The 71,942-nt window shown below is 49.4% G+C and overlaps 2 protein-coding genes across 2 annotated transcripts; one reads left to right on the top strand and one right to left on the bottom strand.

The window, feature by feature from the left end:
• Nucleotides 1-38,915: 38,915 nt before the first annotated feature.
• On the top strand, nucleotides 38,916-40,440 carry LOC125506810 (uncharacterized). The gene is made up of 2 exons (XM_087525589.1): nucleotides 38,916-39,702; nucleotides 40,061-40,440. Exons 1-2 carry the CDS (start codon nucleotides 39,058-39,060, stop codon nucleotides 40,154-40,156), a joined length of 741 nt encoding a protein of 246 aa, XP_087381715.1. The 5' UTR covers nucleotides 38,916-39,057; the 3' UTR covers nucleotides 40,157-40,440.
• Nucleotides 40,441-41,302: 862 nt separating this feature from the next.
• On the bottom strand, nucleotides 41,303-44,530 carry LOC125508006 (putative protein phosphatase 2C 78). Its single transcript, XM_048672551.2, has 4 exons — nucleotides 43,917-44,530; nucleotides 43,123-43,490; nucleotides 41,929-42,165; nucleotides 41,303-41,828 (listed from the first exon to the last, which is right to left on the bottom strand). Exons 1-4 carry the CDS (start codon nucleotides 44,200-44,202, stop codon nucleotides 41,568-41,570), a joined length of 1,152 nt encoding a protein of 383 aa, XP_048528508.2. The 5' UTR covers nucleotides 44,203-44,530; the 3' UTR covers nucleotides 41,303-41,567.
• Between the last annotated feature and the right edge of the window lie 27,412 nt (nucleotides 44,531-71,942).

Genomic DNA, 71,942 nt, shown 5'->3' with positions numbered 1-71,942 from the left:
AATTTCTCGCGTTTTGGTTACCACTTCGCCTCAGCCGCCTCCCCTCGCGAGCCCCTCGCGAGCCAGGTCAGGCCTAGCTTGCGCGCAGCCCAGACTGCCGCCGCCGTGTCCTCTCAGGAGGGTGTTTTACTGCAGATCCTACGGATTCAATCAGGGGACACTCAGGACATCACAGCCCCCCGCGGGCTGCCTCAGGGCTAGCGCGGAACAAAGGTATACTAGCCGACCAGCGCGTCGCTTAAGCCAGCCACTTGACGTGGGCGCGTGGGCGATGTAGCTTCTACTGATACAATAAACACAAGTTTTACATGAGGGCCCCCCCTCCAAAATGCTCTCACAGTCATCAGGCCGAAACCTGAGTTCTATCCATGCAGGGTAAGGAAGCAGGAACGATGTACAGTCAGTTGGACGAATCCCCCAATGCGTCCTCAGGAGCACCACCTGATCCGTTGCTAGCGTCGCTGAACTCGCCATCGCTGTCCGCGTCGCCGCCAGCGGCGTCAGGGCCGCCCATCGCGCCGCCCTCGTCGGTCGCCATGATCGCATCATCGTTGTCTGAGGCGAAGGCCCTGATAAGAGCATCCACATTGTCCTCCACCCAGTGCGCCAGGTCGCCTCGGACAGCCTGGGGGACTGGGGTGATGGCGGCATCAAAATCAAAATGGGGATCCATGTTCCAGAGGTGACTGAAGACGCGGGAAAAGGCGCGCCTGAGCAGGGCGCGGCTCCTCTCCTCCACCAACCTGTCAGCCCTGGTGGACCGCGCCTCCAGCTGCGTCACCACATCAGTGAAGAACTGGAGATCTCCCGCGTAGTTGACTGCGTGCGGCTTGCCGACGGCCTCCTCGCAGATGTTGCCCAAGGCCGTGTTGGCTCTCTCCCGGAGAGTGGTGAGCATGGGGTCGTGCTCATGCTCCAAGATCCGCCGCTGACGTATCTCGTCCGCATTCTGACACGCGACGGCCTCAGCCTCCTCCACCCGCTGGCAAAGAAGGAGCACCTCAGCCTGGGAGGTGGTTAACTCACCTCGCGCCACCTCAAGGGCAGCCCGGGAAGCATCGGCCCGCCGCGCCGCCTCCTCCAGCTTGGCCCTCAAGGCGGCGGTCCTGCCTTCAGCTTCGGCCCGGATCAACCCCAGCTTCTCTTCGAACTCATGCTCGAGGTTCAAATGCGCCATCGCCACTCGACGTCCGACCTCCTCCAGGACGTGGGCTTCCTGTGCAGCAACATCATCCTCCGCCTGCATCACCAAGCGCTCCCTCGTCTCCAGACGCTCGTACTCGCGGGTACGTTCGGCGGCTTCCAGTGTCAGCGCCTCCTCACGCTTCTGGAGCTCTGTTGAGTCGCCAGAGGCCACCTTCATCGACGCGAGGGCTGCCTCGCGCAGCTCCACCTGCTCCTCCAGCGAGTGGCACCAGGCCAGAAGCTCCCAAGCCCGCTCCTCCGCAGCCGTTCGCCGCCGGTCAGCTTCCCGAGCCTCCTCAGCGGCCCGAGACCGGGCCTCCCGAGAGGCCGCAAACGACGCCTTGGCCTCTGCTTCATCAAGATCACGCTGACGGCGCGCAAGGGCGATGGCGCCCTCCAGCTCGCACCTCTCTGCAGCCAGGCGCAGGCCCTCGGCCTCAAGGCGCGCGTCTTCATCAGCAAGCTCCTCACCAAGCAGGCTCACTGCGTCAGCCGCCCTTCAAAGGAATCCTTGGTGGAGAGCGCGACGCTCTCGAGCACGCTCGAGCACGTCTTCCACACCATCATCCGCCCCAAGCAAGCGCCTGGGGCCGCGAGTTAGCACTCCCCCTCCGGGCTGGGGACTGGGGGCTGGCACCCTCACGACGGCCGGGCACGTCGCGTCAGAAGCCCGGCCTGGGGCCAGCCCAACCTCAGGAGAAGAGCGCAGGAAGCGCCTCAGCCAATCACCGTTCACGACCAGGAGAGAGGCCCATGGTAGGCTGGCTATGCCACGAGAAGGCCCGCGAAGGAGGATCGCGAGGTGCGCGGGGCCACGGTGTGCCTCGGGATGGTTCGCCTCTTCGATCGCCCTCACCACAAGGGCTCCGCTGCTCGGAGCGCTCAAGGACGGTGGAGGGGGCGAAGCCAAGGGGGACGGCTCCTCAGCCGTCTCCGCAAGCTCGACTGGAAGGGGCCTGCGGAGCAAGGGTCAGTACAAGTAACAGAAGGATCGGGAGCTGGGAAAGGAGAAGGCTTACTCATCAGTGGCGAAGTACTTCCTACGCTTCAGCAGGCGACAAGGGTAATCGTCGCCCAGGGCCTCCCTTCTCTTCCGGAGAGCCTCGAAGTTCACACGGAAGCGGCCCAAGAGTTGGGCACATGGATCAACCTTCGACGAAGACGGAGCGTCAAGGCGATCTGCGGCAGAGGCGCCTGCCTGATGTGCGCTGCCAACCGCCTCCCCAAGAGACGCAGCTAGAGCCTCAGGGGCCCCAGTCGCAGGCACTGAGGGCAGCATCTCGCCACCCTCAGCCTCAGCGGCACGGGCCCCAAGAGCTGCTTCCTCATGAGCCTCGCCCGGTGCTGTCACCGCGCCGGGAGCCCCCTCGGCCTCTGGCGCCTCGTGCCCCCCTGCTCCGCCACTCGAGGATGAGTCGCCTTGGCCGACTGGAAGGGCAGTCACCACCACTGGGTTCTCGCGGGGCCCTTGAAGGCCGGCGGGGCGCGGCCCCCACTCATCGAAGACAGGAATCTGCTTCACAAAGTCGCCCCTGCTCTGGCAGAGGTACAGCAAGGCCCCTCCCTGCCGGACGCTGCCAGGGTTGGGTCCCCAGCCAGGGTCAAGAGCGCCGTCCTCAGCACCTCAGGAGTCAGGTCCTCTTCCTGGAGCCTCATACGATCATCGCGCCCACAGAAGGCCCACATCCGGCAAGAGTGGCGTTGAAGAGGAGCAACGCAGCATAGCAGGAACTCCTTCACCACCTTGGGCGCTGTCATGCCAAGCGACCTCAAGAGCACGAAGCGGCACCAGACGAAGACGAGCCGGGGGCTCTCAAGCGTCTCCTGGCCCCAACCCGAATTGGGGACGGCAGGTGAGGTCGGCTCCAATAGCAGCGGGCTGGGCACCCCTGCGTCCACATACAGCCACCGCTCGCGGAACTCAACCGCGGGCAGGGGGGTTTGAAGTCAATCCCAGAGGCTGCCGTCTCAGGCGCGGCAACGAAGCTCACGCAAGCCCAGCATTGGGTAGGGTCGACAAGATGCAACGAGAAGAAGTGGCGCAGCAAGGCAACTGAAGGAGGGATGCCCACCATAGCTTCGCAAACAAAGGCGAAGACCGAAAGGAGGGTGATGGATTCAGGACCCAGATGCATCATGTGGATCTGATAGTGGGAAAGCACGGCGTTGAAGAAATCAGAAAAGGGGGGAACCAGACCCGCCAACAGGGCGTCGGCAAGATACGGGACCTTGGTGACTGTCCTGTTGATGGAGAAGTGGGACGCGGGCCAGGCCGTCGTCCTCCCGCATTCATTGAAGATGGTGGCCAGAGCCAAGCTGACCTTGCCCAAGCCCTCGGCGGGGGCCGCCGACGGCGGCGGGCAAGGCGGAGACACGGGTTTCTTCCCTCTCCCCTTATTCGTCGGAGCCATGGCGATGGGAAGGGGGGGAGGGAGGTTCGAGATTGAGTTGAAAACAGAAACCGGAGTTCGAGCGGAGGAAGGACAGAGGGCGCTCGAGCGATAAAAGGGGAACGGCTGTGTACGACTACGGGTCCGCCTAGCACGGCGCAAGATAAGGAGGGCGTGGGGGAACAGTGCCGCCCACGTCCAATCAACCGCCACGCGGTGCCCAAGGCCGCAGGCTGTTAGGGCCCGCGGCGCTTCGCTCTTGCCCTTCCGCCTCCCTGCACGGCCAAGCCCGGGCGCGCCTTGGGCCCGGGGGCTACTGTCGGCGTTCTGGGAATGGGGGTCCCCAGACTTGCCTTCCTGCGGCCTACGGCGTGGCTCAAAGGAGGGCCCAGCACGACCCGTCTTCACCAACACAAACCCAAGACCCTCGCGAGGGGCCAAGCCTCGCGGGGTGGACGACGCGGAGCTTCCTCAGGCACGGCCTCGTTAGGCTGGCTCACGAGGAGGCGGAGAGATCAAGGCGGGGTACCTCATGAGGTGCCTGTGACGCAAGCCATGACGACTCAAGGCGCCAGGCGGGTGCCAGCCCGCGCTGCGTCCTCCTTCCCTCTTTGGTGCAAAGGGGGCAAGCGCAGCCGCGGAGTATCGAGGCATCAGGCAAAGGTTGCCATTTTGGTGCAACGAGACCAAGACCAGGAGGACTATGAGACGGAGGTCACCGTGGAGCCCAAGACGGCGTCATCACCAGAGCTTTGCACAGGCGAAGACTGCTTTTGTCAGGATAGCTGATAATTGTTGTCCCCCTTCAAATTAGCCCGCCATTGTTGGCTCCCTTCCCGCTCAATATTTGGGGAGAGGACCAGGGCCTGTATAAATAGGACTAGCCACCCCCAGGTAGGGGGGATCGAGAATCAGCCAACCTAGAAACAAGCTAGGGTCGAAATCAGGGTCGGTCAGTTGGAGGAAAGCAGAGAGAGAGAGAAAAAGGTGACTGAACTCCTCCGAGCAGTTCATCGCCCCAGCCAAGAACAGACCCTCGCGAGGCTGTTCTTCCTTGTATTGTTCATCATCATCAGCCCAAGAGGCAATCCACCACACCACACACTGGAGTAGGGTATTACACCACAACGGTGGCCCGAACCAGTATAAACCCTGTGTCTCTTGTGTTGTTCTTTCCTTAGTTTAGATCCTAGCATGGCGGATGGGTGCAGGTAGGTAGGGGGCGAAATCTCCATGCGCAACCCAGTGTTCGAACCTCAAGGGTCTGCCGAAACCCGAAATCCGACAAAACTGCTCTGTTACTTACAATTTCAACACTTGCAGACATTACCTTGCTGAAAACCACTTGTCATTTCTTTCTGCTCCTCGTTGGGTTCGACACTCTTACTTATCGAAAAGGCTACAATTGATCCCATATACTTGTGGGTCATCACCTCTCTTCGAGGAAACCCCAATGCAGATCACAAGTAGTAGCACAACATGCAACCGGGGACTGCACCATCGTCGTGGTGTAGCCTCCCCATTGGAGCTGTCCTCAGACGGCGGAGTGGTTGAGTGACGAGGACATACCATTGCTATTCACAATTGGGGGAGAAGTAGATGAGATAAGCTACATGGAGGGAGGGGATAATGCGAGCGAAGTTGCTAGCCGTGAGGGTTTATATAGCACGCCGGTAAGCATTGGGGCTTTTGGGGGATTTCGCCGATCCGGGTGGGAAGCTTGCGCGGTTGTGCAGGAACGGGCTCACCGGAGATTCATTGGCACCTCTTTGAGCTGTCGTGTGGCCAAACGAAATGCCTGTGCGATGCTCAAACTTGCACTTGAATCCTCTGGCAGCAACGCGGTGACAAGACATGTGAGAGGAGGACGAAATGACACATACACATACGGTTAATAATAAAAAATGTTTGTTATTTAATTACCTAGCAATCATTTGTTCTCTACGCAACGTCGCAAACGATTGTTCGCCCACGCGCGTGATGTGAAACATGATGTCTTTTCACATCACGCCGCTAGCTCGCAACCATCAGCCGGCTTGTAGACGGCCATTCCATGCGTGTTCAACTGCTCTTTGCATGTGGTTGCTCGCGGTTGAGGTAGCTGCGGCGTGCTCTCCTCGCGTCCTTCCGCGCGCACTCTCCTTGCATCCCTCCATGTGCTCTACCCGTGTCCCTCCACACGCACTGCCAACAGTTGGGGCCAGCGCATGATCACGTACATTTCGGGCGACATATTCATGCGGTTACGCCGGGCATGGTGCACGATGTAGTTACCCACCGCAAAAACTGCCATGTGGACGTGCCAAGATTTTAGGTCGTCCGGCCCCCATTTATTCTCGCAGCCATTTACATTAATCTCTCGCACCCCACAACACAATAAGCACACCCACTACAAAAAAATACACTTCCGTGATGATACGTGTTTGTCATAGTAGGTTGCGCTTTTTGTCATGCATGTACATCCATGACAAATTTATGACACAATCAAGATAGTCATACCTGTGCTGTTGTAGAAGTGTTCCATGACATTACCAAAATTATCATCACGGAAGTGTCCACTTCCATGACGATAAATCACGCGTCACAGAAGTGCTTTCATCAAGGGTGACCGACACGTGGCATCCACCGTAATGGAACGTCGTTAAGCTATCGGGTCGGGTTTTGGATCCGATAACCCGTTAACAGCCCCGACCAATGGGAAATTTCCACGTGTAAAATTCTTATTGGCCGGACGAAACACGTGTCAGCTCGTTAGTGGGTCAGATAGGCGCCTATGATACGTCGACACGTGGCACGGCCCAACAGAGGCCCATTCCTGTGAAAAGGCCGGCCCGTTTGACTTGGTCAAAAGGTGGCGGGCCGGCCCATGGAAAGCCTGTTAACGGTCTGTTCGCATATGGCCCATTTACAGCCTGCTAACCCAAGGCCCGTTACGCCCTATCTGAATTAGGCCCAGTAGCGTCATCTGGGCCAGCCAATATGATTCCAGCCCGTTTTCACTTCTGGCCCATGTATGGCCCATGACGTCTTTCGGCCCATATGAGGCCCTATGTAACTCTTGGCCTATTAACGGCTCGTGGTGAAACTGGCCCGTAATGAATAGTGTATCACTTTACACCCATTAACGTCCCATGGTGAAACTGGCCCGTAATGAATAGTGTATCACTTTATACCCATTAACGGCTCGTTATTCCGTTGGGCCGTTTCCAACCCATGTTATCTTTCGGCCTTCTCAGAGCCCATTTATTCTTGGGCTCATTTCCAGCATTCGTTTACTTACGGCCCGTTACTGTCATTTTCTGCTTGTGGTCCAAATTCAGCCCGTGGTTACAGTCGGCCCGTTTGTGGTCCGTTAATACGTTGGGCCGTTTTCATAGCGTCATCAAATATGGCCTATTAACGATGGCCCGTTACGGTCGGCCCATGAACGGACGATTCCAACTCTAGCCCGTTTACGGCCATAATGCGGCCTGTTATTGGCCCATGTTTGGCCAATCGATCATACGGCCTGTATAAGGCCCATTGATGATACGGCCCGTAGAAGGCCCATTGTTTCTACGGCCCGTAGAAGGCCTACTGTTTCTACGGCCCGTAGAAGGCCCACTATTTCTACGGCCCGTAGGAGGCCTAGTGTCACTACAGTAAATATTAGCCCATGGTTATTGTGGCCTAGTTTTAAAAAAAAGGTTATTGCGGCCAGTAGTTAACCGCGGAAAAAGAACTGCAATGACTACAAGCAAAAAAATAAAGAAGACAATAAGGAAATAAATAAGCAAGCAACTAACGCTAGGCTATCACAGCTATTACACATATTACATCCACTGGGCATCAAAGTTCGCCACCAGTGCAAATATAGGGAAAAAAGCAGCATATCATATACACTGGTCGTCAAAATTGGCCACCAGTGCAAATAAACGCGGCAACAAAACAAGGGCATAACTGAAACAACTTCAGAAGAGCTCAAGAAACGTTATCCTGGGTATCCACCATGCTGTCAATAAGCTTAGCAAGATGATTAGCTTTGTCCTGTTTGGCGCTAAAATCTTCCAACGCTTGCTGTTGCACCAGCAAGTATGCATCTGAATGCTCCAGGGACTTCCGCAGTCCTTCCGCTTCTTGTCGCAGCACAGCTGATCGATGTCTTTCAACTTGTAGTTGAGACTCAAGAAACCGAACTGATTCGGACAGTGAGTTTGAATAGCTTGTGCAAGCGGTAGTGGCCAGTAACTCCAACACTAAACCAAGACAGGATGTGTCACTATCCTAAACCTTATCTGCATTACTTCCTTTACCGTTGCTTAATAAGGCACTCTTCCCCAATATTCTGTCAGCATTATAAAAGAAGAAACAAGCAGACACATAACAAGTTTAGCATGTACTAGTATATGAAACTCATTTCGGTGAACCAGTTCATTAGTAAGGTGGACAGGATTAAACTACCAAGTCTTCTATTGTCAAGTACTAGTACATAATAAAAGCATCAAACAAACATATATCTATGTCCTATGGTAGCCATGGAATCTTAAATTAGAACAGTTGTTCTTCAGGTTTAGGCACTTCTTCTACATGAACAGAGTACAGTAAGACGCAAGAATATAATACTTAAAAATAGAAAATGAGCTCATAGACCTTACCACATTCTTGGTTCGGGACCAGTACAGAATAAGGCGTTCACAGTCATCGTCCAGTAAATGTGTCTCGGGAGAACGTAAGGGAATTTGATGAGTTTCTTTGCCGGTGAAGTACGTTTTCTTCAGGTAATTCCGATACTGCCACCAAGCATTCTTGAAGATAGCAGAGGTATTAGCACAGGTTACCTCATCCTGAGTTTCCAAATCGGTCCTTCTCTATAGAGAAAAATGGGAAAATTTGCTGTATGATAACCATCATGGAGGTAGGATGTATGGGACGAAACAAAGTAATTTCCATGAATCACATTACTTACACATAACTCCTGGACAAACACCTGCAACTGGCATTTTCCTTCATCTTCAGTATAATATTTCCAAGATGGGAAGATACGCACATACGATTTAACAACATCAAATGCGATAGATGCTAAACTACGACTAGCTGGTTGTCCTTCCTCCACAGGAATAGGCGTACTAACTGGTGGAGTTGGGGTTCACCATGATAGTACTGGCCCTTTGGGCACTGGAGCTGCCTTACTAACTGCTCTTGTTTGGGAGCTCTGTGGTGGAGATGGTGCTATGTCAATAGGAACTGGGTTACTATCGGCTGGGGTTGGGGTTAGATTGGGTGAAGCTGGTTCTCTGTCCATCGTAGTAGGGGTACAATCTGTGAGAGTTTGGGTTATGTGTGGTAGGGCTGGTTCTTGTGCATGTACAATCGGGGTGCTATCTCCACCAAGAGGTAGCACTGTTTTATTTGAAGACCGTGTTTTTAGTCCGCTAGATACTGGCATCACCCGCTCCAATTCAAATGGCTGATAAACAGGAAACATAGTTGAATGTACAGACATTGTATGAGAGACAGATGCAATAGATAGTGTGGAAAAAAGAGGGCATGAAATAGTTGACATGTATATTGTTTAACTAAAACGGATAGCATGACATAATTTCACATACATGATGTCTATCTAAACTATATAGCATAGCATAACATAATTCAAAGATATGATGAATAACTAAACAGGATCGCATGACATAATTCACCTACATGTTATCTAAGTAATCAGGATCGCATCATTTAATTCACATATGTGATTTATATGCTAAACAGAGGGCATTCGATATGATGTCTGAACTAAGAACATGGTGTTGAATATTGTGTATATGATGTCTAAACTATGCAATGCAAGACACCGTATGCATGATATGAGCAGTATAACCGTGCCAAGTTAGAGCATACACCTCAGTGCGGGAATAGGACTGGTCATCTGTCTTTGAATCCATCTCTGAGGAGCTATCGGGACCCAACAAGAGATCTGCTTCGACAGGTAGCACTGTCTGCTCTGAAGGCCTTGTTTCCACTCCAGATTTTTCCATCTCCCACCCAAATGGCTGATTCACAGGAAGAGTAGTTTAATGTACAAACATTGTCGACAAATGGAAATGTAATGAAGAAAAGGATGGGCAAGATATCATTCAAATATATGATGCCTGGTTAAACAGGATGGCATTGCACATTTCACATATATTATGGCTGGCTAAAAGACATGAGACTGCATAATTCCCATATATGATATAGAAACTAAACAGGTGGCATCACAAAACATGTCTAAACTAAGCAGATGACGTATATGATGTCAAAAGTAGGCACTGCAAGGCAACATATGCATGATATGACTAACATCATCATGCCAAGGTAGAGCAAACACCTTGGGGGTAAATAGGAGTGGTCAGCAGCGTCTGAATCCGCCTCAGAACAGATATCTTCCTATGGATTACAATCTGGAGAGGGGTGGGGAGGGTTTGCCATTGAACCCACCATGGAGCGATGTCTGCATGACATTGTATTGCCGCACAAAACTCTTCTCTTTTTCTCTACATATTCTGCATGACTGTGTACAATATCTGACATGCATACGGAAAAAATATAGTGAGATTATGTAAGGAGAGCATGCAGAAATTTAGAGTGATGGTAACAACCAGTGGATCGATGTTTTTCCGTTGAACCAAAATAGCCCTAATGGATCGACGTGAATGCATAGTAATAAGTGATGCAACAAGTGTACAACCTCTTTGCCGTAGCCGTGTCGACCTCAGCATCATTGGGTTGGTCGCTGAAGCACTTGAGGCAGAGGTGGCTGTCGGAGGTGTGGAGGAAGATCTGAGGAATATGTAGACGGCGTCCAGGGCACTGCTCTGTTTTGATGGATCGTTCTGTCGTTGGAGCAGCTCCGATGAGCCGTAAGACGTCAAGGCTGAAGCAGCACAAGACAGACATCGTCAATCTCAAGTGGGATTCTAATAGCATCTCCAATAGATGATGTAAAATGGATGTAAAATTAACATCACCAAAAACCACCTGACTACAACAGATGAGGTAAAAACTGTTGACTCTGAACTTAACTGTCGAAACTGAAATTTACTGTGGAATCTGAATGCTACTGTCGAAACTGAACGCAATGGTAGTAGAGAGGCACTTGACATGTAGTTTAGGGAGGGCCTGCAGTTCATCTTCAACCTGCACCCCCCTGAGCCGCCAGCCACCACCGACCGAACCGCCGGCCCCAGCACCGCCTCGCCGCCCCGAAACAACTCGCCACCGCCGCCCCGGCCAGCCCTCTAGGCCCCCCGCCCCCCACCCTGAACCCTAAGATAGATAGTGGGGTACCTCTCCGGCGAGCCCCCGTCCCCGCTGTGGGTGGTTCTTCCTTAACTCCGGCAGAGCAGCAGCACGAGCGAGGGGGAGAGCAGCAGCAACAGCTGGGCGAGCGAGCGATCGAGCGAGAGCCGAAGCAGCAGTAGCAGATCCGGCTGGTATGGATGCCGCTGCCGAAGGGGCCTCGCACTGGGGGAGAGCCGCCATGGAGATGTCGCCCGCGGCGTCGGCTTCAAGGTAGCCGCTCCATGGGGGTGCGGGATGGAGCACCGTCGGCGCCGGGAGGTCGAGTTAAGGAGAAGGTGCGATGCAATGAGTGTACAACCTCTTTGGTGGCGCCGAGTAGGCCTCGGCTTCGTCCGAGGAGTCGGTGAGGATGTTGCGGTTCCAGTGGAGCAGGTAAAGGCAGCGCTGTGGGGATGGAGCAGCCGCGATAGACGAGGCGATCGTCGGAGCAGCTCCTTGGAGGTGGAGGATGGGGCGGCTGAACCGGCGGGACGGCGAGATGGACGACATATCCTCATCCGGGGAGGTGGATGAGGGACGTCGAGCTGTTGCGGTGGACGACGTCGTCAGGGAAGAGGCTCCGGCTGGGCAGCGGTGACGTGGTGGACGGAGGAGGGTGGGGTTTCGCGGCTGGAGCGGAGAGGTTATGGCGGCCTGGGATTTCGAATGGCGAAAAGGGGGCGATGGGAGGGGGTGAAGCATGACTTAGGAACGCGCTTGTCCAAAATGTACGATGTGTTACAAAAGTACCCCTCACCGATTTGAACTAGCGGCCCTTTCGGCTCAGGGTTAGAAGGGGGATTTCGCGTGTCGGGATTTGGCAGCTGGAGGGAGTTTTCACGCGCGTTGTAATTTCGGGATAGCAAGGCGCGGGTTGTGAAAGCGCCAGTTTTGGGAGCACGATATCTGAATTTTCGGGATATAACAAGACGCGGGTTGAATTTTAGGGACAAGCCTAACGTGTAGTAATATTGTACTTGTACGTACCAAATCAATTTGCACTTCCCTCAACCAAAAAGAAAACGAAAAAATAAAACTATTCACACCACACAAAGAGAGAGTCTTGCCCCGTTTTACTATACAAATGCTATTCAAAGCTACTCCCTCCTTCCATCTATATAGGGCCTAATGCGTTTTTCGATGCTAACTTTGAACAAATATTAGAGCAATGATATATGACATGCAACTTACACAAAGCACACCGTTAAATTCGTCTCTGAAAGGTTCTTTCAATGATATAATTTTCACATTGTGCATGTCATGTACTATTAATCTTGTCAATAGTCAAAGGCGGTCTTAAAAATCTCATTACGCCCTATATAGATGGAAGGAGGGAGTATGAATCCATGTTATGTCAGATTAAATTTTTTTCGCTTGCTGTATAATGCATGTAACCTACTCATACCAACATTTTAGTGCATTCCAAATGTCTATACTACCGCTGCAATTCGAACTAAATTTGAATTCGTTTCTCTATTTCAATAAGAATCTACAATCATGATTGTTGCCAACTTCAACCATCATAGTTTCCTTGCTATCCGCCAGATATAAATCAGACGGCCTATAATGCAGGATGGCAGGCACACCATCATCAACAACTCCGTTTTTTATAAGAGTAGAGATAAAATATATTAAATGTAGTATACCATGTTCATAACCACACCATGTGTATCACCGTTATATATATTCACACATCCGTCGGTTTGAAACACTATGATAAATTCTTCAAATATCCGAATTCACTTTTTATAATGAAGTATATATGATCTCTATTCGTCTTTTACACCCACACAACCCTCTTATCTTTGTAGCTAGCGCTAACTTTCTCTTGTGCATGCACACGCCCGCATCCCTCTCACCCTCCCTCAGCATTCTCTAGCTCCATCATGCAAATTCATCTTTTCACTTTAGGTCGTTCACCCACGGTGTGTGTAGGCCCCCCAGCTCCTTCTTTATGGCACACATCGATCGATATGCCTCTCTAGCCAGGTGTGCCTAGCACAAACACAAGCTTCCCCTCTTCTCTTTTCACCGTTCATGCCTCACTCCCACCACTCTTTTCATCGTTCTCGTACTCGCACACTCCTCCCCCTCGATATAGTATGCCTCTCGTACCACCTACATGCATCCCTCTCTCTCTATCCTTCTCCTCATGCCTCATTTGCTTCTAACACACACATGCATGTATACCGATCGATCTCCCAACATATACCTAGATCGACTTTAACTACCCCCCCCCCCCCCCCCGCATCGATCGACGTACCTCACAAGTTATGTATCTCCTTTCTCTTACAAAGGGCGATTGATCTTCCTATGTAGTTACGTCTGCTTACCACAGCCACATCGTCCCCCCTCATCATTCGTGCATGCCTCCTGACCCGTCTCTCACATGCACGTGCACAGACAACAAGCAGCAATCTCCTCTCTTATTGATATTGCGAGCGTGCCCTCCGTTTGTCTAGCAAGCCTATCCCACCATTTGTTAGAAGCAACTCCACAACCACCCCCTCTAACACTCTAGCTCTGTCTCTCTCCCAACCTTATTCATCTCCTGCACATATGCATGGATGCCGATCGATCTCCCTTAATACATGAGGCAGATCGATCTCCTTAATGCATGAGGTAGGCCTCTCTCCTCCTCCACACATATACCAGCCATTGTACCTCTATAGTTAATTGGGACTCCCTCTTCCCCCACCACACACCAATAGTCGAGCGCTGCAGGTAGGTATCCATGACACAGAGACAAACTGCACATGTCCCATCTCACGTTCCAGTAGGCCAACCACTCTATATCTTTGACGTGGGCACACACAAATTCGATGGCACTCTTTATCGATCGCGCGCGCGCACACACACACACATCATCCCTCTCTTCGATTCTATGGACACCTCAAGCCAATGATACCTCCACTCTCTCCTCGTGGATTGCCCCCTCTATATATATGTTATATCCAGGACTCTATTTCACACACATTGCATATGTTAAATTTTTTGATTGACCCCCCCCCCCCACACACACACAAAAACTCTCAAGAACCCATACACTATATCTCTCTAGGTTTGTATCTCTCTCACACAACCCCACGTAGGTGGTGTACGTATACAAGAAGAGAATAGGTGCACCGTGCACGTACTCACGCTTCATGCCCAGCCACACCCGCGCGGGTACGCGGTGGAGCTCATTTCTCAGCAGAAGCTGAATTTGTTTGAGACATCAAGTGGCCAGAGACTCGAAAACTTATTTGCCCATTAGTGACTTGTCAGGGCGGTGGATTTTAGTTTGTACGATAATGCTGCATCCACCTAAAGTAACGAAAGTTCTTACATAAACTTCCTAGTAATTCCCTCTTCGTAGGTGCAGCATTACTCCTAACATTTGTAATATCAGTTTGAAACTTGTAATATTGCCGTGTCCTATTCCTGCGTTTTCAAAATCCTGTGAATCAAACAGGTCCTGAGTTGGTGATGATGTTGTGCCTCCCATCTTTCACCAATAGCCGTCGGACCTAGATCTGACGCATACAAACCAAGCTTCTCCATCTTTGCAAAAAGATGCCCGTACCCTATTTACAAACAACTTCTTGTCTCTCACAATCAGCCTCATCTCCTCCCCACCACATCTAGGAGTAGAAGGTCGTGGAAAAATCTGGCGCAATGGCCGCTGCCGGAGCCGTCCACCCCCAATCTTGGTGTTCCGTGCAATGCACGGGCATCTACGCATGGGAAATTATGTCGAACAGGGCTAGTAGTAAGCAGGCTAGCTCTACAGCCATGATGATAGTGACTGCAGATGGTGAGGCTGACTATGGTATGCCGAACACGGCGTCTATACTCAGGTGTCATCTCCGGCACAGGGTCATGTCACTTCACTGTGAGGAGCAGCACGTAATAATTTGACCAACGGGTAGTATAGTGCTAGTACTCCTATTACTACATTGGTAGTACTACTACTAGTACTAGTAGCACCACTGTCTGGATTTAGGAGTACTACCACGTCCATCTGGATTTTAGTATTTGACTAGCAATATCTAGTAATGCATGTCACCAAAAATGTACTTCCCTCTATAAATAAATACATGGTGTTTTATTCCTATCGGCGAGAGAACTTAATGTTTTTTGCTACTCCTAACTAGAGTACTAATAGGATTACATGCAATGAACTAAACACTGCATGTCATGTTTGGTAGTCTCAAGTCATTGAAAGCATGCATAGCCCACATCTCTCATTGGTTGATATGTCACGAAATAAGAAACAAGGAGGGAGTTAATGCACCGTGCCTAAGTATTTTGGGATTATTTGGTTTTCGTAAGGTGACTTACACAACATTTTTGTTTACATGCATCAACATTTTATTAGTTAAATCAAAGGTCAAAACTTGGCACAAAATGCAAAGGGGACCAATAAACCAGTAAACATCAAACTTCTCTCGTTTGGCCCCAGCTAGAGGTCTGGTGAGATGACTATACTGCACCGGCACGGAGGGGGACGCAGCTTCATTGACTTACGGCAACTGCCTTTGGGTGAATGACATGTGGCCCCAGGGGTGGTTGGCCCACCTATCATACAGCCAAAGGCAGGCGCAGTAGAGGGCCGAGGAGTAGTACGAAATCCTACGCACCTACGCACGCTAACCAAGGGCTGAGTGATCACTCGAATCGCAAGATCAGTTGACTAGAAGCTACGCTAGACCCATGGAGGCGATGAGCGCGAGCATCAGCCGTCTGTGCCAGATGGTCCACGACGCCGGCCTGCGGCCCGGCACCGAGGAACGTCTCCAGGTAGTATTGCTTGAGGCTGCCAGGGCAAGGGGCCGCTTGGACGACAACTTCGTCTCCTTGTTCGACGAGGTCCTCGTCGGTTTCCTCGACAAGTTCACCGTCGTCAAGAAGCTTGCGGACGACTTTGACGTAAGCCTCCAACCGACGCGCCCAGGCTCTGCGATGCCCGCCACCCTCAACGGCCACTATGGTAACAACCTCTTCGACGCACTGGTGGCCCTGCGACTGCCCGCCGTCGCGCCGGAGAATGTCCACCTCGAGGTCGCGCTCGCCGCGCAGCGCCTGGCGCAGCATGACACCATCGACATAATCACCCACGTCTATGCGCAAATCGTCCACAAGGACTACTACATGCAAGAGGAGGACGATAGGACGCTGGCCTTCTTGGAGCGCAGGGCAACCTTGGACGGCACTGTTCAGAAGCACGTTGAGCTCGCCGCCAACGCCGCTGCTCCTCACACGTCGGTTGGTGACCCGGCGCACTAGGGCGTGAGGATGTCGTTGAACGTTGATGGATCCCTATGTATTTTTATCTTTCCGTCAAATCCATGTAGTAGTATATGATACTATAGTAATTATCTTACCTTTCGCATCAACTTCATAATTTTCGTACGTACTCCATGCATGAACGGCGCCAGAACCAAACTTCTCATTACTCTAGGCAAAATCGTTAGTTTCTATCTATCGGTCGTGCCATGGAGCAGAACCAAATTTTACAAGTTATGAGTTCAAAAGGAAAAGCCTGCCATGTTCACGTCGCACCGCCACACGGTTGGTCTGGCACGCCGCTCAAGCGGGAATGCGTGCGGTGTTGCATTTTCACTTACAAGTGGGACCACAGTTGAGCAAACCGACTATCGGCAAACCCCCACCCTGCCCACCATGCGATGGCTGAGAAAAAAGGAGGGAAAAGAGATGGCTGTAACATGGACTCCAAGAAAATTGGTGTCGGATGGGACTCGTGTGGGTGGCGTGTGTCGTACTACTAGACGTGAATGCTAGTTATGGCCCATGCCACCCCACTATATCGAGCCTATATCGAGGTACGTAGAACAAATTTCCTGCAGTCCGTGCTCAGCCCTCCTCTATCTCTCTTCTCAGCCAGCCAGCGAACGCGTGGAACCCATCGTCTGTTTGCTCACATGCGGCCCCACATGTCAGTGAAAATGCAAGAGGACCCACTGAACCTGCACATCTTTCACCTCGACGTGCTGGTGATGAAAAACAAATCCAATAAAGATCTTCGGTGGCCGCTTTTGGAGTTACTCAAGAGTAGTAAGATGATATTTACAGTTTAACCCAAGATGCACATCTCGTGGCTTCAACTACCACTCTATTTTCTTTCATGACACGACCTGGATGCTGGATGTCCCACGTGTCGGCAAAAGGAGGAAGAACCCGACCAAATCTTCGGTTCTGCTCTCGGATTAGACTAGTTGTGCTTAAATTTTTTATTGTGTACTCCCTCCGTTCCAAAAGACTTGACTTCCATTTGTCCAAAAATGGATGTACCTATATACTAAGACATGTTTAGATACATATATATATGTTGACAAATAGAAGGCATGTATTGTGCAACGGAGGGAGTAGAATGGATGCAAGTTTTTGTATTGGGAAGAAGAGTACATCCATATATTGATAGAGCGCAATTTAGTAGATGTTCTATCACTTTTAGCTAGCACAGACGCAAGATCGAGCCTCCGCGGATCAACAATGAATGCATCGAGAAGGCACTAATCCAACTTACAGGAGTAGTAAAATGTATTCTTGTGGTTCTTGTTTTCTTTGGTCTTGCTTTTCTAGTCAAAATTATCGTTGGAGTTCATGCAAAACGAAGGTGCGTTTGGGGTCGTGCGTTGGAGTTGGCCTTACAAGTCGGACCACAGTTAAGGAAACCGACTATCGGCAAACCCCCACCTCGCCCGCCGCGCGATGGCTGAAGTTAGAGAAACGACGAGGTTGAAGAGATTTCTCTAGCACAGACTCTAAGAAATAATATGGTGTCAGATGGATGTCGTGGTGGTGGCGTGTACTATTGTTGATTGGCCTCATCCGATAACCTGTTGCAATGCACGTACAATTATGTATTCAAAAAATATTTTTTTGCCTTGTCACACCACTCACTCAGAGAAGCGACTCGAAAGCCATTCATAAATTTAGTAAGTTTATCACAGGCATATCATTTTATTACATACAACAGGTCATCAACCCACATCGACAATGAGGATACATTATAAATACTAAAATTTTCACCACACAACAAATAACAAGCCATGAAATGAACTTCAACTCAACCATTCCATGGTGTTGGAAACGCTTGCTTTGAACCACAAGTGATTCTCTGGGACGGGCCATCTGTTGTCAATCTGGAGACCAGCGCAGGACTGATCATCCAGGCTGAAGCGGCCTACTATATCAGTACCAGGGTAGGGAACCACCCAAATGTCTGAGGTATAGACACAATTGCTTCTCATAAATGTGTCAACAACAGTTGGATCACCTTTCACCATCATCGGATAGTTTTGTCCATGGAAGATCGAGTTTTCTCCAAGACTATCAATTCTGTGCCAGGGAGAAGGAGTTGGCGCTAGCACACTAGCATCCATCCCGAATACCATGCAACGGGTGTTGGAATAGGTCCGGAGAGTGCGACCATGGGAGACACCTACTTCCTTAGCAGTAACATCATCAATGGGCTATATACACACAAGAAGAGGTGATCCATCGGAATTAGTCGCCAGGCGCCATAGAGTATATGGGCGCTGCTCGTGATCATCACCATCGGTATCTCCCCCTTGGTTATAAAAATTTTCAAGTATAGGTGGTGGGATGTTCACAGGACCTTGGAAACACAAGAAGAAGGTTTATTAGTAAAGGGAAACTTGCTAACCCGCATGCATGTGGATAAAACAATTATAATTACGGTGGAAGACAAACATACCGAAACTACTAGGATGCCATGCAAAAACAGTGCCACGAGTGGTGGCAGCAAACACAAGGCCCTCGTATTGAATTGCATCACAGTACTCATTCGTGTACAGAAACTGATTTTTGAGCAATATCCATCGAGTCGAACCACAAAGGACGGCAACAAGCTTGTCGAAGATAGCAACAACTTGATAGTTGTTGTAATTCCAAGAGCGGTTGGGAACTCGACAAATTGCTATCTTCCGTATAAGACAGTCACCATGATCGTATTTGAACATGCGTACATTACCGGTGTGCTCAACCTCTGGGCAGTGTGCTGAGATTTTTGGAAGTGGAACCCAGTGACAAGTGTACACATTCACACGTTCCCACTCGCAGTTGGACCCAATGTAAACAACCCAATCTCCATTTGCGCCCGCCCAAGCCTTGCCCTCAAGCGATGGCATCTTAACATCATACGTATCATTATCAAGCGGCATCAACTTGCACAGGGCGAGGCCTCCGTCGTGCCGGCGCCAGTCATCAGGGTCATGGCGAAGAAGATAGGGGAGATCAAACCGCTCCTTGACTCTTGGGTTCTTTGTAATGATGTTATTAGTTGAGTCGAGAATGGGCTTGAACGAACCTGCCATGCTAGTCGAGGTGATGACGTCGCACCGATCAATGAGTTCCTCTACCACAACATCTTTTAGATCGGGGCAAGAATAACGGGGTCGTTTCCGGCCTATTCCCTCCATGGAGAAGACGATCGAACAATGGTAGAAGAAAGGGTGAAGGGCTGAAGGAAAATGGAGGAGGGAGAGGAAGAGCGTGCGATAGCAGTTCCAAATCGAGAGGGAAAGGCGAAGAGGCGGTGGACGGTTGCGAGTTTGCCACGGTTCACGAAGAGGCGCCCCGGCCTACACGTCCGTTCGCAAATACCCCTACTACTCGCCGTGGTCTCACTGATATGTTGGAACGGGACCACATGTCAACGAATCATGGTGTGTAATTTCTCGTGCAAAATGCGATCCGGCCGCGTTGGCCCGAGGTGCCGCATTAGTTATCGACCGTTATTTCTTTAATGGTGTGCCGATCAATTTTGAAGCACGACTAACTGGTACTGTATGTGGAGAGGATGACAGCAGGGACCCGCCAAGGTCATGGTAGTACGCAAGCAAGTGCCTCCTTATTTCAAGCCAATAAAAAAATGGCTCCTCCTAGTGGATTTCTGACATCTGGGTCCCATGCCATTGTCAATGTAGTCAATAAATGAGAGAATTGCACAACGAGCGGCTGACACCAGAGACCCAGCAGCTCGCTCAGTTATTTTTGTTTTGGGTTAATTTGATAAATGCCACTCCAAATCTGGTGTATCCGAGAAATGCCACTGCAATTTCTAAACTTTGAAAAATGCCATTTCATGCCATTTCTAGTGGCATTTTTTGAAGTCTGGAGTGGCATTTTTCAAAGTTTGCAAACTGCAGTGGCGTTTTTCAAAATTTGCAAAAATTGCAGTGGCATTTTTCAAAGTTTGGAAATTGCAGTGGCATTTTTATGAATCACCATAATTGGAGTGGCATTTATCTAATTTGTTTTTGAGACGGAAGCATGGTGTCAACTGGGCTGTGCGGGACACTCTAGCCTGTCTAGACAACCTTTTCTTTTATGTTTACCACAGACCAGGCCAGTAGTTTTTTTTCTGAAAATGGCTAGCCCGGTTCTTTTGTGATTTGTCAAGTAAGTCACTTTATCAGGCCTGTTGGGCTGCAAATCTTTCAAGACGAGGAGAGCTTCATTCGGTTGGCTGAGAAAATGGCCTATCAGTAATGAGAAATGGGCTGTACATTTTTAAAACACATCAAACCGGCAATTATTTTCAAATATCTTTTTTTCATTTCGAGATTTTAAATTGCATTGATTTTTATGCGTGGACAATTTATTGGATTTTATATTGATATACATTTATTTTTTAAATCAGTCTAAATGTGACTCGAAATTTCGGGATTAAAAACAGTTCAGACCGCACCGACATATGCAAAATTTCGTATAATTTTTTAACCGTGGCCACAATATGGGCTGTAATGCTAACATAAAGAATATGGGCTCCAAAAAAACCCGTAAGAATTAGCAAATGGGCTGTAAATTATTTGAAATAATGGCAGATGGGCTGTATGCTGTTTTCCATAGATTTGAGGCTTTCCACAGATGGCATGTATGCTGTTGGATGTCCATCCAACGGCCGTCGTGCTTCTTCAATCTCTGCTCTTCCTGCTCCAGCCGCTCAAACAAGCGCCGGCGGGACTGCCTGCTCCCTCCTTCCTGTGGCCGGCTGTGCTGCCGCGTAGGCCTCACCGCCCCACCGTACTCCCATCGCTGGCCTAGCCATCCCTCTACTCACCCACACCTGCTGTTATTCTCCGGCGATGACAGACGAACCAGTAAACCCTCGTACAGTCGTACTCCCCTCCGCGTGGGAAACAAAAACAACGGCCGAGTCTTCACTACCTTCGTGTCGTTCCCTTCCTAGGCCTCACCTTTTTCCACCGCCCTGGTGCTCTCGGCGTGGCGTGGTCAGTGTCGGTGTCAAAACCGGCGGATCTCGGGTAGGGGGTCCCGAACTGTGCGTCTAGGCCGGATCGTAATAGGAGGCAAGGGACACGAAGCTTTACCCAAGTTCGGGCCCTCTCGATGGAGGTAAAACCCTACGTCCTGCTTGATTAATATTGATGATATGGGTAGTACAAGAGTAGATCTACCATGAGATCGAGGAGGCTAAACCCTAGAAGCTAGCCTATGGTATGATTGTTGATGTATATGTTGTCCTACGGACTAAAACCCTCCGGTTTATATAGACACCGGAGAGGGTTAGGGTTACACAAAGTCGGTTACAATGGTAGGAGATCTTCATATCCGTAACGCCAAGCTTGCCTTCCACGCTAAGGAAAGTCCCTTCCAGACACGGGACGGAGTCTTCAATCTTGTATCTTCATAGTCCAGGAGTCCGGCTGAAGGTATAGTCCGGCTATCCGAACACCCCCTAATCCAGGACTCCCTCAGTAGCCCCTGAACCAGGCTTCAATGACGACGAGTCCGGCGCGCAGATTGTCTTCGGCATTGCAAGGCGGGTTCCTCCTCCAAGTACTTCATAGAAGATTTTGAACACGAAGATAGTGTCCAGCTCTGCAAAATAAGTTTCCACATATTGCCATAGAGAGAATAATATTTAGACCAATCTAATCTGCTGATGTATTCTGTAGCGTGTCACACCCCGGCCAAGCCTTTATCCGAGTCGTTTCATTATCCCACCTCAGCGTGTCATGCGAGGCGGTTTCCTTGGCACGTCTTGTTAAAGCAGAGATCGTGTCCCCTTATCCCGGGATTCTCATCAATACGGGCGTGGGTAACCCAACCGCGCCATTGATTACGGCGCTTGAAGATAAGCGAGTTTTACCAGGCTGGTGGGGACATGTAGTTGCGTCCTATATAAAGGGATAAGGATCCACATTTCCACCTATGCCTTCTTCCTCCTTCACCTATCCATTCTTGAGCACTCGAGCTCCAGCGCCCAAGTCCGCACTCCCCACCCCAACCTTCTCCAGCCATGTCCGGAGCGGGAGGCAAGTGGATGGTCTCCTCCGTCATGGAGGGACATATCAAAAAGCTGAGGAAGGCCGGATATCTGTCTAACGACATCGCGTACCGGCTCCCCGAAAAGGGGCAGCTAATCCCCACCCCTAGGCCCCATGAGAGGGTGGTGTTCCTCCCCCATTTCCTCCACGGACTGGGCTTCCCTTTCCACCCATTTGTCCGGGGGCTCATGTTCTACTACGGCCTGGATTTCCACAATCTGGCCCCGAACTTCGTCCTTAACATCTCGGCGTTTATCGTCGTGTGCGAGGCCTTCCTCCGCATCCGCCCCCATTTCGGCCTATGGCTCAAGACTTTCAACGTCAAGCCGAAGGTGGTGCGCGGTAACCAGGCGGAGTGCGGAGGCGCCATGGTGGGCAAGATGGCCAACGTCCTATGGCTCGAGGGCTCCTTTGTGGAGACCCTGAAGGGGTGGCAATCGGGGTGGTTTTACATCACCGAGCCACGTGACGCCGAATGGGTCGCACCCCCCGAGTTCCGATCCGGACCCCCTACGCGGCTCACCTCCTGGAAGGAGACGGGCCTGTCTTGGGGTAAAAAAGGAGAGTTGACCAGACTCCAAAAATGCATCCAAACCCTGGCGGACAAGAAGCTCAAACTTGTCAACGTAGTCTAGGTTATGCTCATCCGCCTGATCCTCCCGTGTCAACAACGGGCTTTCAACCTGTGGGAGTTCGACCCGGCGCGGCACTGAACTCTGAGCAGGCTCTTCGACACGATGTACGAAGATGCCTGGAAGGTGCTTTTCAAAGGCGCCGAGGCTCCCGCATCCGCTACCGAGGATCGCGGATTCAGTGCGCAGCGTCACGCCCTCGTGGTGAGCTGTTTTTTCCTTTTATAGGGTATCAGTTCTTCATAGTTTGACTCCATGCGGGATCTAAGCTCCCTTACCTTTGACAGGATTGGCAGGTGACGTCCGGACAGATCAACTGTCCGGCTCCTTTGCCCGAAGGCCCAGCGGACGCTCGCTTGGCGAAGCTGCTGGTTCCGGCACCCTATGTGGTGCCGGAGAAGAAGGCCGCGAAAAAGGCCGCGGGGACTCGAAAGAGTGCCCGGCGCCAGGAGGTGTCGGATCCATCATTCGATGGTTCCGAGGCGCATTCCTCCTGTGAAGACGAGGAGGAAGAAGAGGAGAGCTCTCCCCCTCTAGCGGGAGGAGAGAAGAAAAGGAAGGCCGCCCTCTCTGGGGAGGCCGGAGGGTCCAAGAAGGGGAAAACCCTTCCTCCGGACTACTCCACCGACGTCGACGGCGGAGAGGAGTGGCAGCCCAGGGCCAAGCCCCTGGCAAAATCATAAGTATCCGGATACCAGAGTAATTCATAGTATTCGTTTATTGCACAGCTTTCCCTTACGTCGAATATGTTTATGTAGCCCACCCAAAGACCGGCTCGACGCGTCGTCGAGCGGCTCACTGGACTCGTCGGATGTGAACTCGCTTCCGACGGCTTCCTCCCCCCGCCCTACGGATGACACCGTAGTGTTGTCCCAACAGGTTCCAAGCCGGGAGGAGGTGGTCCTGGAGGCGTCGCAAGGCGACCTCCCGGACTCCAGGAGTAAAGGGGATGAAACCCCTCAGGGCTCCAAGTCCGGCTCTAGGCCGGACACCGCTCCGGAACCTTCAAAGGTTCCAGAGTCCGGCGGGTGACCTCCTTCCAAGAGGAGCAAGTCCATCGTGCCGGTGGCCCCCGTCCAACCGGAGGTGCCGGACAATATGTTGGAGGCGCTCCAAGGCGCCTCCATCGACGAGGAGCACCGCGCTATTATGAGTGTGGTGGTCCAGAAGGTTCAGTCCGCCAAGAGAGGACTGACTGAAGCTTGTACTAGCCTTTTGACAGGCTTTGAGGTAAGTAAAGAATGTGTAAATAATAGTACCGCATAGACAGTAGCCCCTGATGCTCTGTTTGGCGTTCGGGAAGAAAAACCGAATAGAGGATCAAATAGAATTCGCAGGAGTCTAACAAAAATGAGTCAATATGCATATGCAGGCTTCCCTGCTTGCGTCCGCCGCACTGACTGCGGAAGTGGACACGCTAAAGCAGAACCTCGAGCGGTCCGAGCAAGAGCTCGGGCGTGCCAAGAAGCAGCTCGAGGACAATGAAGGTAAGAAATACCATGTTTTTAAATATATATATATATATAAAAAGGCGCAATTGCAAAGAATGACAGGATTATCGTGGCTATTTTAGGGGCCACGTCTGAAGTGGCGACCCTTAAGCAGGCGCTGGTCGAGGCCGAGAAGAGGGCGGCCTCGGAGCGCACCGAGCGGGAGAAGTATGAGGCCGAGGTTGGCAAGGTGCGGCAAGAGCTCCAGGCTCTCATGGAAAAACATGAGAGTTTGGAGCTTGACTCAAAGACGCGAGCGTCCGAGCTCGCGGTGGCTATTGAAAATGCCAAGTCCGCCAAGGCCGAATCCCAGAAGACCCTCCAGGAGTTGGATGAGGTGAAGACGATAGCGGCGGGTAAGGCATTCTTTATGCAAAGCAAACACATAGACGTGAGTTACTTGTTACTTACCCGAATCCGGAGCTCTCCAGGAGCGTTCGCAGATCTTCCCCGGAGTGTATCCGATGCGTCGCATTCTACCGAGCCAAGGAGGGCAGCTCGACAGAGAAATAGTTCTGGTCTCAGTATACTGAGGCCGGACACCCCGTGCCCCTGAGCGACCAGCTGAAGCAACTGGTCGAGCTCCACAAGGCGGCTGAACAGGCCATGAAGGGCCTCATTGTTCAGCTGTGGCCTGGAGGGGCTCTGCCTAGGAGCTATTTCGGGCTGGTGCGGCGGTTGGTGGAGGCCTGTCCAAGGCTCAAAGTCATCAAGCGCTCCGTCTGCATTGAAGGTGCCTGTAGGGCCCTTGCCCGTGCTAAGGTGCACTAGGGCAAGCTGGAAGCTGAGAAGCTGGTGAAGGACGGGCCACCGCCGGGGAAAGAGCATCGCAAGCCCGAGAATTACTATAAGGATGTTCTGAAGGGTGCCCGCCTTGTGGCGGATGAATGTTCTAGGGATGTAATTTTTGAGTGAAACTTGCTCGTTTTATCCTGTGCGCTGAAAACTTGTTTATATGCGCTAAGCAATGCTGTTGAAATATTACCTTCTGTGCGGTTGTTTATCAATTCTGAGAGATGGCGAGTCATCGGCTTCTGCCCCCATGCCGCTAGTGCTGGGGTGTTCGGGGATAAACCTGAGCGCTCTTTTTCCCATGTTTGGGTCCTTCGAGGGAGGCGCTCAGCCCAACGAACAAGGCAATCGGACTATAATGCATGAACACTCTCACTTAGCCATAGAATTCTATAATTTTAAATTTCGGCGAAGCCCCTGGTATTCGGAAGACCGAGTTCGGGGCGCTATCCACGCCTTGGCCGGACAGAGCTGGCTCCTCGCCCTAAGCGGCATAAGTCTTTAGGGACTCGAAAAACCTCTCGAACAGCGACCAGCTCTCGCTTCATCATGACAGTCAGTTTTAGCTTTCTCCACTGAGGTGCTCGACCCAGCTCAACTGGGGCACAATCGCAGTGGTTCTCCTAGTGCTACCTTAGCCGATATAGCGGAACGTAAGGCACCAAAACATAGGAGCCGGGCAAACCCAACTATTGACCCAAGACATGATTCGGAGCCGATGCATATAATGCTATAAGTTCGGGGTGCCGCACTTGTTGAAGTGTTCGGACTTCTCACACCATATTGAGGGGTACTAAAGCCCCTGGCGTATTTTGGCCGTACCAACGTGTACGGGTGCAACATGTCGTTAAGGAACATATATAAAGAAAAAAGGTAATGCAAAAATAGACGAAAGTTATGCATTGTTTATTAAAAAGGGCTGCGACCAAAGCAGAACGATATAAATAATGTGATAAGTGGAAGGTTGGACTAGTTAACATGTCCGTTCCAGGGGTAAGCTGCGGAATAGTATGGGGAACAGGTATACTGCTCGTGATAAAGACCACCTGGGAGTTCCGTACTGCGGCGTGGCTTGTCTGCTTCCCTGGTTCTTGCATCGTTTGTGCGGCAATTGAACTGCCGAACAGGCCTTCCGAAGGATGGAGTCCTGAAAGTAAGAGAAAAATAAAAATAAAATCGGTAGCCCCTGGTACGGTTTAAGCCGTATTTTTGGGCGTGCCGTGATGGTGCCCCTCCCCCTGTACCCATGGTATCTCTAGAGCGTAGTTATGTACGCGAAGTACTGGCGTCGCCTTTTTGCGAGGGTTGGGGTTGGGGCCGCATTGCTACGCCTGCTCGGATCGTGCCAGGCAGTCTTGTTGTAGGTTACTTCGGGCGCGCTTGACGATGTCCGGTCGTTTAGTGGCCGGACTGGAGAACTGCCTGGAGAGGCTGCTTTGTACTTCCGCTGCAAGGGCCGCCATGTGCTCCTCCGTTCGGAGGAAGCGTTCGGTGTTTCCATTGACCGTAATTACTCCTTGAGGACCTGGCATCTTGAGCTTAAGGTATGTGTAATGCGGTACCACATTGAACTTAGCGAATGCGGTTCACCCGAGCAATGCGTGATAACCACTGCGAAACGGGACTATGTCAAAGATTAACTCCTCGCTTCGGAAATTATCCGAGGATCCGAAGACCACTTCAAGTGTGACTGAGCCTATACAGTTGGCCTCTACACCTGGTATTACGCCTTTAAAGGTCATTTTGGTGGGCTTAATCCTCGAGGGATCTATGCCCATTTTCTCCACTGTATCCTGGTAAAGCAGGTTCAGGCTGCTGCCGCCGTCCATAAGGACTCTAGTGAGATGAAATCCGTTAATGATTGGGTCTAGGACCAATGCGGCGAATCCTCCATGATGGATGCTAGTGGGATGGTCCCTTCGATCAAAGGTGATTGGGCAGGAGGACTATGGGTTGAACTTTGGGGCGACTGGCTCTACCGCGTATACGTCCCTTAACACGCGCTTCCGCTCCCTTTTGGGGACATGGGTTGCGTATATCATGTTCACTGTCCGTACTTGTGGGGGAAAACCCTTCTGTCCACTGTTGTTCGGCGGCCGGGGCTCCTCGTCGTCATCGCTATGCAGCCCCTTGTCTTCATTTTCGGCGTTTAACTTGCCTGCCTGCTTGAACACCCAACAATCCCTGTTGGTGTGATTGGCTGGCTTTTCGGGGGTGCCATGTATCTGGCACGAGCGGTCGAGTATTCGGTCCAAACTGGACGGGCCCCTAGGATTCCTTTTGAATGGCTTTTTCCGCTGACCGGATTTAGAGCCTCTGAATCCGGCATTAACTGCCGTATCCTCAGTATTATCGCCGTTAATGCGGCGCTTCTGCTTGTTGCGACGCGACCTGCCACTACTGTCCCTGGTGTCCGAATTACCAGGGTTCTTGGTCATATTGTTGCTACGAGCAAGCCAGCTGTCTTCTCCCGCGCAAAAGCGGGTCATGAGTGTCGTGAGTGCTGCCATAGATTTTGGATTTTCCTGTCCAAGGTGCCGGGCCAGCCACTCATCGCGGATATTGTGTTTGAAGGCTGCTAGGGCCTCAGCGTCCGGACAGTCGACTATTTGATTTTTCTTTGTTAGGAACCGTGTCCAGAATTGCCTGGCAGATTCCTCTGGCAGCTGAATTACGTGACTTAGGTCATCGGTGTCTGGGGGTCGCACATAAGTGCCCTGGAAATTATCGAGGAATGCAGCTTCTAGGTCCTCCCAACAACTGATTGATCCTGTTGGCAAGCTGTTAGGCCAATGCCGAGCTGGTCCTTTAAGCTTGAGTGGGAGGTATTTGATGGCGTGGAAATCATCGCCGCGGGCCATGTGGATATGAAGGAGATAATCCTCGATCCATACCGCAGGATCTGTTGTGCCATCATATGATTCGATATTTACGGGTTTGAAACCCTCGGGGATTTGATGATCCATTATTTCGTCTGTAAAGCAGAGTGGGTGTGCGGCGCCTCTGTACTGGGCTATATCGTGAGTAGCTCCAATGAGCCTTGTCTACTGTGTTCGGCCCCGCTGAATTTGTGGCCGGCGTGACGGTTACCGTCTCGAGCCGTGGGGCACCCACGCGATCCGTAGATCGATCTTGTTTGCCTTGCCTTGTCCTCCAACATGTCTCGTAAGTCCGGCACATATTCCCGTGCCTTGGTACGGGGTGCGGCTTGAGTGGAGGGCCGAGAGGCCTCTCTGTCGTGTCCACGAGGTGGCCGGTCGGCCGCATCAAGTGCTTCCTCCTCTAATCGGGGTAGCAACCTGCGCTTTGGGTAGCTCTTGGAGGGGCGTTCGAGTTTATGCTCTTCGGCCGCAAGGACTTCAGTCCATCTGTTGACTAGCAAATCTTGATCAGCTCTAAGCTGTTGCTGTTTTTTCTTGAGGCTTCTTGCCGTGGCCATAAGCCTGCGTTGAAAACGCTTTTGCTCGACCGGATCCTCTGGCACGACGAATTCGTCGTCGTCGAGGCTTGCCTCGTCTTCGGAGGGAGGCATATAATTATCGTCCTCGACCTCTCTGTCTGCCGCTCTCTCATGAGGGCTGGTTTCTCCATCCTCCTGTGCTAAATCTTGCTGGAGGGGGTTTTCTTCGGCTCTTTCCGGAGTATTATTATCTCCTATGCTGGAATCACCTTGTTTGTTTTGGCGGGATTTTGAGCGGCGCCGCTGACGCCGGCGCTTAGGCTGTTTCTTGGAGGGGTCATCCTCCGCTGTTCCATCGCCATCTCCCTCTTTTGGGGTGTCCACCATGTATATGTCATATGACGAGGTGGCTTTCCAGGGCCTAGTAGGCGCTGGTTCTTCATCATCTCCTTCATCGGCGTCCATACCGTCGATGTCTTCGGAGTCGAAGTCGAGCATGTCGGTTAAGTCATCGACAGTGGCTATAAAGTGGGTGGTGGGTGGGCTTTGAATTTCTTCATCGTCCGTACCCCAACCTTGCTGACCGTAGTTCGGCCAGGGCTCTCCTGGTAAAGAGAGAGACTTCAGTGACTTCAGGATATCACCGAAAGGCGAGTGCTGAAAGATGTCCATGACAGTGAACTCCATGATCGGTGCCCAATCGAATTCGATCGGCAGGGGCGCGGAGGGTTCGGAGTCTAGAGAGGAGTCCGGCTCCTTGGAGTCACAAGTCTCGCAGAGTACGGGGCTGGCATTCGGCTCAATCGCCATTGGGGTCGCAGCCCCCGGGGTGGCGTCCAACCGCCCATCCTCGATTGGTGCAGTTGGCTCCGAATTAAGGGTCGGAGCCGATGCGGGTAGGGCCTCCGGGGCACTGTTCGGCCACAGAGCTGGATCATGCTCGTCGTGACAGTGCGGCGCGCTCGGCAGTGGCTCGAATCCGTCGAAGATCAAGTCCCCGCGGATGTCAGCTGTGTAGTTTAAACTTCCAAATCTGACCTGACGGCCAGGGGCGTAGCTTTCGATCTGCTCCAAACGGCCAAGCGAATTGGCTCGCAGTGCGAAGCCGCCGAAGACGAAGATCTGTCCGGGGAGGAAGGTCTCACCCTGGACTGCATCGCCATCGATGATCGTAGGAGCCATCGAGCCTGATGGCGACGACAAAGAGGAACTCTCAATGAAAGCACCAATGTCGGTGTCAAAACCGGCGGATCTCGGGTAGGGGGTCCCGAACTGTGCGTCTAGGCCGGATGGTAATAGGAGGCAAGGGGCACGAAGTTTTACCTAGGTTCGGGCCCTCTCGATGGAGGTAAAACCCTACGCCCTGCTTGATTAATATTGATGATATGGGTAGTACAAGAGTAGATCTACCACGAGATCGAGGAGGCTAAACCCTAGAAGCTAGCCTATGGTATGATTGTTGATGTATATGTTGTCCTACGGACTAAAACCCTCCGGTTTATATAGACACCGGAGAGGGTTAGGGTTACACAAAGTCGGTTACAATGGTAGGAGATCTTCATATCCGTATCGCCAAGCTTGCCTTCCATGCCAAGGAAAGTCCCTTCCGAACACGGGACGGAGTCTTCAATCTTGTATCTTCATAGTCCAGGAGTCCGGCTGAAGGTATAGTCCGGCTATCCGAACACCCCCTAATCCAGGACTCCCTCAGTCAGCGTGGTCAACGACCGACATGCATCTGAAGTGGAATGTACGTGGAGAGGCTGACAGCTAGGTCCACGGCCGCACGCAAGGAAATGCCTCCTTATTACGCGCAAAATAATGATTTCCTCCACCAATCTAGGACCCACCGAAACGGCCTCTGTATTTCGCGAAAAAAACATTACCGCCGCTGACAGCTCGAACCCACCAGCTATATCTTCGCATGCAAAGAAGTGCCTCCTTATTACGCACAAAAAAAATGAATACTCCCCCTGCTAGCTGGGAGCCAGTATAGTGGGCCTACTAAGTTGACGGGGACGAAGGGCTTTGTCAACTTAGTCAATATGCACGATTCTAGCTCGACTAACCGTACAATGTCCATCCAACGGTCGTAGTGCTTCTTCAACCTCTGGTCTTCTTGCTCCAACCGCCCAAAGCAGCGCCGGTCATGCCGCCTGCTCCTGCCTCCCGTGGCCGGCTGTGCTCCCGTGGAGGCCTCACCGCCCCCATACTACTCCCACTGTTGGCCAGGCCATCCCTCCACTCCACTCACCCACACCCCCTGTTATTCTGCGGTGACGGCAGCGCAGCCGAACCAGTGAACCCTTGTACTCCTCTCTGCGTGGGCATCCACTGCCACGTCTTCCCCGGCTCCACGTCGTCCCCTTCCTAGGCCTCGCCGTCGTCCACCGCCGTGGTGCTGTCGGCGCGGCATGGTTAATGTGGTCAACGACCGAATTCCATCGGAAGAATACTATACGTGGAGAGGCTGACAGTTGGGTCCACGGCAGCCGCAATGAAGTGCCTCCTTATTACGTGGAAAATAATTATTCCTCCACCTGACAGCAGGGACCCACCGGACGCCCACCAGTATATCACGAAAAAAATGTTTGCCCCTGACTGCTGGGACCCGCCAAGGTCATGGCAGTACGCAAGCAAGTGCCTCCTTATTTCAAGCCAATAAAAAAATGGCTCCTCCTAGTGGATTTCTGACATCTGGGTCCCATGCCATTGTCAACGTAGTCAATAAACGAGAGAATTGCACAATGAGCGGCTGACACCAGGGACCCAGCAGCTTGCCCAGTTTTTTTTGTTTTGGGTTAATTTGATAATGTCACTCCAAATCTGGTGTATTCGAGAAATGCCACTGCAATTTACAAACTTTGAAAAATGCCATTTCATGCCATTTCTAGTGGCATTTTTCGAAGTCTGGAGTGGCGTTTTTCAAAGTTTGCAAACTGCAGTGGTGTTTTTCAAAGTTTGGAAAAATTGCAGTGGCATTTTTCAAATTTTGGAAATTGCAGTGGCATTTTTATGAATCGCCATAATTGGAGTGGCATTATCTAATTTGTTTTTGAGACGGAAGCAGGGTGTCAACTGGGCTGTGCGGGACACTCTGGCCTGTCTAGACAGCCTTTTCTTTTATGTTTACCACAGATCAGCCCAGCAGTTTTTTTTCTTTCTGAAAATGGCTAGCCCGGTTCTTTTGTGATTTGTCAAGTAAGTCATTTTATCAGGCCCGTTGGGCTGCAAATCTTTCAAGACGAGGAGAGCTTCATTCGGCTGGCCGAGAAAATGGCCTATCAGTAATGAGAAATGGGCTGTGCATTTTTAAAACACATCAAACCGGCAATTATTTTCAAATATCTTTTTTTCATTTCGAGATTCTAAATTGCATTGATTTTTTTGCGTGGACAATTTATTGGATTTTATATTGATATACATTTATTTTCAAAATTAGTCTGAATGTGACTCGAAATTTCGGGATTAAAAACAGTTCAGACCGCACCGACATATGCAAAATTTCGTATAATTTTTTAGTCGTGGCCATAATATGGGCTATAATGCTAACATAAATAATATGGGCTCCAAAAAACCCGTAAGAATTAGCAAATGGGATGTAAATTATTTGAAATAATGGCAGATGGGTTGTATGCTGTTTTCCACAGATTTGAGGCTTTCCACAGATGGCCTGTATACTGTTGGATGTCCATCCAACGGCCATCGTGCTTCTTCAATCTCTACTCTTCCTGCTCCAGCCGCTCAAACATGCGCCGGCGGGACTGCCTGCTCCCTCCTCCCCGCGGCCGGCTGTGCTGCCGCACAGGCCTCACCGTCCCACCGTACTCCCATCGCTGGCCAAGCCATCCCTCTACTCACCCACACCTGTTGTTATTCTCCGGCGACGGCAGATGAACCAGTAAAACCTCGTATAGTCGTACTCCCCTCCGCGTGGGAAATAAAAACAACGGCCGTGTCTTTCCTGCCTCCGCGTCGTTCCCTTCCTAGGCCTCGCCATCGTCCACCGCCCTGGTGCTCTCGGCGTGGCGTGGTCAGCGTGGTCAACGACCGACATGCATCTGAAGTGGACTGTACGTGGAGAGGCTGACAGCTGGGTCCACGGCCGCACGCAAGGAAATGCCTCCTTATTACACGCAAAATAATGATTTCCTCCACCAATCTAGGACCCACCGAAACGGCCTCTGTATTTCGCGAAAAAAACATTACCGCTGCTGACAGCTCGGACCCACCAGCTATATCTTCGCACGTAAGGAAGTGCCTCCTGATTACGCACAAAAAAATGAATACTCCCCCTGCTAGCTGGGACCCGCTATAGTGGGCCTACTAAGTTGACGGGGACGAAGGGTTTTGTCAACTTAGTCAATATGCACGATTCTCGCTCGACTAACCGTACGATGTCCATCCAACGGCCGTAGTGCTTCTTCAACCTCTGTCTTCTTGCTCCAGCCGCCCAAAGCAGCGTCGGTCATGCCGCCTGCTCCTGCCTCCCGTGGCCGGCTATGCTGCCGCGGAGGCCTCACCGCCCCCATACTACTCCCACCGCTGGCTAGGCCATCCCTCCACTCCACTCACCCACACCCCCTGTTATTCTGTGGCGACGGCAGCGCAATTGAACCAGTGAACCCTCGTACTCCTGTTCGCGTGGGCATCCACTGCCGCGTCTTCCCCGGCTCCGCGTCGTCCCCTTCCTAGGCCTCGCCATCGTCCACCGTCGTGGTGCTGTCGGCGTGGCGTGGTCAATGTGGTCAATGACCGAATTCCATCGGAAAAATACTGTACGTGGAGAGGCTGACAGCTGGGTCCACGGCAGCCGCAAGGAAGTGCCTCCTTATTACGCAGAAAATAATTATTCCTCCACCTGACAGCAGGGACCCACCAGACGCCCACCAGTATATCGCAAAAAAACGTTTGCCCCTGACTGCTGGGACCCACCTGACGGGCCATCGTATTTCGTGAAAAAATGTTCCCCCTGCTGTCAGCTCGGACCCACCGGAAGTGCCTCCTTATTACGCACAAAAAATGAATACCCCCTGCTAGCTGGGACCCACCCTGGTGGGAGGCTGACTTGTGGGCCTACTAAGTTGACGGGGACGGAGGGCTTTGTCAACTTAGTCAATATGCACGATTCTAGCTCCAATGACCGTACGATGTCCATCCAACGGCCGTAGTGCTTCTTCAACCTCTGGTCTTCTTACTCCAGCCGCCCAAACCAGCGCCGATCGTGCCTCGTGCTCCTGCCTCCCGTGGCCGGCTGCGATGCGGCGGAGGCCTCACCGCCCCTACTACTCCCACCGCTGCCCAGGCCATCCCTCTACTCACCCACACCCCCTGTTATTCTGCGGCGACGGCAGCCTCACACCGCAGCGAACCAGTGAACCCTCGTACTCCTCTACGCGTGGGCATCCACTGCCGCGTCTTCCCCGGCTCCGTGTCGTCCCCTTCTTAGGCCTCGTCGTCGTCCACCGCCCTGGTGCTCTCGGCGCGGCGTGGTCAATGTGGTCAAGGAACGGCTTCCATCGGACGTGGACTGTACGTGGAGAGGCTGATAGCTGGGTCCACGGCCGCAGCAAGGAAGTGTCTCATTATTACGTGCAAAATAATTATTCCTCCACCTAACAGCGGGGACCCACCGGACGGGCCACCGTATTTCGCAAAAAAAATGTTTGCCCCTGACTGCTGGGACCCACCAGCTACATCTTCGCATGCAAGGAAGTGCCTGACAGTCGGGACCCACCTGGTCGAAGCGTACGTAGCATTGTCATTCTGGTCGCGAACGTGTACGTACATATATACTGGTGAATGTAGAGGCGCACACGTGTCGTAGTAGAGGCGCGCACGTGTCGTAGTAGAGGCGCGCACGTAGCATGTACACGTACGTACAACGGCCATGGTGCAAGAAAGAAAATACGGCCACGTATGTGTACATACGGGCGGGGTCTCGAACGCCTACTCGCGCATACGTACGCCCAGGGCTCGTGTACATGGCTGGGTCGGAATGGAGAAACAACGTCGTCGTCGTGTTCATGGGTAGGCAACGGAATGCGTCGTGTTCATGGGGAGGCAACGGAATGCGTTGTGTTCATCGAGAGGGCTTGGACGGAACAGGCTATGGAAACGAGGCCTGGCGTACCGCAGAACGGAGGAAACGACCTTGTGATCGATCGGCCACGTTCGAAACGGGATCCTGTTGATCGGGAGGGGTCTGGCGTACCGCAAAACGGAGGAAACGGACCTCCTATGGTCGAAACGGGGGTCCTGTTCATAGGGAGGGGTGTGGCGTACCGCAAAACGGAGGAAACGGACTTGTGTTGGAGCGCTACGGTCAAAACGGGGGTCCTGTTCATCGGAAGGGGTGTGGCGTACTGCAAAACGGGACTCCACGGGATACTGTTCATCTCCACGATCGACCCCCTCCAGCCTCCACGAGCTACTGTTCATCCACCGTCGACCTCGTCCAGCCTCCACCTGCGACTGTTCATCCATGGGCTCCTGTTCATCCAGCCTCCACCGCGCGCTACTCCACCGGCTACTGTTCAACCAGCCCTCTCCACGGGCTCCTGTTCAACCACCCCTCCACGGGCTACTGTTCATCCTACCCTCCACCGTCTACTGTTCATCCCGCCCTCCACGGGGTGGTCCTGTTCATCCAACCCTCCACGGGGTCCTATTCATCCATCCCCAACCGGCTCGATCGATCGGGGTCCTGTTCATCCAGAGGCAACACCACGGGGTCCTGTTCATCCACCCCCACCGGGAACTGTTCATCCAACCCCCCCCCAGCACTCACTGTTCATTCAAAGGCAGCATCGATCGGCTTCAGTTAGCAGCAGTAGCGAAGGAATCGCTCGATCGGGTTCAGTTAACAGCCATCGATCGATCGCTCGGATTCAGTAACGCGTAGCCTGCAGTGTAATCGCTCGGGTTCAGTTAGAGCCCAACGCCTCGCTCGGGTTCAGTTAGAGCCAAAGCCTCACACACACGCGCGTACGTGTACGAGAGAAGCGCGCATCGCTCGGCCCCGACCTCCCACCGTAACCGGGAACTCCCCGAAATTTTCCTCCCCCTCGCTTCTACCACGGTTTTTTCCGTCATGGACGGCCCAAAGAATGTCATGCAACTGCGTCTCCGGCCCGCCCAGGACGAAAAGCCCATTTTCTGTCATGATTTTTTGTCATAGAAGTAGGAGCCCACCACATCTATGATGATACCGGGTTTTGTCACAATTATCGTCATAGAAGTGTCATATGTATGACAGAAAAAAAATTTGTTCGGCCTAAAATGTCACAGATGTTTCTTTTTTTATAGTGACCCGCGGCGACAATACAAAGAGGATATCTAGCGGCTCCAATGGTGCTCCCGGCAGCTAACAACGACGATGAGCGGTAGTTCACCGAGCGTCACGTAGAGGACACCCATGTGAGGGAGAAGGACCTCTTGGTGGTGTACACCAACGAGCCGGTCTGGGTGGAGAGCTCCATCAACGCTATGGAGCAATTACTTGCTGAGGACAGGTACCAAGTGGTCTGCTTCGACCTCGAGTACACCTGTGGTCGTAACGCGTATGATCAAAAGGTTGTCGTCGCCCAGTTGTGTGTGCGCCATCACGTCCTCGTCTACCACTACTGCCTGGGCACAAGGCCTTGCGAGCGCTTCGCCAGGTTTGTCAGTAGCCCCGACTACAGGTTCGCTACGGTGGACTCCATCAACTATCTAAAGGTGCTCGAGACTTCGAGCATGGCCTGCTAGAAGCTTGTCGACATCCAAAGCTAGTATAGGGTCTGGGGCAGCACGAAGGAGAAGGACTCCCTGGTTGACCTCGCCATGGCCATCATCGACCCCTGCTACAGTAACATGAAGGGTGAGTGCAACAAGAACAAGTCTGCCTGGCACAGTGCCTAGGTGCATAGACTGGATGAAGAACACATCAAGTACGTGGCCAAGGACGCATACACAAGCTACGAGATGTACATGCAGATCGTTAACATGAGGAAGTGCCTTCGTCCTACTCCAGACGAGGGATCGAGCCACAAGCAGAGCAGTGGCGACAAGCGTCAAAAGAAGTAGATGATTTGATGATCATCTCTCCTAGTTTAGTATGCATGTAATTGTTTATTGAGGTGGTGCGAATGTTGTCTATAGTCAATTATGTAAGGGGATTTTTATTTTGGTTATGCAATCATGTTGTTATGAATATATATGTTGTTGTTCTGTAGACAAAGCATAAATGTTGTGCATACAGAGCAAACCACATCGCATATGGATTAAACTACGGGACCCGTCGGTGATGATTTCATCAATCACTAACTATTGTTTACCGGCAGGCGCTTGCCCACAACACACACAACTTATTAGCAGGAATTGTCTGTATTATTATCGGTCTTCCCATACAATTCTGATTACTAACCTATTTGTCGGGTATCACACACATCTTGTTAAGCCGAATCGTTTGTGTTCTTCTTAAACATCACAAATAGTTCATCCGAATAAACTGTATGCCAGCTATCGCACACATCTTGTCTTGGGTAATCGTTTGTGCTCTTTTGGCTCATCGCAACGCAACTCTAATCTGAATCGTGCTTGATGGTTCAGCCATCGCACATAGTTCATTTTATTGATGATGATTTTATTACCGTACCATTTGCGATTAATGCATCACAGACAATTTGATCAATCGGTCTCCTATACATGTGCCATCTTAGGACCTTCCCGCAATAGTGTGTGGTGTCCAAGATCACCAAAATTGTAACAAGTCACCTATGGATAGTCAGTGAAGTCTTTTGGGTGGTTTTGATCAGCCCCTCTAGAATTACTGCCCACACTATTCTTCTCTAGATTCTTTTTTTGTTTCTCTCTCTGCTGACTTGCACCCTGATTCTGTAACTTCCTCTGATACTCCTGATCGCCTCCTTGCTTTACTTTATGTTTTCGATCAAATCCATGTCCCTGATTTCCATCCCACTGATTCCCTTGAAACATTGGAGGAGGGTAAGGGTACCCACTAGCAAACATCCATGGCAGGGGTGCACCTGGGAAACCAAAGGCAAATAGAGGAGGGTAAGCAAACCGCGACATCCTCCCTGATATGGCGGTGGACCCTACGCGTGCATCTGTTGTGGTGGTGGGCATGCGCTCCCTTCCCTCCCTCCTCCCCCTATTGCTCTCTGTCGTGATCTTGCCTTTCACAATCTCCACGAAGTTTGGCCTTGGCCTCTCTCCCTAGGACGATTTCGAGCAACTGAATTCCAAACCTCTTGGGTTTCACACTCCCTACCTCTCGCCGGAAAGCAATACACCACTGTGAACCTTTTCTCCCTCAATTGTTGTCTCTGGATCCAACCTAACACCTTCCTCTTACAAGGGTTTGTCTTCTTGGAGAACTCACGCTAGATGGGGGAGTGGTTGGGGGTGAAGGGGAAAGTGCATCCTCACCCCACAACTGCCCAAAATGATCAGTGCCCACCTCCCCGCACCCACTGACATGTGTCCCCACCTTCCAGCGACCTAGGGGGTCTCCATCAACAGATTCCCCAACTGACCTCAACTTGAACTTGCCTATGCCCCGCTCGATGAGCTTCAGCAATGGTGAAATTGCGCTCAACCGCAACGTCTAAACCTTCTCTCCATTGTTCCTTGACTGAAACTCCGGCAAACAATTAGAATCCCCCTCATGGGCAACTGCCTCGCATGCATCTGTCAATCCTTTGCTGGCACCGGAGATAGATAAGGCAGGGGATCTACCTGCTCTGGATATGGCGGAATCCATGTCGGGAACAAGCCCAAGATGCACTCCCACCACGCTTAACGCCTCTGATCTCCAGACTTCGCCTCTTCCTTCGCCCACATCACAAAACCCACTAGCGGGCGGCGGTGATGAAGGAAATGATGACATCGTTGCCCTCTCCGCATCGGTGGCCTCGAAATAGATCCTCCTCGCGAGGTTGATTTGTTCCCGACCCGCCTGGACCTCGAAATCGGATTGCTCTCCGCCTCCACCTCCTGAACCGCCTCCTAATACTCCTCGCGCACATCTACCACTACAAGGAGTCGTCTCGAATCCGCATCGTCCTCTCCCTCCATCCTTGCTCCCTGGGTGCCATCAACACCTCCTGTGGCACCGAGGAGATCTGGGAAGGCATCGTAGACGAAGGGGAGCAGCAAGAGGTTTGTCATCAAAGGCCTCTCCTATTCACAAGAAAAATTATTTTCCACTTTACTTGTTTTTTTTGCCGCGACTCCTTCTTTGTGAATTGGCGTGTGTGCCATACAATTTATGCAATTTTTGGGGGCTGAACCCCACGAAAAGCAAAAGCAATTGTGTCACGACGTCTCGCAGGCTGTCTCAGGTCATCAACATCCACCACGGGTCACCCAGTTGAAGAAAAGGTTAAAAAGAAAACTCTGGCAAAGAAAAGAAGTGACTCTACGACGCACGCAAGCTGGTCAGTAGGGCAGTAGCCAGTGTGCGCCTCTTTTACCAGTAGCGATACCAAGCTCGCTCTCTGCTCTTCTCACACAACACAAACCCCAAGCGCACCATCAGCTTGTGCTGCCATGGCTCGCCCCCTCGCTCTCCTTCTCGCCCTCTTCCTCCTCGCCGCCTCCACCGCCCACTCCCAGTCTCCGGCCGCCGCGCCCTCCTCCTCCTCCTCCTCCTCCAACACCGGCGCCGTTGCCCAGTCCCCCACTGCCGCCTCTCCGACCATCACAGGCACCCCAGTCCCTTCATCGTCCCAAAACCCCATCTCCACCTCTCCCGCCGCCTCCCCCTCCCACTCTAGCACCAAGCTCACCTCCCCGGCCGCTGCCCCCGTCCAGGCCACCGCTCCACCCACATTGCCTCCCCCCACGCCCTCCCCCATCAGCTCCCCGCCGCCCACACTGCCGGCGCCGGCCACCGCGCCAGCAACGTCTCCCCCGGCACCGGCGCCCGTCGCGACCGCGCTCACATTGCCGCCACCGATGGCCGCGCCGGCTCTCTCGCCCCCAGCGCTCGCCCCCGCGCCGGAACTTTCGACGTCCCCTCCGGCCCTCGCGCCGGCGCCCGTCGTCCTCGCCGCCCCGGCTCCCGCGCCGAGCAAGAAGCCCAAGACCAAGAAGCACGTGTCCCCCGCCGCGTCCCCCATGTCCGCCGCGTCGTCGCCGACCACCGGCCGCGGCCTCGCCCCCGGTCCCGGCCCGTCCGCCGCCGACATGTCGGTACGTATCCCTACACCCATTTACTACCGCACTGCTACACGCTCCACGTACACGCGCTACACGGATCCGTGCCGGCGGATTCCAAACCCAGCGCGCTAAACCGGATTTGATGGCCTCGCCTCGCGCCCGCCTACAGGGCCCCGCGCGTCAGCGAGTGGGCGTCCGGTCAACAAGATCACCCGGACCCACCCTGCACGCATGGGAGAGGGTTGGCACCCACTCGATGCCTCCTGGGCCCAGCGCGATTAATGCCCTCCTGCTCCTGGACACGTGGAGCCATCCAAGTGGTGTCCATTTTCATTACGCCAATATTTTTAGCTTGCTCACTGTCTGACAGCTCCCTGGGCCCGACTTGCAGAGCGACGCGGCGCGAGACCACCACAGGGCCACGGGAGGAGCGGCGCTGCTGATGCTGGTTCTTGTTTCGCTGACGCTGGGCCCGGCGTTGGCCTGAGCAACCTGAGCATGGAGGGTGGGGTCACTCGTCAGGCTGCCCACCGTCCGCTGTTACTACCGCTGCCACTGTTATTACCACTACTGTCACCGTCGGCGCCACTGTTCCAACTACGTACTAGGCCTGCTCCACTAATTTTTGCTTGGACCCTGTGAGCTGCATCTGATCCGCAGCACACCTTTGCTACCTTCCTTCCCATGATATTATTATCTTGTTACCATGCTCTCTAAATCGTCACTAGGTTGATACTGTTGCTTTGCAATGGATACTTTTGATGTGTGCTATATAGTTGTGCCCATGATTATGAGTCAATCTTGAAGCCTGGTTGTTTGCTGTCGTTGTGTAATCTTGTGGCTGAGCGTTTTGTTGGTTTGGAGTGGTTTAGGGATCCACATTTCACCATGTGAAGCCTTCCTTCCTGAATTTATCAGATTGTTTGGATGGTGCTGTTTCATTCAAATCACAGTTTTACTTGTTCCAAGAAAGAGGGTCTTGTGACACGCATTGCCCTGCAAGGTGCTAAATCCAAAATCAAATGTGATCACACGTTTACACTGGGCAATTGTTGTAGTGTGCTGCCTGCTAGATCCTCCAAAACTGTTGATACTTTGTTAGGATCTGCTAGATGAAACAGTAGACCTACTAGGAGTGTATCTGAAACAATGCCCACTATGAAAACACCATCACAATTGTTCATGGATGTACCCTAGGAGACTGAGCAATTTCACCCTTTTGCAATCTCAAATTTGTAAAATCAGATTACACATAGGATGCAATATGAAACAACCGTTGGGACATGGGATATTGGGATTTCACACAAAAGACTAGTACAATATCAGCAGCACTCTACTCTTCTCGAAAAAGAAAAAGAATAACACTCTACTCAAGCAAGGCCATGATGCAACAAGGAGAAGACATCAATGCCAGCTAAAGAAAAGGAGCAAAAGCTGTGGAAGGCTCTTCTTTTGCGGCAGCTGACAAACAGTAGGCTGCCCATACGGCAATGCTACATTAGTACTAGTAGTGCTCACACAAATCTAAGCAATCTTCTGTTATTTTTTCGCCTGGAATCCTGGACCCACGAATCACAGTGGCGAACAAAGCTTCATGATCAAACAGTTCCTAGCTTGCGATGCATGCAAAGAATCTTGAGAACAATCTTTAGATTTCCCCTTCCTTTTCTCTTTTTTTGGGTATCTAATCTTGCATAACCGATACACAAAGTGCCTCCAAAGGCAATGGAATTCTTGTCTAGAGACATCAGCTTACCTAGAGTGGGTTTGATTATATACTCACAATATATGTACAAAAAGATGTGCTTGGCTCGGTCTAGGTGACTTCAAATTTCATCTGGTTTGTTCCTTTTCCTTTCACTGTCATCCATTATCCCTTCTGAAGACACAACACTAGCTCACAGCACCGTCGGTTCCACGGTTTGGCCTGATGGCGAGAAGATGTCCGCCGGTGCATTGGTGAACCTGAAACTGTCCAGGCTACCGAACTTCGTTTGCGCATCGTGTTTGTGACTATCAAGGTAGAGCACCACAACTGTGATATCGTCATGGAAATGCCGCTTCATCCCTCTTTCGATGTGTTGCATGTCGACGTACCTCATCTCTTTTTTCCTCGCGGCTTCAGAGATCGCCGCTCTCACCAGTCGCCTCGCTATTCCCTGAGCACATGCATATTCCACACAACAACACATCATATTCTGCATAAATGGAACAGCGTATAGGTGTTCCCCGTGACGAGGTTAAATGAGCTTGGCTTACCGCTCTCGGGTTCTTAAAGACGATCTCGACCGCCGCTCTGTCGGTCAACTGCTCCCACAGACCGTCCGATGCAAAAATTACAAAGAGGTCTTGCTGCCCTATCTGGTGTACTTTGATCGATGGCACGGCTGTTATGACGGCCCGCTTCAACGGTACAGGACACACATATTGCTGGAATATAGGGTCTCTGGCAAATTCAGGCTTCTTCAGGTAGGCATCCCCAAATGATCTGGAAACCTGAAAGCATCAAAGAAATAATAATGTCTAGTGTGGCTCATGACTGCCATTGTAAAAGCAGGTTTCTCCTGTTGAACTGCCTTTATAGTTTTAAGGAACATTACAAAGCATGGTGATGATAACTAATGCAGGCAACCGGTGGCATCTTTTCTTAGATCATGTAGTATTCGCCTAGATGAGATCGACTAACTGTAGGCTTTAGAAAAATACAAAAAGGGGACAATGGCTTTAGCATATGGGTTTGCCACACTGCGCAAGCAATTCAAGTTGCTGACTTTTTGGAACAGAAGAATATATTCCTATGGTGGTATTAGATCGAGGAGTGCTTTGCAAAAGAACATTGGAATCTATGTTATGACATCGAGAACAGACGTGTCCAGGTATGACGTATACTGAACATGAAACCAAGGCAACGTCCGATTAGAATTAGACTGTTGCCTTTATCTGAGTAAATAATTTAGGGCATCATGACATAGAGCTAGTACATGGGATATCAGTATGTAACTTTGCTAGAACATTTGATTGCTTATCAATTTCAGGATGGAGTTTAATGTTTTCATCAAGTGAGGTTCATGAAGAGTAGTAAAATCCCACCAAAATCTAAACTGAATGAGGCATGCGCTCATGGACTCGGCGTTCTAGATTTTCCGGAATAACATCAGACTTCACTTGCATTATCTGCAAACACTCTTGAATTACAAGAGACTAGGACCAGGTCACCTATGCTGAGATGTAATTCTGTTTTGCAGTACGCCATTTATCTGTCTTACGGGCATGCTATGATTGTTCCTGACATGTTAATTAACTATTAACAAATTTTGGAGACCACCTTGCCTACTAGATTTTCTAATAGCAGCCAACTGTCACATAATGTTTGTAAAACATGATTGCAAATAGAATGCCATGCACGGATGCACCTGAAAAGGATCCAAACTAACATGATTTGCTGATTCGTACCTGAATGATGCCCTTAATCCGCCAAACGCCCCTGCTGTAGACGACTATGTGCGAATCATCAAGATGCTGCTGAATGACCTCCTTTCTTACCGCCTCGTCAGCAACATTGTGATCATTAGACAGCCTCTCGGCCACTACTCCCCGGCCATTTGGTCCTCTATGACCAAGGACAGCTCTGGAGTCGCCTAAATTGGCGACATAAAGTTTATTATTGGCAATTGCTCCAGCAAGGCAGCATGAGCCGACTGAGGCGATCTTTGGCTGTTTGAGCCATGTCCCCTTGACTAGGTGCAAGAACTCCTCTTCTGTAGCATGGAATGCCTTCTTGATTGCGTCTGTCGACATGCCTCCTTGCTCTGATGCAAACTCTACAATGGTTCAGAGCACAAGACTGTCATTTAGTTATCCAAATATGTAAACTCGGTTTAATTAGAGAACATCTTCAGAAAAAATGTGTAAACGACATAACAGGTTGATCAGTAGAGATAACATCATCCATCGTTAATTTGGGGCAATAAAAATGGAACAGAAGAGAATAAAATCTGCATGAGGACGTGGCTACCGAAGCATGCGAAATGAACAATGACAGTAGAATTATAGAAAGAAACCAGCATGACATCTGGTTCAAACTCACTGCTCTGCTTACTTTGAGAAACATGTGTAAAACTAATACTACATCAAGAATCTACTGCTGTAGTTATGTAGTCCATTTCAGCAAATTACATACAGGAAGTCTAAGCTAAATCTAAAAAGAAAAGCGTTCGTAAATGGAGTTTATACAGCGGCGCACTCACTGTGGAGGTTCGGGAAGAGGCGGGAGGCGAGGAAGCGCGAGGCCTCGGGCCCGCCGTGGCCGTCGTACACCCCGACGAAGGTGGACGCCGGCGAGGTCGCCACCTGGCCCTGGTCTTCCAGCCTCTCGTTGGCCTGCGCCACGGCGAAGGAGTACTCCCCGGACGCGTGCGGCTTCAGCTCCGCGTGCCACAGCAACCCGTCCCCTCCCCCGCCGGCCCCGCTGCCGCTACCGCAGCCACCGCGCCCCAGGCACCGCTCCGCCGGCCGCGCCAGCCACCGCAGCATCGTGGGCCTCTCCCCGCCCTCCTCCCCCCTTCCTTGCCCGGACTTCCTCGGCAATATAGTCGCAGCCTCCGAAAATTCTTGCCAAGATCGCAGCTTCCTCCTCCACCGCCACCGAAATTTGATGAAATTTCTCCGCACGGCCGAAGCTTTCACCTCGGCGCCATCCAAAACCGCGCGAAATCGCTCGCTTCTTCCCACCAGACAACAACCCAAAACGACGGATCAGTCCAATCCTTTGCCACCCTGTTTTTCCTCGCTATTGTTAGTGGGGCGCTCCAAAGCGAAGCTTTTCCATCGGTGCTTCTCCTGGCGCGGCAGCTGGCAGTCGGGAGGAATTCCATTAAAAGACAGTGGCGACGGTCCACCGTCGGATTTGGCGCGCAGGGCACGTGTGGACGGCTACGGTTTCCTCCGGATGACCGGACGCTGACTGGTCAACGCGTCCTCATCTGGTGGGGCCCGGCCTGGTGGTGACGGCCATGCGTCGACCAGACAGGTCGTCAGTGGTCAAGTCAGCGAGACCTTAGCAGGGTCTAAATGCCCTCTAAACACGGGGTCGTGTTGTTTGGTGGCCAACTCAAGAGACTTGATCTGTCCATGAATACGACACATTATTATGCGTGCTGTCAGTACTGTATTTTCAAACTTTGACCACCATTACGTGCACGGCATGCAAGAATCATATACAGTACTAATATATTTATCTTGCGTTATGTACTGTTTTCCTTTTTTTTGTCATATTAGAAGTGAGAAATATAATTTTTATGAGGGAAATGAGAAATATACTATTCATTCTAGGGGCGTGTTTGGTTTTTTTTTTTTGCGCATGAAAGAACCTTCATTACTTAGATCGAGTCACTACACTCCTGTCTACACAGGACATCAATCTCCTCAGGGACACTACCAAGCCAAACTGCAGTTCTGGGCCTAGAACGACCCATCTGCGCTAGCGCATGGCTAGCTTTATTTTGCTCTCTCCTAATCAATGATATTTTATGTTCTCGGATTGCAAGGAGCTGTCGGATGTCACCAACCATTGCCGCTACCGGTGACCGGTTGGTCACCATCTCGCTGATCATGTTGGCCGCTGTCGAGCAATCCGTCTCCACGATGAGTTTCTCCTGACTCCTCTCCAAGGCCAAAGAGATGCCCTCCAGTAGTGCCGCCATCTCCGCTTCCAGGGCGCTCGCACATCTGCTAATGAAACGACAAGGCGAGTAAATGACAGTACCCCCTTGGTCTCGGAGGATCATGCCAGCACCGCCTGTGCCGTCTTCTTCCTTCCAAGAGCCATCTACATTTAGCTTGACCCAGCCAGGCGAGGGTTTCAGCCAGCGCTCCGGAGGTCGGGTGCATGCATGCATCAATATATGTTGCTTGCTATTCCCTCCATAGTCGCCATAAGCTACTATCTTCTTCCCTTTTATCATGTCATCACCGGGGTGTTGTTGAATATGCATGAGAGTATTGATGTAGCCGGTCAAGAATCTGCAGGATACCTCCACTGGCGGCGCTGGCTTATTATGGTACACCTCGTTGCGCACATACCAGCTCCGCCAGAGTGTCATCACCACCGGTAGCCTCTCCTTCTCAGTGCACCGGTTAAGCAAGTGGAGGAGCCACTCCGGCCCTGTGTTAGCTATTGTCTCCAGCTTGGGCATGCTCCAGTACCGCCTCATCTCCGTCCAAAGTCGCCGTGCCAGGGGGCATCTGCATAGGGCATGGAAGGTGTTCTCGATTTCCATACCACATAAAGCACACATATACTAATTTTGCCATCTTTTACTATCTAAGGTTAGGTGATTAAAAATGATGTCATAGTACGAACTGAGCACAATTGGTTAGATTTCTTATGGTGGAAGCATCCCATCCGTGTTCAAATCATGGATTTGGTACGGTTGGTCGTATTTTTCTGAATTTGTTTTATTCATGAATTTTGATGATGTGCATTTAGTGAGAAGAGACGTTTCCGCCGACTACAAGGTGCATGTGCCAACTTCGTCAATCTCAAGATTTGTCAGCTCTCCAAGGTGCTCGTACGGACAGGGTGTACATGTGTATGTTTATAGGTGTGGGTGTGCATACGTGTATGTGAGTGTTTACGTATGTACTGTATTTCTAAAAAGATGATGCTCATAGTTGAGATAATATTGTCACACTTTTTAAAATCAAGTACATATGAACCTAGTAAAAAAATCTTCATAAGTGTGGCCACAAAAGGTATAATTCAATCAAACTTGATTATCTCGTGATGGACAAAATGCGACTAAATTAGTATGCCAACCAAACTAAAGGCCATGCATTTGCTAATTGTATATTGTCAAACTTATATTTCTAGACAGATTGGGTATCGTTTAAAGTAAAATAACCACATTACTTTCTAAGGATCCGCCATTAGATTAAGGGTCGTTTGGTTGCCCGCCTTAGCTTGCCATGCCTAAGGTCAAGCATGTCATAGGTCCCTCTACATGCATTTGGTTCTACATGGAGGTTGCCACAGTCTGAAACGGCTTTTGCTGAAGAAAATTTCGCAGCTCTTATTTTTCCTGCCACACTGCTCAAGGTAAAAATCATCACCACCGAAACAACCATTCTCTAGTATTTCACTAGGTGGTGGAGCTAGTTGGGGATCTTTTTCCTTCAGACTAAGCTCACTCTGCCCCTTAAAAAGTAGATCATCGGCTAGTCTACCACTGGGTGAAATACTAAATGTTTGGGGCAAGAGAGGGAAGTAACTGTATTTCATTCAATCTAAGCTCGCCCCTTCCCCCCAAAGAGGCACATCCAAAATTATTCACTAACCTTTTGCAACACTTCTGCTTCGGTACACCCCCTCTAAACACATCTATTTTGAAAGTACTTGTATAAGAATTGCACAATCGCTCGGGACTGGGCCGGCCCATTAAGCCCTACCACGTTCAGTGTAAATGTCGTAAAAATACTGAGATAAAGAAAGCTCATGAAGATTTGAACTCAAGACCTCCAACTTAAAGGCAAATGATGCTAGCCACTTAACCACCCCAATATATGTGGTACTTTCTAGCGCAAAATATATAAGAAAACACAAAGAGCACTTTGGAAGGAGAGGAACGCTAGGGTCTTTTGAAACGTCTCCGCGCCAACGACGATTATCGTGGAAAAAAAATCATGGATGAGGCGACAATGTGGACGTTGGCGGGTGCCAGAGGGCTGGGTGTAATTTTACATCGCGAGTAGTTGCTTTATCTTCGCCTTTGTTCAGCTATTGTTTGGCTGTGGTCCTCGGACCTTGTTACAACTCTCTCTTATTTAATGAAATGGCAAATATTTTGCCTTGTTTCAAAAAAAAAACAAAGAACACTTTTTTAGCCTTAATACATACTCCGTATGAAATATTTTCGGGAAACAAATCCGAAACTTTTATTGCAAAAAATGTGAAAAATATTTAAATGCCGAATAGTTTTGAATTTCTAAACGAAATTTTCGCAAACATTTTTAAAAATTTAAATTTTTTTAAACATGAACAATTTCCGAACATCTTTCGAAACATGTTGTGGTTTTATTTTTTTTGGTTTTCGTTTTTCTCATTTTCCTTCTATTTTTATTTTTCTCTCTTTTTCATATTCTTTTCTTTATTAAAATTTGTAAACTATTTCTAAAACATCAACCTTTTTCTTAAATCCATGAACTTTACAAAATCATGAATATTTTCTTAAATTCTCGAACTTTGTTTTCAAATCTGTGATTTTTTTGAATCAATGAACCCTTTTTACTTTTTACAAACATTTGTCAAACCCTGCGATTCTTTTTTTTTTCAAATTCGTGGACATTTGTTTTCAAAATTGATGAACTTTTTTAAATTCGTGAACGCTTGGGTTGGCCCAACAGGAACCTGGCGTGAGCGAGGCCGTCGCCTAGTTGAACCAAGGTCTGAGCATAGTTTTTTTTCGTTTTTCTTTTGTTTTATCATTAATTCATTTTTCTCTTTTCTGAAGTTTATTATTCTTTTTGAAACTTGTTAAAAAATTGAAATATTTTTGGAATACCAAAAAATATAGTTGTTTTCAAATATTGTTTTACAATTTTGAATAATGTTCTGGAATTTGAAAAAATGTTCCTGTTTTCGTAAAACAAAATCACAAATATAAGAAATTTTTGCGTTTCAAAATTTGATAATTTTTTTTAAAAAGTATAGTGTTTGCTATTTGTGTACAACATAAAATTTATGGGCCATTTCACGAAGTCGAAAAACAATGTGATTTCAAACGGTCCCTTCGGGCCCTACCCGAACACGCTGTGTTGTACATGGTCTATTTTTGGACATCTTCAAATGAACCCAACTTTGCAAGCAAGTGGACATGACCATAGTAGGCATACATGCCTGGTTTGAACGAATTTCGACATCGTATGCAAGTGGACATGACCATAGTAGGTATTCATGCCTGGCTTTTCACGGGGAAACCATAGAAAATGCATAGAATGTCAGAAAGCAATGAAACTTGGCATGCATGCCTTCTATGGTGATGTCAGTGTGTGTAAAAAATTGATTCCATTTTATGGACCGGAAAAAGAAATGCTTTGAGACTTGTCGTACCGACAAACTTGAACGATCCCGGCTGAACATGGTGTAGGCCTTGCCGTGCATGGAATGACACCAAATTTTGCCAACGTATGGGCATGCCCAAGGTAGCCCCATGTTGTGCTTCGTTGTTTACGTCTTGTTGTATGGTAGCAAATTCCAATATATATTGAAAGAAAAAAATTTCTTTGGAAGGAAATTATGATGTATTTGTTCAGAATAAGAAATTTTGTTGGAAGAAAATTATGAAGTCTTGTTGTTTATGTCTTTATTGTTTATTGTGTAACCTATTTCAGAGCTTTTATGACTTTTTGGTCAAAGTGAAAAGGCTGTAAAAGCATAAGCAAACACCCAAACAAACAGGGCCTAATAGGTATACATCCACCATTATTGTTTGTTGCTTCAAGGAATTAGATGTTGTCTACAACCCAATGTTTCAGTATAGACGTCCTAGTTTCAATCGAGAATATATACACCTGTTTTTTAGTTGATAATATATAGTACATCTGGAATGAATTTTTGAAGTGCCTTAATTTTGGAAGCAGAATTTTTTGAATATAATATGTTTCCGTCTCATGTGCTTCCATAAAAAAATTAACTTTTTCATGGCACATTTGCATTGCAAATAAAAAACATCTAGAATCATTTTTTTATTTGTTTATTTATCGGAAGCAAATCTGTCCCGTGAAAAAAAATCGGAAGCAAATATGTAATTAGCGGGAAACATTATTTTTTGTGTTTGTTTGTTGGAAGCAATCACAACCTACCAAATAATTAGCGTAATTTCTAGGAATCAGTTAGTTTTGTTACTAGAAGCACAAAATTAATTATCGATGGAGAGATTAGCTGGAGGAGATGCTATATATGTGGGTCGTCATTACTAGGTGCACTGATTTAGGGAGGAAAAATTCAGTGCCTACTAATAGTGTAGTCATACCTGAAATTGTCAATAGTCCTAAGACTAGCCACAATGGAGAGTAACATACACTAGTAACATACACATATTCCTACACTATGTTACTACCTTGTAGTAACTTAGGTGTGGTGTCATGCAAAGCTTCATTTATTAGGTTATAGACTCATATTGCATTGGGAGATGTGATGTTACAGTAACTAGCTAAGTTACTAGAACTACCTCTCTCTTCATTAACTCATTGCCACATAGACAAATTTGCTGAGTTGGACTCGAAGTTACCGCTGAAGTTACTCTCACTGTGGCTAGTCTAAGGTGATCTGGTGGTACCGTGGTTTATACGATGGCAGGAAGTCTCGAGTTCGATGCTTGACTGTTCTATATTTTTGAACATTTACATAAGAGAAAAAAAGGTGGAAGTGGGCCGGCTCATGATGAGGGGCCGGGTTGACGTATTTCACAGGTGATCCATCGTATATACGAAAGTAAGTATGATTGTCAAAAGTCCATATTACTCTTTTAGCCAGTTTGGTTCGGTGGAATTGGAGAGAGGGAATGGGAGTTTGAGGCATAGAGAGTTTTATTCCTTTGTTTATTTAGGTGAAATGGGGATTCACCAGGGAAGTGGAAGGGGAATTCACGTGTAGAAATCCCACATATCTATTATCTAGGGGAGGGCTGGTAATTGAGATGGGGAAAGGGAATTAGAGTTAAACTCCCATTCCCCTTCCCGTTAGTTTGCCAAACAGGTTGTTTATATGTTTTGTGAGGGGGAGTGTACCGAAGTGGGCTTTGCAATATTTATAGGTTTCATTCAGCTGTTAAAAACTAGTTCTCTCTTTTTCACACGGATGCATACAAGTCTTAGATGGTACTCATAAAACGGTATGTGTACCTATGCACATGCATGATATGTTCAGGTATAGAATGTCTATTCCCACACAAAATGTGCTAGCGGCTATTGATTTTGACCTAAGAGTTATCTATGTTCCTGTTGGATGGAACGGATTAGCCCATGATTCTTATGTGATGCGTTGTCATGTCTCAATAGTGAGATGATGATCTCATGATCCATCTTGGCTCCATTTCCTAATGGTCTTTATATGATACTTTCTCATTTCTGTAACACTTACGCAATTAGAGGATAAGGACTCTCTGCAGAGGAAGAATGCATCTGTTGCATGTTTTTGGGGTGAGTAACCTTAATATTCATCTTATAGGGTTTTGATAGGGGGAAATAGACATTGTGGCTACATTTAGTGCGGAGGTTGGTGTCAATGAACCTAACACATGCACTAGATGGTTCTCAATGGAGGTTGAATACTAATGGCGCCTTCACGGTCAAGTCCATCTACACGGATCTAATTAACACATGACAAAGTTTTCCGCGCAAAACATATTTGGAAGATCAAAGTTCCGATAAAAAATAAGTTTTGCATGTGATTTCTGTAGTGTGGGGTCATTCTAGCCAATGATAACTTAGGGCAAGTGCAATCGACACGAATATAAAAATGTTGTTTCTTTGATCAAGAGGAAATAATTCAAAATCTTTTTCCTTCTGTGTCCTTTTGCATATTTGATTTGGCAAACTCTTCATATAGCATTTAATTTACCATCGCCAACTAGTACTAAACTTTTTGGGGAACCGATTGATAGGCATTCAACCCAATCTTAAAGGACGTATCCGTGTTGAAATCCATGCCTTACTGTGGGCTCCCTCGCATGCTCGTAATGATATCATTTTAACGGTACAATACGTAAAGAAAATGCAGACCAATTTCAGGCTCATATGAGAATTCGTACATGGTTATTACTTTAGCGTGTGGACCCTCAGGAACATGTGGCCTTTGGGTGTAGCTGGTCGGAGATGGTCACACAAGTTTTGTCCAAACAATTTGGTTGGCGAGTTAGTAATATATTATGTGTGTAGGCATATAATTATGCTCCTTGCCAATTGCCGTCTTCCTTTTTATCTTAGAGTTATGTCTGTTGACATGTATTTTTATTTCGACCGGGTATGGTTACTTTCTAATTTTTGTTAGCTGTATTGAATAACTAAGATCTTTCTAATAAAAATTGGTTATGTGCATCATAAACATGCAAAGGCCGAGGTTACCCTCCTTAAAAAACATATAAAGGATAGAATATCTAGTTTTGCGGTTTATAGAGTTATGCAGTCCAATGTTCAAACCTAGGTTCGCTACTTAGCTCCCTGGCCTTGGTCACCACCACCACTAGGTTGGGTGGCGCCGTCCGTCGATGTCTCTTTCTCGGGCTAGGACGGTTGGGCATCAACTGGTATGGTGCTACGCAGAGAGGACGAATCGGTGATCTTGGCGGCATATAGGTACATCTTTCATTGTACTTAAGCCCCGGAAGCAGATATTCATGCACTTATGCATGGTATGGTACTTGCCATTCAGCATACAGACAGACCAGTAATTATTCAAGCAGATTCACCGACTCTACTGTCTATCCTCTCGGGCGAGGCTCTTTCCCGGCCGCCCTATGGTCATCTAGTTGTTGAGATTACATCTATTGTGAAAGTTAGGAAGTTTGTTCCTCGAGAAATTTACATAGATCAAAATAGGGTAGCACATCAATTGACAATTATAGCCGTATCAAAGCTTGCATTGTAGTGTGAATGCATTCGGGTACTCATTGGTGTGAGGAAATATTGTCTCGAGATTGTAACACTATTATTATGAAATAAAATTCCATTTTCCCGAAAAAGCTTCACTATGTAGGCCTTCTGGTCATGTATCGAACATTTGCTTTGTTTGCATATTTATTTGTTGTTTATTTCGAAGACTCATTCTTAAGGCCGGACAATTGTCTCTGTTCTAAAAAAAATTCCAGTGTTCAAACATCAAATCATCGTGTCCATGGGCGTGTATGCAAAAGATACCACGTGTTTTAGCATTGGTCGTACACGATGTCTATACCCCACTTAAATACCATGCACAGAACCCCGATCATCTGATGGCTAAGAGGATCGACAGCTAGGCATCCAAATCCCGCACCATATAAGTGTGTGGATGCGCCCAGGAACGTCCGCGGATAGTGACTGATCAATTCTCAAATCGTTGCATCCACAACCATGTACCACATATCCAGTACCCGAAATTCATACTACACATGCAACATGAAACAAACATCGTAGATCATCAACAAAACAAACATACACTAAACAAACAAACAAACATAGAAATCAAAATAATTCAGACATAGAAATCCACATAATCCGAACATAGAACAAACAATCAACACAGTTTACCGACAGACATAGTTCTAAAGTAAAATTACTAAAACTAGTAAGAAAGACGGAAAAGGGCTGAGCTTCTTCACCATTTCCTCGCTGGTCCTTTGCACTATCGGTTACCAGCGCGGCTATAGCTGTCCGCATAGGCGTCAGCGGCAGGTGAGGGTCGTCATAGTCATAAGAGGAGGTGGAGTCGATGTAGCTGGCAATCCTCTGGACGACGCGGTTCTGCTACCTCGCGAGCTTTGCAACTCTCACATCCGCCATCGCCCCCTCCGCCGCCTCGCATGCTGACTGCTCCAAACCGAGCCGGAGCGCCTTGGGGTTCTTCCAATGGAGCCAGCAGGCGTCTATCTCCGCTATCGTAACTGAGCGGTGGTAGACAGCTGTGAGGAGTTGCTCCTCTCATCAGGCACCGCCGACAATCTGCGACGGTGTCGGGAGGACTGTACGGCCGCCGCCTCTGATGTCGCCGCCCTCTCCCTAGCCCGCTGCCTCTCGCAATGGGCGGTGGGCACCTCTAATTCGAAGGTCTGAGTTTGTGGCGCCGATAGGTCTGACATGTGAAGGAAATATGCTCTAGAGGCAATAATAAAGTTGTTATTTATATTTCCGTATATCATGATAAATTTTTATTATTCATGCTAGAATTGTATTAACCGGAAACTTAGTACATGTTTGAATACATAGACAAACAAAGTGTCCCTAGTATGCCTCTACTTGACTAGCTTGTTAATAAAAGATGGTTAAGTTTCCTAGCCATGGACATGTGTTGACATTTGATGAACGGGATCACATCATTAGAGAATGATGTTACGGACAAGACCCATCTGTTAGCTTAGCACTATGATCGTTTAGTTTATTGCTATTGCTTTCTTCATGACTTATACATGTTCCTGTGACTATGAGATTATGCAACTCCCGAATACCGGAGGAACACCTTGTGTGCTATTAAACGTCACAATGTAACCGGGTGATTATAAAGATGCTCTACAGGTGTCTCCGATGGTGTTTGTTGAGTTGGCATAGATCGAGATTAGGATTTGTCACTCCGTGTATCAGAGAGGTATCTCTGGGCCCTCTCGGTAATGCACATCACTATGAGCCTTGCAAACAATGTGACTAATGAGTTAGTTATGGGATGATGCATTACAGAACGAGTAAAGAGACTTGCCGGTGACGAGATCGAACTAGGTATGATGATACCGACGATCGAATCTCGGGCAAGTAACATACTGATGACAAAGGGAACAACGTATGTTGTTATGCGGTTTGACCGATAAAGATCTTCGTAGAATATGTAGGAGCCAATATGAGCATCCAGGTTACGCTATTAGTTATTGACCAGAGATGTGTCTCGGTCATGTCTACATAGTTCTCGAACCCGTAGGGTCCGCACACTTAACGTTCGATGATGATTTATATTATGAGTTATGTGATTTGATGACCGAAGGTTGTTCAGAGTCCCAGATTAGATCATGAACATGACGAGGAGTCTCGAAATGGCCGAGACATAAAGATTCATATATTGGAAGGTTACATCGGACACCGGAATGGTTCAGGTCGTTTCAGATGAGTTTTAGAGTACCGGGGGTTACCGGAACCCCCCTCCCCTGGGAAGTTATTGGGCCTCATGGGCCTAATGGTGGAAGAGAGGAGGTAGGCCAAGGAGTGGAGCCCCCCCAGCCCAAACCGAATTGGACTAGGGCTAGGGGGCCGCCCTCCCTTTCCTTCTCTTCTCCTACTCCTTCCCTCCTTCTTGTGGAAGTAGGAAAGGGGGGGATCCTACTTGGAGTAGGACCCTCCCCCTTGGGCGTGCCACCCTTGGCCGGCCTCCTCCTCCCACCCCCTTTATATACATGGGAGGGGGCACCCCATAGACACACAAGTTGATCTTTTAGCCGTGTGCGGTCCCCCCTCCACAGATACACACCTCGGTCATATCATTGTAGTGCTTAGGCGAAGCCCTGCATCGGTAACTTCATCATCACCGTCACCAAACCATCATGCTGACGGAACTCACCCTCGGCCTCAGCTGGATCAAGAGTACAAGGGACGTCACTGAGCTAAACTTGTGCTGATCGCGGAGGTGCCGTGTGTTCGATACTTGGATCGGTTGGATCACGAAGACGTTCGACTACATCAATCACGTTACTAAACGCTTCCGCTTTCGGTCTACGAGGGTATGTAGACACACTCTCCCCTCTCATTGCTATGCATCTCCTAGATAGATCTTGCATGATCGTAGGTAAAAAATTTTGAAATACTGCGTTCCCCAACAGTGGCATCAGAGCCAGGTCTATGCGTAGATGTTATATGCACAAGTAGAACACAAAGAGTTGTGGGCGATAATAGTCATACTGCTTACCAGCATGTCATACTTTGATTCAGCGGTATTGTTGGATGAAGCGGTCCAGACCGACATTACATGACCGCGTTCATGAGACTGGTTCTACCGCCGTGCTTCACACACATGTGGCTAGTGGGTGTCTGTTTCTCCAGCTTTAGTTGAATCGAGTTTGACTATGCCCGGTCCTTGTTGAAGGTTAAAACAACACACTTGACGAAAAATCGTTATGGTTTTGATGCGTAGGTAAGAACGGTTCTTACTAGAAACCCATAGCAGGCACGTAAAACTTGCATCAACAAAGTAGAGGACGTCTAACTTGTTTTTGCATGGCTTGTTGTGATGTGATATGGTCAAGACGTGATGATATAAATTGTCGTATGAGATGATCATGTTTTGTAATAGTTATCGGCAACTGTCAGGAGCCATATGGTTGTCGCTTTATTGTATGAAATGCAATTGCCATGTAATTGCTTTACTTTATCACTAAACGGTAGCGATAGTCGTAGAAGCAATAGTTGGCGAGACGACAACGACGCTACAATGGAGATCAAGGTGTCAAGCCAGTGACGATGGTGATCATGATGGTGCTTTGGAGATGGAGATCAAAGGCACAAGATGATGATGGCCATATCATATCACTTATTTTGATTGCATGTGATGTTTATCCTTTATGCATCTTATTTTGCTTAGTACGGCGATAGCATTATAAGATGATCTCTCACTAAATTTCAAGGTATAAGTGTTCTCCCTGAGTATGCACCGTTGCTATAGTTCATCGTGCCGAGACACCACGCGATGATTGGGTGTGATAAGCTCTACGTTCACATACAACGGGTGCAAGCCAGTTTTGCACAAGCAGAATACTCAGGTTAAACTTGACGAGCCTAGCATATGCCGATATGGCCTCGGAACACTGAGACCGAAAGGTCGAGCGTGAATCATATAGTAGATATGATCAACATAGTGATGTTCACCATTGAAAACTTTTCCATCTCACGTGATGATCGGACATGGTTTAGTTGATATGGATCACGTGATCATTTAGATGACTAGAGGGATGTCTATCTAAGTGGGAGTTCTTAAGTAATATGATTAATTGAACTTTAATTTATCATGAACTTAGTACCTAATAGTATTTTGCATGTCTATGTTGTTGTAGATAAATGGCCCGTGCTACTATTCCTTTGAATTTTAATGCGTTCCTAGAGAAATCTAAGTTGAAAGATGATGGTAGCAACTACACGGACTAGGTCCATAACTTGAGGACTATCCTCATTGCTACACAAAAGAATTACGTCCTGGAAGCACCGCTAGGTGCAAAGCCCGTTGCAGGAGCAACACCAGATGTTATGAACGTCTGGCAAAGCAAAGTGATGACTACTCGATAGTTCAGTGTGCCATGCTTTACAGCTTAGAATCGGGACTTCAACGACATTTTGAACGTCATGGAGCATATGAGATGTCCCAGGAGTTGAATTTAATATTTCAAGCAAATGCCCGAATTGAGAGATATGAAATCTCCAATAAGTTCTATAGCTGCAAGATGGAGGAGAATAGTTCTGTCAGTGAACATATACTCAGAATGTATGGGTACCACAACCACTTGACTCAACTGGGAGTTAATCTTCCTGATGATAGTGTCATTGACAGAGTTCTTCAAACACTGTCACCAAGCTACAAAAGCTTCGTGATGAACTATAATATGCAAGGGATGGATAAGACAATTCCCGAGCTCTTCGCAATGCTAAAGGCTGCGGAGGTAGAAATCAAGAAGGAGCATCAAGTGTTGATGGTCAACAGGACCACTAGTTTCAACAAGAAGGGCAAAGGGAAGAAGGGGAACTTCAAGAAGAACGGAAAGAAAGTTGCTACTCAAGTGAAGAAGCCCAAGTCTGGACCTAAGCCTGAGACTGAGTGTTTCTACTGCAAAGGGACTGGTCACTGGAAGCGGAACTGCCCCAAGTATTTGGCGGATAAGAAGGATGGCAAAGTAAAAGGTATATTTGATATACATGTTATTGATGTGTACCTTACTAATGCTCGCAGTAGCGCCTGGGTATTTGATACTGGTTCTGTTGCTCATATTTGCAACTGGAAACAGGGGCTGCGGATTAAGCGAAGATTGGATAAGGACGAGGTGACGATGCGCGTGGGAAATGGTTCCAAAGTCGATGTGATCGCGGTCGGCACGCTACCTCTACATCTACCTTCGGGATTAGTTTTAGACCTGAATAATTGTTATTTGGTGCTAGCGTTAAGCATGAATATTATATCTAGATCTTGTTTGATGCGAGACGGTTATTCATTTAAATCAGAGAATAATGGTTGTTCTATTTATATGAGTAATATCTTTTATGGTCATGCACCCTTGATGAGTGGTCTATTTTTATTGAATCTCAATAGTAGTGATACACATATTCACAGTATTAAAGCCAAAAGATATAAGTTTAATAATGATAGTGCAACTTATTTGTGGCACTGCCGTTTAGGTCATATTGGTGTAAAGCGCATGAAGAAACTCCATGCTGATGGGCTTTTGGAATCACATGATTATGAATCACTTGATGCTTGCGAACCATGCCTCATGGGAAAGATGACTAAGACTCCATTCACCGGACAATGGAGCAAGCAATAGACTTATTGGAAATAATACATACTGATGTATGCGGTCTGATGAGCGTTGATGCTCGCGGCGGGTATCGTTATTTTCTGACCTTCACAGATGATTTGAGCAGATATGGGTATATCTACTTGATGAAACATAAGTCTGAAACATTTGAAAAGTTCAAAGAATTTCAGAATGAAGTGAAAATCACCGTAACAAGAAACTCAAGTTGTTACTGTGGTTTGGCAAGAAACCCAAGTTGTCGTTTCTTAAAGTTTGGGGCTGCGATGCTTATGTGAAGAAACTTCAACCTGATAAGCTCGAACCCAAATCGGAGAAATGTGTCTTCATAGAATACCCCAAAAGTACACCTTGTATCACAGATCTGAAGGCAAGATATTCGTTACTAAGAATGGATCCTTTCTAGAGAAGGAGTTTCTCTCGGAAGAAGTGAGTGGGAGGAAAGTAGAACTTAATGAGGTAACTATACCTTCTCCCTTATTGGAAAGTAGTTCATCACAGAAATCAGTTCCAATGATTTCTACACCAATTAGTGAGGAAGCTAATGATAATGATCATGAAACTTATGATCAAGTTACTACCGAACCTCGTAGGTCAACCAGAGTAAGATCCACACCAGAGTGGTACGGTAATCCTGTTCTGGATGTCATGTTACTTGACCATGATGAACCTACGAACTATGAGGAAGCGGTAATGAGCCCAGATTCCGCAAAATGGCTTGAGGCCATGAAATCTAAGATGGGATCCATGTATGAGAACCTAGTGTGGACTTTGGTTGACTTGCCCGATGATCGGTAAGCCATAGAGAATAAATGGATCTTCAAGAAGAAAACTGACGCTGACGCTAATGTTACTGTCTACAAAGCTCGACTTGTTGCGAAAGGTTTTCGACAAGTTCAAGGAGTTGCCTACGATGAGACCTTCTCACCCGTAGTGATGCTTAAGTCCGTCCGAATCATGTTAGCAATTGCCGCATTTTATGATTACGAAATTTGGCAAATGGATGTCAAAACTGCATTCCTTAATGGATATCTTAAAGAAGAGTTGTATATGATGCAACCAGAAGGTTTTGTCGATCCAAAAGGTGCTAACAAAGTGTGCAAGCTCTAGCGATCCATTTATGGACTGGTGCAAGCATCTGGGAGTTGGAATATACGCTTTGATAGTGTGATCAAAGCATATGGTTTTATACAGACTTTTGGAGAAGCTTGTATTTACAAGAAAGTGAGTGGGAGCTCTGTAGCATTTCTAATATTATATGTGGATGACATATTGCTGATCGGAAATGATACCGAATTTCTGAATAACATAAAAGGATATTTGAATAAGAATTTTTCAATGAAAGGCCTCGGTGAAGCTGCTTATATATTGGGCATCAAGATCTATAGAGATATATCAAGACGCTTAATTGGACTTTCACAAAGCACATACCTTGATAAAGTTTTGAAGAAGTTCAAAATGGATGAAGCAAAGAAAGGGTTCTTGCCTGTGTTACAAGGTGTGAAGTTGAGTCACACTCAATGCCCGACCACTACAGAAGATAGAAAGTTTTGAGTCACACTTAGCCATAGGTTCTATCATGTATGCAATGCTGTGTACCAGACCTGATGTGTGCCTTGCTATTAGTTTGGCAGGGAGGTACCAAAGTAATCCAGGAGTGGATCACTGGACAACGGTCAAGAACATCCTGAAATACCTGAAAAGGACTAAGGATATGTTTCTCGTTTATGGAGGTGACAAAGAGCTCGTCATAAACGATCACGTCGATGCAAGCGTTGACACTGATCTGGATGACTCTAAGTCACAAACCGGGTACGTATTTTTATTGAATGGTGGAGCTATCAGTTGGTGCAGTTCTAAGTAGAGCATCGTGGGAGGATCTACATGTGAAGCGGAATACATAGCTGCTTCAGAAGCAGCAAATGAAGGAGTCTGGATGAAGGAGTTCATATCCGACCTAGGTGTAATACCTAGTGCATCGGGTCCAATGAAAATCTTTTGTGACAATACTGGTGCAATTGCCTTGGCAAAGGAATCCAGATTTCACAAGAGAACCAAGCATATCAAGAGACGCTTCAATTCCATCTGCGATCAAGTCAAGGAGGGAGACATAGAGATTTGCAAGATACATATGGATCTGAATGTTGTAGACCCGTTGACTAAGCCTCTCTCACGAGCAAAACATGATCATCACCAAGACTCCATGGGTGTTAGAATCATTACTGTGTAATCTAGATTATTGACTAGTGCAAGTGGGAGACTGAAGGAAATATGCCCTAGAGGCAATAATAAAGTTGTTATTTATATTTCTTTATATAATGATAAATGTTTATTATTCAGGCTAGAATTGTATTAACCAGAAACTTAGTACATGTGTGAATACATAGACAAACATAGTGTCCCTAGTATGCCTCTACTTGACTAGCTCGTTAATCAAAGATGGTTAAGTTTCCTAGCCATGGACATGTGTTGTCATTTGATGAACGGGATCACATCATTAGAGAATGATGTGATGGACAAGACCCATCTGTTAGCTTAGCACTATGATCGTTTAGTTTATTGCAATTGCTTTCTTCATGACTTATACATGTTCCTATGACTATGAGATTATGCAACTCATGAATACCGGAGGAGCACCTTGTGTGCTGATACGTCTCCAAGGTATCTATAATTTTTGATTGTTCCATGCTATTATATTATCAACCTTGGATGTTTTATATGTATTTATATGCTATTTTATATGATTTTTGGGACTAACCTATTAACCTAGAGCCCAGTGCCAGTTTCTGTTTTTCCTTGTTTTTGAGTATCGTAGAAAAGGAAAATCAAACGGAGTCCAATTGACCTGAAATTTCATGGAGATTATTTTTGCACCAGAAGAAGCCCACAAAGTATCGGAGATGGGCCAGAAGAGTCCCGAGGCACCCACGAGGGTGGGGGGCGTGCCCTACCCTCCTGGGCGCGCCCCCTACCTTGTGGTCGCCTTGGGGACCCCCCCTGACTTGTTCCCGACTCCAACACCTCTTACATATACCCAAACTTCCAAAAAGAAACCTAGATCAGGAGTTCCGCCGCCGCAAGCCTCTGTAGCCACCAAAAACCAATCAGGACCCCCCTCTGGCACCCAGCCGGAGGGGGGATCCATCACCAGTGGCCATCTTCATCATCCCGGCGTTGTCCATGACGAGGAGGGAGTAGTTCACCCTCGGGTTGAGGGTATGTACCAGTAGCTATGCGTTTAATCTCTCTCTCTCTCTCTCTCTCTCTCTCTCGTGTTCTTGATTTGGCACGATCTTGATGTATCGCGAGCTTTGCAATTATAGTTGGATCTTATGATGTTTCTCCCCCCTCTACTCTATTGTAATGGATTGAGTTTTCCCTTTGAAGTTATCTTATCGGTTTGAGTCTTTAAGGATTTGAGAACACTTGATGTATGTCTTGCATGTGCTTATCTGTGGTGAAAATGGGATATTCACGTGATCCACTTGATGTATGTTTTGGTGATCAACTTGTGAGTTTCGTGACCTCATGAACTTATGCATAGGGGTTGGCACACGTTTTCGTCTTGACTCTCTGGTAGAAACTTTGGGGTACTCTTTGAAGTTCTTTGTGTTGGTTGAATAGATGAATCTGAGATTGTGTGATGCATATCGTATAACCATACCCACGGATACTTGAGGTGACATTGGAGTATCTAGGTGACATTAGGGTTTTGGTTGATTTGTGTCTAAAGGTGTTATTCTAGTACGAACTCTAGGATAGATCGAACGGAAAGAATAGCTTTGTGCTATTTTACTACGGACTCTTGAATAGATCGATCATAAAGAATAACTTTGAGGTGGTTTTGTACCATACAATAATCTCTTCGTTTGTTCTCCGCTATTAGTGACTTTGGAGTGACTCTTTGTTGCATGTTGAGGGATTGTTATATGATCCAATTATGTTATTATTGTTGAGAGAACTAGCACTAGTGAATGTATGAACCCTAGGCCTTGTTTCAACACATTGCAATACCATTTTTGCTCACTTTTATCATTAGTTACCTTGCTGTTTTTATATTTTCAGATTACAAAAACCTATATCTACCATCCATATTGCACTTGTATCACCATCTCTTCACCGAACTAGTGCACCAATACAATTTACCATTGTATTGGGTGTGTTGGGGACACAAGAGACTCTTTGTTATTTGGTTGCAGGGTTGTTTGAGAGAGACCATCTTCATCCTACGCCTCCCACGGATTGATAAACCTTAGGTCACTCACTTGAGGGAAATTTGCTATTGTCCTACAAACCTATTCACTTGGAGGCCCAACAACGTCTACAAGAAGAAGGTTGTGTAGTAGACATCAAGCTCTTTTCTGGTGCCGTTGCCGGGGAGGTTAGGTGCTTGAAGGTATATCTTTAGACCTTGTAATCGAATCTTTTAGTTTCTTGTTTTATCACTAGTTTAGTATATAAAATAAAACTACAAAAAATGGAATTAAGGTTGCCTCATATGCATCATCTTTTTAATGTCTTTCGTGAAAATAAGGATTCCGATAATTGTGCCAAAGTGTTAGAAGAAGAATGTATTAAAATGTTTGGCACTAGATCTTTGGATGATGAGCATGATTGGAATGTTGTTAGTATGAATTCTTTGAATACCCATGATGCTAATGATATGCAAAGCCACAAGCTTGGGGATGCTATGTTTGATGAAGATGATATTTTCTCTCCCCCAAGTTTTGATGAGCAAATTTATTATGATGAAAGCATGCCACCTATCTATGATGATAATTGTGATGACACGTATGCTATAAAGAATAATTATAACCATGAAACTTGTCATCTTGATTTTAATTTTCAATCCCATGATAGTTATTTTGTTGAGTTTGCTCCCACTACTATTCATGAGAAGAAATTTGCTTATGTGGAGAGTAATAAAAATTATATGCTTGTAGATCATGAAATTTTATGTGATGGTTATATTTTTGAATTCATTCATGATGCTACTAAAAATTATTATGAGGGAGAAATATATGCTTGTAAGAATTGCAATAATATCAAGTTTCCTCTCTATGTGCTTAAAGTTTTAAAGTTATTCTTGTTTTGCCTTCCTATGCTAGTTGATTATTGTTCCCATAAGTTGTTTAATCACAAAATCCCTATGCATAGGAAGTGGGTTAGACTTAAATGTGCTAGTCATATTCTTCATGATTCTCTCTTTATATTTCAATTCTTATCTTTTATGTGAGCATCATTGAAATCATCATGCCTAGTTAGGGGCGTTAAACGATAACGCTTGTTGGGAGGCAACCCAATTTTATTTTTGTTCCTTGATTTTTGTTCCTGTTTAGTAATAATTAAATCATCTATCCTCTGTTATGATTGTGTTTTTTATGTTTTAATTAGTGTTTGTTCCAAGTAAAGACTTTAGGATCTTCTTGGGTGATTGTTATTTGATCTTGCTGTAAAAAACAGAAAGTACACGCTCACGAGAATAATTTTCATTTTTTACCAGAGAGCGATAAATACCAATTCCACTTGCAGTAGATTAAAAAACAAATTTCCTAGGACTACCTAATTTCTAAGGATTTTTGGAGTTACAGAAGTATTCGAAACCTACAGATTACTACAGACTTTTCTGTTAACGAGAGATTCTGTTTTCTATGTGTTGTTTGCTTATTTTGATGAATCTATGAGTAGTATCGGAGGGTATGAACCATAGAGAAGTTGGAATACAGTAGGTATTACACCAATATGAATTTATAATGAGTTCACAACAGTACCAAAAGTGGTGATTTATTTTCTTATACTAATGGAGCTTACAAGTTTTCTGTTGAGTTTTGTGTTGTGAAGTTTTCAAGTTTTGGGTAAAGATTCGATGGACTATGGAATAAGGAGTGGCAAGAGCCTAAGCTTGGGGATGCCCCGGATGGCATCCCCTCTTTCGTCTTCGTTCATCGGTAACTTTACTTGGAGCTATATTTTTATTCACCACATGACATGTGTTTTGCTTGGAGCGTCATTTTATTTTCTTTTGTTTTGCTTGCTGTTTGAATAAATTACCAAGATCTGAAATTCTTAAATGTTAGAGAGTCTTCATATAGTTACATAATTATTCGACTACTCATTGATCTTCACTTATATCTTTTGGAGTAGTTTGTCATTTGCTCTAGTGCTTCACTTATATCTTTTTGGAGCACGGCGGTGGTTTTATTTTGAAGAAATAGATGAACTCTCATGCTTCACTTATATTATTTTGAGAGTCTTTAGAACAACATGGCAATTTTCTTGGCTTATAAAATTAGTCCTACTATGATGGGCATTCAAGATGGGTAAAATAAAAACTTCCATATAGAGTGCATTGAATACTATGAGAAGTTTGATACTTGATGATTGTTTTGAGATATTAAGATGGTGATATTAGAGTTATGCTAGTTGAGTAGTTGTGAATTTGAGAGATACTTGTGTTAAAGTTTGTGATTCCTGTAGCATGCACGTATGGTGAACCGTTATGTGATGAAGTCGGAGCATGATTTATTTTTTGATCGTCTTCCTTATGAGTGGCGGTCGGTGACGAGCGATGGTCTTTTCCTACCAATCTATCCCCTAGGACAATGAGCGTAGTACTTTGTTTAGATAACTAATAGTTTTTTGCAATAATTATGTGAGTTCTTTATGACTAATGTTGAGTCCATGAATTATACGCACTCTCACCCTTCCACCATTGCTAGCCTCTCTAGTACCGTGCAACTTTCACCGGTAACATAAACCCACCATTTACCTTCCTCAAAACAACCACCATACCTACCTATTATGGCATTTCCATAGCCATTCCGAGATATATTGCCATGCAACTTTCCACCATTCCATTTATTATGACACGCTCCATCATTGTCATATTGCTTTGGTGATCATGTAGTTGACATTGTATTTGTGGCAAAGCCACCGTTCATAATTCTTTCATACATGTCACTCTTGATTCATTGCACATCCCGGTACACCGCCGGATGATACGTCTCCGTCGTATCTACTTTTCCAAACACTTTTGCCATTGTTTTGGACTCTAACTTGCATGATTCGAATGGAACTAACCCGGACTGATGCTGTTTTCAGCAGAATTTCCATGGTGTTATTTTTGTGCAGAAATAAAAGTTCTCAGAATGACCTGAAAATCAACGGAGAATTATTTTGGAATATATAAAAAATACTGGAAGAAGAATCCACGTCAGGGGGCCTCCACCTGTCGACGAGGGTGGGGGCGCGCCCCCTGCCTCGCGGGCCCCCTAACGCTCCACCGACCTCAACCTTGACTCCATATATTCACTCTCAGGGAGAAAAAAGCCATAGAGAAGGATTCATCACGTTTTATGATATGGAGCCGCCGCCAAGCCCTAAACTCTCTCGGGAGGGCTGATCTGGAGTCCGTTCGGGGCTCCGGAGAGGGGAATCCGTCGCCATCGTCATCATCAACCTTCCTCCATCACCAATTTCATGATGCTCACTGCCGTGTGTGAGTAATTACATCGTAGGCTTGCTGGACGGTGATGGGTTGGATGATATTTATCATGTAATCGAGTTAGTTTTGTTAGGGTTTGATCCCTAGTATCCATTATGTTCTGATATTGATGTTGCTATGACTTTGCTATGCTTAATGCTTGTCACTAGGGCCCGAGTGCCATGATTTCAGATCTGAACCTATTATGTTTTCATCAATATATGAGAGTTCTTGATCCTATCTTGCAAGTCTATAGTCACCTACTGTGTGTTATGATCCGGCAACCCCGAAGTGACAATAGTTGGGACCACTCCTGATGATGATCGTAGTTTGAGGAGTTCATGTATTCACTACGTGTTAATGCTTTGGTCCGGTACTCTATTAAAAGGATGCCTTAATATCCCTTAGTTTCCAATAGGACCCCGCTGCCACGAGATGGTAGGACAAAAGATGTCGGGTGGTAGATGCGACATATGCCAACGGGTGGCTTATCATTGTGGGAGCCAGTAAGACGTCGCCGGTGCCTGGAAGTGGGATGAGGCGAAGACATGCACGCCGGCGAATCTTACTCGGCTTCGGGGCTCTCCGTGGAGATAACACCCCTACTGCTGCTCTGCGGGGTCTCCGCATGATCACTAGATGAACAAGTAGCTACACGATGCTCCTTGAGCTATTTGGCGAGAGGAGGAAGAAGGGCTCTGCCCGCTCTCTTCTCCTCCCTATGTGGTGTTTAAAACTAGCAGGGATCAACCCTTTGCATGGGTGTCCCGGGGGGTTTATATAGGCCCACCCCCTGGGGATACAAAGGTAATCTGGCTGGGTGCGGGGCCTAGCCGTCTGTGTCTACACTCGCCGGCTTCTGCGCCGGCTGCTGGGGCCCGCCGGCTGGTGGGTCCCGCCGGCTGCCGGCTCCTTGGTCGACAGGCAGGCCCCACTGTCCAGGGCCTTGTCGGCGGCTGGTTACTATTGCTCAATCCTGGTGATGAAGGCTTCGCCGGGGTGGGCATGGCTATAGTGCCGCCATCCGGCGGGTGATCGCTGTAGCCTCACCGCGTCTTGTCTCCTTAGTGGGGCGTCCCCTTCGAGGGGGTGGCAAACTGGCTGTGGAGAGCCGGCTCTGTCTTGGGCCGACTGGGGGAGGCCGGGCCGCCTTCGGGTGTCTCTCTGCCTGAAGGGGCCCACCGCCCATGGGCCACTCTGGCGGCCCGTCGTGGATGACATCAGGGTCATCGTGGCAACAGTGCCGCGCCCGACGGGTCATGGCCACCCGTACGACGCACTGTGCCAGGAGTGCTCCGGGATTCGGGGGTGGCAAGCTTTACTGTAGCCACACCCCGTCACATCGCCGTTATGTGGGTGCAGACTTCGAGGGTACGATCTTGACCGCTTTACGGGAGCCGGCTTCTTGGAGTCGGCCCTCCCGCGACTTTTTTCATGAAGGCTGAAGTCGGGCCGCCTTCCGATAGTCGGCGTGGGAAACAGCCGGCTAGGGGAAGGCGGCCCCATGTCTTGGATTCTTTAGGGCCGGATGGGCTCGTAATAATTTTTTCAGAAGGGCCAGGGGGAGCCGGCTTGGCTACCCATGGTTATTTCCTCTGACAGTAGTCCCCGAAGCTGGCAAGCTTCGAAACTGACAAAGGGACGAGAAGCTCGGTCAGCTTCCTACCCTGAGGGGTCGGTTGTGCTTGTGTGCGCCGTCTTCGGAAAGCCCCGTTTCTCGTAGGCTGGAGCGCGGTCGACCTGCGAGCTGACCGCAGGCCATCCCGCGGGCCACGTGGCAAGGAAATCCTGCCGGTGCACGCGCGCGATGGGACGCTGCCGCAGGCCCGGGCCCGCCACTCCTAGGCCTCGGCCCGAGCGCGGATCTTCTGCGGCCCACGCGGACTACTCGCCTTCCCGCGGCGATTTTATTACGTCTTCAGGGCGCAATAATCGCGGGACGTGGGGGAGTGGGCGCAGTTGATCCCCACGTTCCCCCACGCCGCGCCTCCTCGGCTCCGCCGCGCCGGTCTATAAGTAGGGGAAGGAGAGGGAGCGGCAGAGGCTCGCACGCTCTCCCTTGCTCCGCCCCTCCTCGCCTTCCTTCTTCTTTCTGCCGCCGCTGCCACCCATTGCTGCGCCGTTCCACCATCGCATCGTCTTGCTCCTCGCCGCGTTGCTCCCATGGCACTCTCAAACTCGTGGGATGGCTCTAACGTCCATGAAGACCACGTCGAGTTCCTCCGCCGGACACGGCGCCTGCCGGGCGAGAACTTCGTGCGGGTTCGTCAAGCGCCAGCGAGGGAGATTTCGCCGGCACCGGAGGAGGGCGAGCGGGTGATCTTCCGCTCGCACTGCCTGTGCGGCTTCGGCCTCCCGGCGAGCGGATTCCTTCGAGCCTTCCTCGAATTCTACCACCTCCAGCCGCATCACCTCACGCCCAACGCGGTGATGCTGCTGTCGGCCTTCGTCACCCTGTGCGAGGGCTTCCTTGGGGTCCTCCCCATGCTCGAGCTCTGGGGGGAATTCTTCCAGAGCAAGCTCGGCACCGTTGTCGCAGGCGTGCCCGCCCCCTGCGGAGCCTATATTGCCATGAGGCAGATGGGCGAGAACAGCCCGTTCCCACCCATCCCGCTGATCCAGTCGGTGAAACTCTGGCAGAAGTCTTACTTTTACGTGAAGAATGTCGCCCAGCAAGGCGACTACGTCAACCTGCCGGCTGGGAGGCGACCTTCATGAAGCTACCGGGCCAGGTCGTTGTCTCAGGCCGGGAACGCAGCCGTCTCCCGGCTTCGGGTGATGATCCAGTCGGAGGGCCTGACCGGAGCCGACTTGGTGGCCGCCTTCGTGGAGCGCCGGGTACTTCCCCTCCAAGGCCGGCCTCACATGATTTGTCAGATGAGCGGCCGCTTCGACCCGTGCCGGCTGAGCACCAGGGAGATGCCTCATGCAGAGGTGTCTTACATGGTGAACTACATCTCCAACTGCAAGCTCGCCGAGGATTGGCGATATGGCAAGGAGCCGTATTCCCGCGCCAACCCTCCGCCTGCCATAAGTTTTTCCTTCCTTTCTTCCTTTGGTAGCCGGCCTCATGATAGCCGGCCTCTGATCAGTCGATTTGCCCTTAGCAGAACCCTCTTCTTCCGCCGACGACCGGGGCCGCAGGGGTAGAGCGCCAGCTCCTCCCCGACCACACGGTGGATGACGCCGACGATCCGGACTTGGGAGCGGCCACCATGGAAGACGCCATCGTGGGGGGAAAGCGACGAGGCCGGAGGCCCTGGGCTCGGGGCCGGCTTCGAGGACTGACCGGACGATGTCGAGGTCGAAGTCGCCCCGCGCCGCCAGCCGTCGCTTGATCATCAAGGTGCGGGCTCGTCCGCCGTGCCGGCGGCCTGCGGCGGCGCGCAGAAGCGCCGGGCCGCGTCGATCCTCTTCGGCAGCCGGCCGAAGAAATCCAAGGCTCCCACGGTGGCGACCAAGCGGGATGAGGCGGCCGCGAAGGCGGCCCGCTTTCGCAAGGCGGTAAAACAGCCGCAGGCGATCTCGGCGTAAGTCGTCGAATGCCTCGTATATATACTTTTTGTTATCCCTTTCGACCGAAACTCTTCTAAACCTTTCTTGGCTCGCCGGACAGGGCACTGCTTTCCCTTGAGTGGGGTCCCGGCGGCTCCGTAGTCGGGCCGACTGGAGGGTCTTCAGGCTCCCGCCGCGTGGATCCCTGCGCCGACCTTAGGGAGGCCACGGAGCGGAACGCACGGGAGGCGCGGGAGGCGGCGGAGCGAAGGACCGCCCAGGCGGCGAAGGAGCAGGCCGAGGCGGCAGCCAAGGCCCGGGCGGAGGCGGCAGCCGCGGAGACGGAGGCGGAGGCCTCGCACAACCGGCCTCCGCTGCTCGTCGTTCCCCTTCGCGCCGTGGCCCCCGGCATCCCAGTGCCCCCATCGGAGGAGGTCGACCAAGACCCGCCGGTGATGGAGAGGAGGGAGGGCTCCGTGATCTTCGTGGAGGGGGCGCCGCAGGCAGCGTCGACCGGAGCGGGCCAAGGCGGCCAATCGGCTGCGGTGCCAGAGCAGCCGGCCGGGGGCGAGCCGGAGGCAGGGGCCGGCCTCGAGGTGCAGCCAGCATTGCGCCGGCGCGCAGGGGGTGGCGCCTCCGCGCCGGAACCGCACCAAGCTGCGGGCGCCGGCCAGACGGCGGAGGCCCTGGAGGCGGCCAGCACCAGCGCGTCCGAGTGGACCCCCAGCGGGGGGACGGGCGAGCTGAACGCGGCGGCCCAGGAGGTCCGGAGCCGGCTTCAAGCTCAGGCCGCCTCGCTGCAGCGATACACCCAAGAGTTCCTTGCGACGCGGGCCGTCATCTGGGTGAGTCTTCTGTCCTGGGTTGTTTTGTTCTTTGATTTCTTCCGTGGGGGCGCGTCAGCGCACCCACTGGGTGTAGTCCCCGAGATTCGGGCCGACTGCTGAGCAGTCGGGTCGGATCTTCCTTGACGACTATCTTATTCTCGCCTCCTGTCCGATTTTCCAGGAGTATCATAACCTCCGCGCTGCCGCCTTCAACTCCCAGGCTCAGGAGCTGGGTCGGAGAACCGAGGATCTGACCAGCAGCCGGAGTGCGTGCTTTGTTTCGTTCATCTCCTGTGGGGGCGCGTCAGCGCACCCACTGGGTGTAGTCCCCGAGATTCGGGCCGACTGCTGAGCAGCCGGGTCGGATCTTCCTTGACGACTTCTTCCTTATTAATTTTTTCCTGTCTTCATGCTTGCAGGAGCCAATGCCGACTTGAGGGAGCAGCTCAGCGGGGCCCAGGCCGCCCTTCGCACCAAGGAAGCCGAGTACAGCGCCTTGGTCCTGGAGCGTGACCGCCTGGCCAAGAAGTTGGCCGACCAGGAGGAGAGCCACAAGGCAGCTCTGAAGGAAGCTCAGGACAGCAAGAACGCCCTAAGGGCTGAGTTCGAGACCGAAGCGGCAGGCTGGGCTGAGGCGAAGCAGGCATTGAGCGAGGGCTTCGGTCGTATCGAGGATCTGATCGATGGTAAGCCACCTTATTCACTCCTTGCTTGCCCCTTGATCCCTGATTTGTATTCCGACTTGTGCTGCTTTTTGTTCTCCGTGCAGACTACTTTCCCGGCTACTCCGTCTTCGCCGCCCAAACCATCGAGGCCCACCGCGAGGCGCGCCGGCAGGCGGGGGCTGAAATCGCACCGGGTGCGGGCCGGACACTCGAGGAGCAACTCTTGGCAGTCCAAGCCCGGCTGCAGCCGGCTCACCGTATGCTCCATCGCCTCCAGCGCGCCGGGGCGCAGGTGTTGGCCGCCCTCTGGCCAAGCGAGACGATTCCCCGCACCCCGAGTCGGACTGCCGACTGGCTGGAGGTTGCGGTTGGCCGCTTCGAGGCCTAGAAGGCATCGGCAGCCCGGCTTGGAGCTGGGCGGGAGCTGGAGTTTGTCCGAGCCTGGTATCCGGGGCTGAACCTGGACCAACTGCGCACCTGGCGGCCGGAGGCCGACGAAGAGCTGGAGGAGGTGCGACCGGCTATCGCTCAGCGCACCTCGACGATCGCCGAGTGCACTGATATCAGCGTCTTCGCTCCTGAAATTAATGACGATGGCGTTGCCCAGCTGGAGGAGTGGTTCGGGCTGAACCCGGCAGCGGGTGAGGACTCGGTAGAGGAGATCGCCTCCAGCGATGAAGGCGAAGACGACGAAGGAGAGGAGGGCGAAGACGTTGAGCCGGCCGGTGAAGCAGCCAGCCAGCCTCAGCCCGATCGTGCCTCCAGCAACAAGGCGCATGCTAGCGCGCCCTCTGCGGGAGGCGGTGATCATGCCGAGGTTCGCCAGCCGGCCACTCCTCCAGCCGGCACTGCCGTCTCCACCGACCTGCCCGACTCGCCAGTCGCTCCCTTGGTTTAATCTGCCGTCCTTGTTTTTTCCTGCTTGTTGCCTTTTGAACAATTTTATTAAACTTGCGCAGTTCCACCCACTGGGGGTGTATTCAAACTATGTTGAATGCTGGCCTTTTGAAGGTCTTTTATGTAAATATTATTGTGTGCGTGTTTGGCTTCCATTTATGTATGCCTTTTGTCCTTAGGCTGTTTCCTTTGCCGCCTTCCCCTTTGGGGAGGTAAGTACTCGAGCTTTTTTAGACTAAAGTGAGGTGAATGGAAGCCGGTCGGCCAGCTACTCTGGTAGTCGGTCGGTGGTGGGAGAAAAACTGGCTTTTGTTATATTAGTCGGTTAGTCCCTAGCCGTTTTTCGTGTGGGCGTCCTTTCCTGCCTTTAACTGTTGCTAGCCGGATAGCCGGTTCTTCGAACTGCGACTTTTGGCAAGAGAAGGCTTGGGTGCCGGCACACTACTTGTCTGACCGCGGGTAGGACTTCTAATATAACGCAAGGCGGCCAGTCCCCGGGCCGACTAGTCAAACCCGGTGCCGGATGAAAAAAAGTAAATGAAATGACAAGGTCATAAGCATGATACTCTTCATTCATAGATAAAAGATGGCAGTCCCCGAGCTCTCCTCGGGGGGCCTATTGTCTCGTACTTAATACAAAAGTTAGCATGATACATACTGTATT

This window comes from Triticum urartu, chromosome 5A (assembly GCF_056163025.1).
Source record: "Triticum urartu cultivar PI428250 chromosome 5A, HENAU_Tu73, whole genome shotgun sequence".
NCBI lineage: Eukaryota > Viridiplantae > Streptophyta > Magnoliopsida > Poales > Poaceae > Triticum > Triticum urartu.
The sequence above is the reverse complement of the archived record's forward strand: the minus strand, read 5'-3'. Positions and strand labels throughout refer to the sequence as shown.

What these genes read in the sequence shown, in the direction of transcription:
- LOC125506810 (XM_087525589.1), top strand. Translation starts at nt 39,058, where the DNA reads ATGGCTCGCCCCCTCGCTCTCCTTCTCGCCCTCTTCCTCCTCGCCGCC. An exon ending in CGTCCGCCGCCGACATGTCG is followed by an intron (nt 39,703 to 40,060) that starts GTACGTATCCCT and finishes CCCGACTTGCAG; the next exon opens with AGCGACGCGGCGCGAGACCA.
- LOC125508006 (XM_048672551.2), bottom strand. Translation starts at nt 44,202, where the DNA reads ATGCTGCGGTGGCTGGCGCGGCCGGCGGAGCGGTGCCTGGGGCGCGGT. An exon ending in CCTCTTCCCGAACCTCCACA is followed by an intron (nt 43,491 to 43,916) that starts GTGAGTGCGCCG and finishes GAACCATTGTAG; the next exon opens with AGTTTGCATCAGAGCAAGGA. An exon ending in TCTTTAAGAACCCGAGAGCG is followed by an intron (nt 41,829 to 41,928) that starts GTAAGCCAAGCT and finishes GCATGTGCTCAG; the next exon opens with GGAATAGCGAGGCGACTGGT.